The sequence below is a fragment of the Lepidochelys kempii genome, chromosome 16 (genome assembly GCF_965140265.1).
Source record: "Lepidochelys kempii isolate rLepKem1 chromosome 16, rLepKem1.hap2, whole genome shotgun sequence".
NCBI lineage: Eukaryota > Metazoa > Chordata > Testudines > Cheloniidae > Lepidochelys > Lepidochelys kempii.
In genome coordinates, this window is record NC_133271.1 from 22,783,497 (window position 1) to 22,855,585 (window position 72,089).

General features: G+C 47.9%; 1 long non-coding RNA gene across 1 annotated transcript; it reads left to right on the top strand.

Moving 5' to 3' along the window:
* Positions 1–3,648: 3,648 nt before the first annotated feature.
* Positions 3,649–23,170, top strand: LOC140899295 (uncharacterized). Its single transcript, XR_012155266.1, has 3 exons — positions 3,649–3,759; positions 17,307–17,438; positions 23,085–23,170. It is a non-coding gene; the product is annotated as an uncharacterized lncRNA (long non-coding RNA).
* The last annotated feature ends 48,919 nt before the right edge of the window (positions 23,171–72,089 follow it).

The following is a 72,089-nucleotide window of genomic DNA, read 5'->3' on the forward strand; positions in this document are numbered from 1 at the left end:
TATATACACAGAGAATATGAAACAATACCTCCTCCCACCCCACTGTCCTGCTGGTAATAGCTTATCTATTAAGCTAATATTATTATTAATTATTATATTATTATTATAATTATTAATAATTATTAATATTATTAAGCTAATATTATCTAATAAGCTATTACCAGCAGGACAGTGGGGTGGGAGGAGGTATTGTTTCATATTCTCTGTGTATATATAAAGTCTGCTGCAGTTTCCATGATATGCATCTGATGAAGTGAGCTGTAGCTCACGAAATGTTTGTGATCTTTCCCCTTCTCCCATTTCCCAAACAGCTCAGGTAATGTTCTGTGTTCAGTTACTTAAATCTCCCCACTTTATTTTCCACTGCATGCATCCAATGAAGTGAGCTGTAGCTCACGAAAGCTTGTGCTCAAATAAATTTGTTTCTAAGGTCTCTAAGGTGCCACAAGTCCTCCTTTTCTTTTTGCGGATACAGACTAAGATGGCTGCTACTCTGAAACCTGAATTGTCTTGGGCTTTCCTGCGTGGAGGAGGGTTTTTTCCAGAAGATCCCTGATGCTGTCTGCTCTGACCGGGCCCAAAATTCCAAGGAAACAGCCTTTCCCATGTTCTTTGCTGTGGCCAGGCTGGAACCTGGAAGTGCCAAAACTACACCAAACAACGGAGAAAGATGGGGAGGAAACAAACTGAGCCAGCCTCGCTTTGGAGCCCAGGAAAGCTCAGGCTGGTGATCAGAGTGGATTTACGGAGAAGGCTGCATTCACCGCTTGCTTGCTGTGACCTGGTTATTATGTATTTATTTTAATTACTGTTATTACAGTAGTGCCCCAGTACCCTCGTGCTCAGAGGTGTACACACACATAGTGAGAGACAGACGCTGCCCCAAAGAGCTACACTCTCTAAATAGACAAGACAGACAAAGCATGGCAGTATTATTATCCCCATTTTACAGCTGAGCCAGGAGGGCTAAGACACAAAGAGATGGTTCTCTCCATCCAATAGGACCCTAGGAATTGCCAGACTGGGTCAGACCCATTGTTCCTCTAGTCCAGCCTCCTGTCTTCATACCCCTGATTGATCCCATCCCGACCAGAACACAGGTGGACACTCTCACACACATTCTCTTCCTCATTTGCCTGGTCCTTGCAGAGGTTGGTTCTAGAAGTAGCCAGGAATGCTTCTCTCACTTGCAGCGTTCATCCTTCTCCGGTGGATAGCACCATGCCCCGACACTCCCTTAGACCCCTTGTTCTGAAGCAGGTCAGCCAAGAACAGCTGTCCCTTGGGTAAACCTCAGGCTGTTCAACCTTTGATGACTGCAGTAAACTCCAAAACAAATATACAGTCCTTAAATAAGGATTAGATGAACAGCAGCTTTTATTTGAACAAACTCATATTACACGTTGTAATGCAAGAGCGACAAACTACACAGCAACTAAAGATCTAGAACTGCACCTGGCCAGATTCCAGTCTGGTTCTGTCCCACCTGCCTGAAGCAACCTCCTGCCACGAGACGTGTATTCCTCACTTCCCCTCTGGCAAACTATTATTGAGCATTATTGTGCAGTGGTAAACAGCTGACTTGTTCTGCCCCAGAAGTGGCTGCACTCTGATGGTGGCTGAAGCAATGCCTTTTATGACATTGGCTTGCGATTAATGTTTGGAAAGGTGCTGTAAATCTGGGCCAGCACTAACTGAAGTCAATGGCAACACTTTCGTTGATTGCTGGATCAAGCCCCATGTAAATGGGAAACGCACTATCACTCCAGTTTCCTTTACCAGAACACATGGCACTCTTTGGCGTGTTTTTTAGGGTAACATTCCATAAGGTACTCTGACTCAGCACAGCACCTGCATAGTCCCACTGAAGTCAATGGGACCACTGGTGTGTTTAAAGGGATGGGGGCCGGTGTGCTCAGCACCCGGCTGGATTGAGCCCACAGCCAGCACAGCGGCTCTGGTGGCATTTGGCTGCTGTTGCTGGGGTTTTATAAGAGGCCAATGATCATTGTTATCTGGATTGTAGTAGTGCCCAGCTGTGCTTTCCAAACACAGCAGCAGCCCAGGCCCTGCCCCCGGGAACACACAGTTGCATATTAGAGACCCCCGGCTCTGAAACGCACTCACACAAACTTGGGGAAAGTTTGGATACTGTTCTTAACTCCACAGCTCTGGCTTGTTTCTACAATGGGTCCAATCCAGAAACCCAAATGGGAACATCCCCACACTGGGAGGATACTCTGATCTGGACCCCAACTATGTACCTAGCTCTCTTCTCAAGTTTCTCTCCAGGTAGGAGGGGCTGATCTGGAGCTGGGAGGGAAAGGAAACCAAGCTCTTTGGGGGTTAGGTCTCTGCAGAGGAGGGACTTAGCTTGCTGCAGGGATCAGAAGTGGGTCCTGAGGACAGGCAGAGAAGAATTAAGTGGCTTTCTCAAGTAGCTGTGTGCTGTAGGGAAGCCTGTTGTTATCTCAACCAAAACTGAGTTCCCATTGTGCTGTGCAAACCTTTTCCGGGGCAGGAGTAGCCTGGCCATTTTTCTCTGGCTCCCTTGTTTCAGGGAGTGAGGGCACATGCTCCTTCTCTCACAGAAGGGTCAGGGTGTCACTGCAACATATAATTCAGCAGTCAGTTCCTGGGAGGTGAGCAGGGCAGGTTATCTTCCACAAGTAGATGACTCCATGGTAAATCTCCATCGCATCACATCTCACGCCTGGTGGGCTGGCTGGGCAGAAGGGAAAGTCCCTTGTCTTCTTCCTGCTGGGAACTCCTTCACCTCAGCAATGGCACGGCACATTTCAATAAAAATTCTAGACACTAGAGGGGAGCAGGGTCAAACCACTCCGAACTCTGGAAAACTCGTCCAGGATCTTGCTTCCCCAGCTGGCAGCATTTTCAATAATGGGCCAGATTTGTCTGAACACCTGCAAACTTCAGGAAAGTTCAGCTGTGGGCCCTGCCCCCAAATTTGCAACTTGGTTCCATCCCTAATGAAAACACATTTGCTTCTAAAAGTCAACTTCCAGCAGAGAGCCTGCTTAGAGAGAGGACTTATGTGGTAAACATGTCACAAGGATATTCCTCTTCCCAGATGTCCCTCAGTCTGCTTATTGGAACCATCATTTCACAGCTCTCCACCCATTCAGGGTATCTATGGATTTGGGATGCCTATTTTGAGACAACTAGATGCTTCTGAAATGAGTGGAGTTTTGCGTTGAGACGAACCCCAGGTTAGGGTTAGGGTTTGGCCGATGTATGAATTACACAGCGGGGCACTCTGAAGCACTCCTCAACCAAAGAAAACCTATTGTGAACTGAGGCCTCGTGGGAGCTGGGGGAGAAAGTGCAGTGTCTTTTCTATTAAATGCGGGCCACAGCACCATGCCAGACTCCAAGTCTGTGGCCACATCTGCGTCCTCGTGATGTCTGTGGAATCTGTAGTTTGAGCCTTGCTTTCTGCTTAGGGCAGCTGCAGTATCTCAACAGCAGCTGTTCTCCGGTATGTATCTTAAAGTAGCAGAGCCCAAGTGACTGCAATGCCCAATATGTGACACCAGATACAGCCCAGCACCAACTGGACGCGCCCCCAGGGTCCCCTTTCCCTTCCTTCGGGAGGGGGGCGGGGTGAGCTCTCCAGTTCGCACTGCACCGCTTGTAACCCTTTTCAACACGTCTGGACCACAGATCTGTTTGATTCGGGTTGTGCAATAGGACGAGACAGCGAGTGATTTCCCAGCGTGGCCCAGGAGGGACGATTCAGTGAGTTACTGTCTGGGTTTCCAGCCCCACGCTGTGCAGAGAGCACTGCACAGGAACCCAGCTGCTTGAATGAGAGCCGCGGGTGGACCATCAGTGGGATAAATCAACAGTGGGCCCCAGGAGAAATGCTTTTAAGGGGAGGAACCTCTCTGCAGTGAGTGGTGGACGAAAGGCTGTGAACGATCACTGGGCCAGGAAGATGTGTGGGGGCAGGAACACACCAGGCTAGGCAGGAAAAGCACAGAGGGGCTGGTAAAAAGCCTGCAAGAATTTTTTTTTTTTTTTTTTTAAAAAGGTGCCTGGGAAAGGAAACCATTGTTAAGCGCAGATCTTGACGGCTCCAGCCATCTCTCCCGGGAGATAACCAATCACAGCCCCCGATGCTCTCACAACCAGAAACCCAGCCCAAAGGGCTGAAAGGTCTCTTGGAAGCAAAAGATCATGCAGCCCTGCTCTGTGAGAGCAGAGAGACCATGGGGTGTCCCAGAGGGTAAAAAGACACATGCTCACAGCTGCACTCACTGCAAGAAAGGGAGCACTCTAGGGATGGGGCAAATTGACGCTCAGCTCCTCAGCCAGGGTAGCTTCATTAGCCGATTTACACCAGCTAAGGATTTACCCTATACTAACCAGCCCGGAAGTAGTTGGAAAGCGAATTGTCCTTGACTGAGAGCGACGTACCAGCCTCTTTGGCACAACCAGGCAAACTAGCGTGCAAATACCTCGGCCTCTGCAGCCTTTGAGTTTGCACTGGGCTCAGAAGAAACAAATAGCTGATCCTGGGCCAGATCTTCAGCTGCTGTAATTAGGTAGTGATCCATTGACTTCAATGGAGCCATGCCAATTTACATCACCTGAGGATCTGGCCCATTATGCCCGTGAATAGCCTGGGTGATACACCCAGCCCCCTCTGCTTTCCTCTGGGTTGCTTTCAAGATGCCTTATTTGTTGTAGTTGCTGCGAATTTATTTCTTGCAGCTGTACGGTTGCCTCGTCCCTCTGTTTGCTCCTTGCACTTCATGTCGGTTCCATCAGGCCAGCCATTTGCTGCACTGGGTCCACCACTGCTAGCATTGCCCAGGGACAGAGCGCTCATCTCCAGCCACCTGCCACGCCTCATTCATATTTGCTTTACTACTCACAGTCACTACCCTACCCCAGGTTAGCCCTGTGCCTCTCCAGGGAGCTATGCACACAATGAGACAGTAAACAGTGATTTCACCAAGTACTTGAGTGGCTGAGAGGTTAAACAAAACGGTTCCCAGTCCGTCTCTGCTACATGTACCATATGTCTACAAACCCATCCTAGTATGGATATTATATAGCAATCCAGGGCCATTTCTCATCTTTCCTTGCTATTTCTCAGCTGTTGTAGAGCCTGAGCAATGACAGGAATGCTTTCCGTTGTCAGAGGTCAAAGCCAGAGAAACCACTTTCCTCTCAGGCCTGGTGTGCCAGCTTCTTGGACCTCCCGGCTCCTCCTACCAATCCTTATAGTTGATTTGTAGGCCGTGTCTCAAGTTGCTTTGCCTTGATTTGTTCAGAAGGCCGTGTCATTTTGCGGTCTGAAGTGTGTGCAAGGTACGTTCATTCCATGCGTTTTCATGTGTGCCTGTAACGACATTGTTCTATACTTGTGCAGCGCTTTGCCTCTTGGGATTTCAAAGCACTTCAGATATAAACTGTTTTAAGGTCCATCGACACTGACTCTCCTTTTGGTAGTGTGTAGAGTACATATGCTACACGCCTCCCCTAGCACAGGTCTAAGGAGCAGTGCTGACGACGAGGCCCTCTTTAGGGGAGTAGAATAAAGTCACTCCTGAACCCTGTGAACATGTCCCTGGGTATGTACCCTGCAGCGCTCTCTACTCGCCCAAGCAGTGCCTCCCCCCTCTGTCCTGCCATGTCCCCACTGCGGAAGTCCTACCCTGACATAAAGAAAGACTCCAGCAGGGAAAGCCTCTGGCAGGGTGGAGGCAATGGGAAAAGGCTCTGGCGGCGAACAAGCTTTATCCCGCTGCCTCCCCCTGCCAGGGCCTTTCACTGAAACGTGTAGCTACATCCCACAGTGTGGACGCAGCCTCCTTTTCACTGCCACGTGTAACTACACAGACCCTCCATGTTCCCGCAAGAGGTGTGCAGTGTAGACATACCCTAAGATTCATCACCCCTGTCAAGTAAGTCATTATTATCGGGCGCATTTTATAATCAAGTAAATTGAGACACAGGGAGGTGAGATGATTTGTCTAAGGTCTTGTAGCGAGTTCATGACCGAACCCTGAGCCCTGACTTCTTCTCTCACCCTCTAACCCCTGAACCTCAATCCTAGCAATGCTGGTAGCAGCCGTAGCTACTTTTCATCTCTAGGCAACTGCAAGAGACCAACTGAGTTGCCTGTAATGTCCAAGTGTAAGTGAGGTTGCAAGAGGTTTAGGGGGGATTTTCAGGAAAAAAACAAAACAAAACCCAAGAGCATTAGGTGATGAAATCCCACTGAAATTCAACGAGGGGTTGTACTTCAGCTCCTTTGAAAATCACAGCTTTAAACACATCTGTTGCATCGGAACCTGTTTCCCAGTCAAGTCATGTATGTTTATCGTTATCTTTTGGAGAAGCAGGAATTAAGTTCTTTCTTTGGCTGTTTTCTGCTTTTGTGGCTGAATACATATAATTACGTACGCTGATATCTTTAGAGCTGGTATCTTTACTAATCTGTGCTGATTTACAATAAGCTTCTACTAAACTTCCAAAGGTTTCAGAGTAACAGCCATGTTAGTCTGTATCCGCAAAAAGAAAAGGAGGACTTGCGGCACCTTAGAGACTAACCAATTTATTTGAGCATGAGCTTTCATGCGCTACAGCTCACTTCATCGGATGCATTCAGTGGAAAATACAGTGGGAAGATTTAGATACATAGAGAACATGAAACAATGGGTGTTACCATACACACTGTACCGAGAGTGATCACTTAAGGTGAGCTATTACCAGCAGGAGAGCCGGGGGAGGAGGGGGGAAACCTTTTGTAGTAATAACCAAGGTGGGCCATTTCCAGCAGTTGACAAGAACGTCTGAGGAAGAGTGGGTAGTGGGGGGGGGGGGAATAAACATGGGGAAATAGTTTTACTTTGTGTAATGACCCATCCACTCCCAGTCTTTATTCAAGCCTAAGTTAATTGTATCCAGTTTGCAAATTAATTCCAATGCAGCAGTCTCTCGTTGGAGTCTGTTTTTGAAGTTTTTTTGTTGAAGAATTGCAACTTTTAGGTCTCTAATCGAGTGACCAAAGAGACTGAAGTGTTCTCCGACTGGTTTTTGAATGTTATAACTTCCGAAGCCATCCAAACTCTAATCAGCTTCCCCACTATCTCTCATGACTGGAGCTGCTTATTATCAAACAAAGGGAGTTTTCCAGTCCTCATTAAGATAATAGGTGTTTTGCTTTAAGCAGGGAAGTGTTATGGGTGACACGGTAATGTCATTTTCCTGTTGGAACAGGAAGTGCATAAAATTCACACCAAGGAAGGTAAAAACTAACACGCAAGTGTTACAGCTGCGTGCAAAAAAGGATGATAGTTTCTGCTGTACCAGGGATTTCCCAGTAACCAGCCTAGTCCTCCATGGTGCTGATCCTAAGTCAATGAGGCATGAGGATGCTCAGCATGGGCCTGATCCAAGGATCCTGGAAGTCAGTGGTAAGAGTCCTCCTGACTCCCATGGGGCTTGACTCAAATCCTGTAACAGACTCGCTGGGTCAGGCCTACAATTTGCAGAGTTGCACAAAATATTTGCAAGAAAACTGGTTGTGTTTTTTGTGCAACGTTTGCACTGGAACAGGCCCACTTTCAAGAGTAAGTTGCTGTCATGGCACAAACTGTGGACGGTGGTAATGGTGCCTGGTTTTGCATCCATTTTACCCTTTGCCTTATATCCTGGGGAAAGCTGCAGAATTTCTGGGATGTACAAACCATGCCGGGGGGGAGGGAAGGGGAAAATGGAGGGGAAGAATCACAGGGTATTTCTGAAAGAAAATAGCCTGAAATGTTTCTGTGGAGAATGTGCATCAGATGGCATCGGCTTTGGTGGTGCACAGCCCGGTGCTGAATGGTGGAGTAGTATTAATGGCGGGTTTATAATGACTCGCTACTTAGCATGACTTTGCCTTGTGCATTGCAGCTGATGCCTGGCCGGAGCTGACACCTTCTCTCGCTGCTCCTCCCGAAGGCAACCTTGGAAAAGGGTGGCCTCTAAAAGCATCCCAAGGGCAGCAGTAGCAGTGAGAAGAGCTGGATTGACTTTCAATGTCAGCTGACTACTGCATGATCCTACACTGCAGTCCACCCTGGGGCAGAGGGCCACCTTCATTGGTACTGATCAGCTGATCGCCTGGACCCCCCCTCCGCTTCTGTCCCTGGCTGGTTTATCATCTGGTTCCCAGGCCCAGCAACTCCACATCCTGTTTGCTTTTTTACCTGCAGCTCTTAGCTGAGCCCAGGGGCCGCAGGCAGTTTGTTTGCTTGACAGCACCTGTCCCCACTGCCTTCCCTGGCTGGCCTGTGCTTACGTCTCTCCATTCAGCGTATGCAGAGAAGCAAACGTGCCCTTCCTAGGGAAATTCACCATGGGCCCGAGCCTGAAGTCACCACTCGATTTCCCTGGGGCTGGGTAGGGTTACCTAGACACAACTCCCAATGACTTCAGGATTTGAGGTCAAGGGGTGTTACTCCGATCCTGTGGAAAGCAGGGAGGGAAGGGCCCCGGGGTTCTTAAGGATCCATTTATTTTATCATGCAGCAGGAAAGAGCAAACCTGGGGGCGGGGGTGAGAAAGAGAGACAGGAGGCCCCAATATGGAAGTGCTGCATAAGATGGTCTACGTGCCATTACCTTAGACACCAACACCTATGCTCAGCTAACGAAGGTGGGGCTGCTTTAACCTCGAACTCAGACTCCCTTGCACGACAGGTGACTGAGTGCGGCAGGATCTCCCAGAGCACCGTGGAGCCAGACGTACACCCCTCATCTCTGCGTTCGGCCCAGAGCCAGAGGTTTTCCTCAGTGGCGACGTAGAAATACCCTGGGAACTCTTTTCTGCTGCTCTTCGTACTTTTCCTGTGCTGAGCTGTGGTTGGGGACAGCAATCCACTTATAATAATCCTGCTGTGTCCTTCCTGAGCACCTTCCCCACGAGGATCTCAATGTGCTTTACAAGCCATATTGAAACCGCCCAGTGGGCCAGTCTCAGTACATTGTACTGAGCCCAGAAGTGCCAAGTCACCAGATGAAATGCTGCCCAGGGGGCACCAATCTGGGGAGAGTCTCAGCCCCCACATATTCAGAGAGTTTGGATTGGTTTGCCAATGGACAGAGGCTTATCCGGGACAAACTTAGACCCCAACATTTCTGAGGTCACCCTGCCTGTAACACAGAAACACATGCACTTTATCCACTTGCTCCCCCAGACATGCAAACACAGACCCACATGCCTCTGTACAAACACACGTGGGGGGGTTCATTAGTATTGAACATTCACAGGAATAATGGGAACAATGTGACTCTGAATGAAAATAAACAGCGAGGGTTCTCCGTCTCTCATCCCACTCCCCTGGCCCGGCAGCTGTTTCCACCACATGAAGGCCGAGGGCAGAGCTGGGTCAGGTCTGCAGTTGTGTTTGAGGAATGTCTGGGAAGAAAGTGATAGTGGCCTCAGCTGTAGCTTTAATGCAGTGTCAAGGACACACATACACACAAACCTCACCCATAATGCAGCTGAGAAAGGAGACTTGGAAAGGATCAAAGGCCTAGATTCTCCTTCCATCTCTCCTTTGCTTCTTATTGCTAATGTCATCCTTTAAAGTCATTGGCAATGATATTCATTACTTTGTCCCTGATGTTGTTCCAAGGACAGGCTTGGCCAGTGCTGTTCTTGTTGATACTGGGAATTGGAACAAACGGCTGACAGTCGAGGCACTGGCTTGTCACTGGCATGGGCCTCTCACATCTCTAACTCTTTACTTTCTCAGTGAGGAGCCTGTGAGTCTGAAAGGAGCAATTGGAGCTGAGTTGGTGGGTGGCATCTTGTGTGCCCTGCGCAGGGTGGTTAGAGATGGGGATGGGTCATTAGGATGCCTGAGTTCTGTTCCCATCAATGTGTGACTTTTGGAAGCCACTTTAATCTCCCTGTGCCTCAGTCTCCGCAGCTGTAAAATAGGGACAATAATTCTGTAACTATCCTCCTGTGACAAGGTGCTGGACAAAGGGTTGCTGATTCAGCCCTCTGTCATGCCAGCTCCTATTTAGGGGAATAAATTAGAGCTGGCTAGAGATAACCTGGCCCTAATTGGGGAAGCAGAGACAGCTGCCGCCTCATTAACCTGGGGCTGTATAAAAGCCTCAGAGGAAGGAAGCTGGGGGTCGGTGGGTGGGGAGAGAAAAAAAGAAAAGGAAAAGGCAGGGAGTAGAAGCAGGGAAGTAGCTCTCCCCTCCTGCCTGCAGATGGTGAAGGGCCAACTGTACATGGCGAAACAGTGGTGGGAACAAGCCTGTGAATAAACTGCACTACTGGGTACTAGCCTGAGGGTCTCAGAGTGACTTTGTGGACCTAGAAGATGCAGGAGCAAGGGGGCCCTGCCATGCCCTGCTACGCTTCCTTACAGAGCTGTAGTGAGGCACCACTCAAAGGCATTGAAATCCCAATTTAAAGGTGCTAAAAATTAGCATTTCTCCCCTGTTCCCACACAGTAGCATCTACAACATAATAGTGACTTCCTATTTTAAGGACCGGGTGGAGGATATGGCAGTATCTCAGCTGCTGCTATGTGGCAACTTGGTAAACGTTGACTTTTTAATGGCAACCACTGTGGTTTCACATTCCCTTTAGATTAGAAGCAGAATGGGTTTGTAAATCTTATCCTAGTTCCTTGCATAGAGCTGGTCAAAACACGTGAAAGATGCATCCTGAAAATGTTCTCCAAATTTCCCCCCTTTTTTCCTCCTTTTCCCCTGTCAAAATTTAAAAAAAAAAAAAAAATGCAACCAGCTTTTCAGATGGGTTGTTTGTCCACAACCACTGCACAGACTGGCAGGATACTCAGCCTCTGTTCAAGAGAAACCTAGGACCAGGCAACAAGGAGCAGGTCCAATAGATATGCAGTCGGGAAAATGGCACACTTGTCCATGCTACACCAGCTCTAGTGATCCCTCACTTGTACATACACTGAAATCAAGTACAAATGTTACAACTCCAGGGCCAATTTCTGAGGCTTTACCCTGTCCTTACTCCTGTGGAAGGAGTTCAGGATTTTGCTCCTTGTTGAAAGCTAACTTTTGTAATAACCTTCACAGTACTTTGCCGATCAATATTTTACTAGTTGAACAAGGTACCATAAAGGCTGTGATCTATTCAGAAATGTGCTGGGTATTCAGAAAGCCCTGACCTCATAACAGCCCTTGTTTCTAATAATTGATTTGACTTGAAAGAGCGCGTTTTGGAAAAGCTCAGTGCCCACTGCTTTCAGATCAGCAAATTGATTACCTTCTCTTTAAGTCACTGAAATATACATATTCATTTTAGCCTGGTGCAGAGCATGACTTAGCATGCAGGTTTGGAAATGGGGGGAAACAAGCATCTCTTGTTCTGTCTGAACTGCTTTTTTAAAATCTGAAGGCAGATTGAAATTCAGACTGTGCCCGAGACAATGCAGAGTTTCCTTAACAAGCTTCCAACTTTTAACCTCTTAAAATAGTGAGGTATTTCTAAACCTTCATTTTAAAGATGGTAACGTTTGCGAACAGCTCTCAGCAACCACAGGACAAAGTTTGACCTCTTGTGCCTGGCCTCACTGACCTGCCCAAAAGGGTTAAAAGTTCAGGTTTGATATGAAAATACTTTACCATGAATGGAAGGGTAAAACCCCAGGGATGATAAATGCTGCACTCACTCAGATGAGCTTTAAAATCAGGCTAATAAACACACGGATACAAAGACTAGCTTGGGAACTTTTCACATTGAGTTCAGCAATATTTCTTCCACTTCAGTCACAGTAGTCCTCGCTTACAGAAAAAAGGATTTGTTGGAATGCTGCAAGTGACAACTCCAGCACACACAGGCAGGACTTAACTTCTGCTTCTCCCCAGCCCTCCACCCAATCACCCCCAAAAACAAGACAACTTACTATTCAGATAAAGATACAGCACCACTTATTGGCAGCGGTGTTGTCTGCACTGGTCATTGCAATATTCCCTGAAGATCTGGGCTTGGACTGCATAATTCAGATCCAGAGGTAGACGTTGAATTTCTCACCAACCTGATGGGGTGTTCAGATCCTGCTGTGGGGGAGGGGGGTTGTTTTGGCAAAGTTTACAGAAAGAAGCCAGCAGTGAAACTGGAATTCAGATTCTGGTTTGATATTTAGAACTAGGAGTTAAACTTTAACCTCCAAGCAACTTCTAAAGCATTCTGCTTGATGCAGACCTGACTCCTTCTGGTGGATTTTCAGTAGTGGCAAAAAGAAAAGGAGTACTTGTGGCACCTTAGAGACTAACCAATTTATTTGAGCATGAGCTTTCGTGAGCTACAGCTCACTTCATCGAAAGCTCATGCTCAAATAAATTGGTTAGTCTCTAAGGTGCCACAAGTACTCCTTTTCTTTTTGCGAATACAGACTAACACGGCTGTTCCTCTGAAACCTTTCAGTAGTGGGTGAACCTCAGAAAGGCTGGTTTGAAGGTTTGGTTCGGAGTAGTGTCCAACCTCTATGGATTTCAGATCAGGCTAATGATCCCATAGGAATGGAAGCAGTGGAGAGAGGACTGTTTCTTCTCAGGCTGGAACTTGCCAGAAGTCCTAGGGGGCATATCCTTAGCTGGTGTGAAGCACAATAGCGGAGGATAGATTTGAACACAGCCCCCATGTCAATGCTTCTGCTTCTGGCCAACTACCGCTGGTCAAAAAGCAGGATTTATTTTTTGGGCAAATTTCACCAGAAAGGGGGCCCGTTGTTTTGTGGGTCAGACAGCTCTATGGCTGATGAGACCAGACGTTAGAAGTTCTCGCTACAATTTTTATCTTAACTCCGCTATAATGAAGTGTACAGATCCTCTGCAGCTTGTAAGAGAAACCCTCTAGAACCCACTCACCTGGTCCAGGGTTACCTGTAAAAACGTTCCTGGAATAGGGAAGGTGGCTGGTCACTGAGTGGGAGGCCTCCATCTCTGTGAAGCAGTTGTGGCTTAAGGCTGCCTGAGGCTGCAGCTCCATAAGCAGGGGTTGCCTGGAACTCCCCTCAATGGTGGCGGGACCATGGTGGCTCAGGATGGCTCCAGCCATTCTCATTCTCAACCTCAACCTCAACCTCTCTCTCTCTCTCTCTCTCAACCACAAAGCAAGGCAGGCTGGGAAATGTAGTCCCCCGGGCATCCATTTGTAGTATCTGGGGCAAGGCATGCTGGGAACAAGGGAAGCATATAAACCAGTGGGTTGGAGATTATGCAGCAGGAGAAAACCCCAAATCCACAAAACCAATAGTAATGCAGCTCCTGATTTCAGTGGACATATTGCCTGAGTCAGGAGGCCCCAAACCCTCCACCCTACCCCCAGAAACCTAACTGAAACAGAGTTCTGACCCCACCAAGAGCAAAGTGCTAGAGAATTGGGATGATTTAGTTGGGGTTGGTCCTGCTTTGCACAGGGGATTGGCCTAGATGGCCTCCTGAGGTCTCTTCCAACCCTGATCTTCTCTGATTCTATGAACTCCACTGGGGACTTTGCTACTGCTCTTGGTTTTTCATGGAAGGCACTCAGATGCCACAGTGATGGGTGGCACACTAAGACAGAGAGAGAGAGGAGTGCAGATGAGAGCCCTGGTAAATTAATGTTTGCGGGGTACCTGAGGATCCCTGACGATTGGTCTCAGCCAGCGCATCATTTTTCTTCAAATAAAGGGACTCTGAAGCCCTCCTAATGGGCCAGATCATGAGCTCTTTACATGTGCTCCAGCCTCACTTGAAGTCAACATCGCTTTGCTCAAGTGCAGAAGAGGAAAGGCTGAGGTATTGGTTCCTTAGGCGAAACTCATCCCTGTGCAGAGCTAGTCCAAGGTCCAGGTACCAGTTACACCCTATTTTGAGTGTTGAAGTGGGACATAAATGTTCTGTAAGCCTTATGCTGGCTGTCTCCACAGATGGGGATTTCCCACTTAGTGTTCTGGTTGATTTTCCAATAAGTTGTCAGAACATTGTCAGTAAAGTCATCAGGGCAAATAAAAGTTTTGAGCACGTTCTCAGGATAAATCCCTTTGACTTCTAAGGAGTCAATATGGGGATCAATATGAAAATTGAATGGTGGATAAGGAATTGGTTAAAGGGGAGACTACAGCGGGTCACACTGAAAGGTGAACTGTCAGGCTGGAGGGAGGTTACCAGTGGAATTCCTCAGGGATCGGTTTTGGGACCAACCTTATTTAATCTTTTTATTACTGACCTTGGCACAAAAAGTGGGAGTGTGCTAATAAAGTTTGCGGATGATACAAAGCTGGGAGGTATTGCCAATTTAGAGAAGGACCGGGATATCATACAGGAGGATCTGGATGACCTTGTAAACTGGAGCAATACTAATAGGATGAAATTTAATAGTGAGAAGTGTAAGGTCATGCATTTAGGGATTAATAACAAGAATTTTAGTTAAAAGCTGGGGACGCATCAATTAGAAGTAATGGAGGTGGAGAAGGACCTTGGAGTATTGGTTGACCACAGGATGACTATGAGCCGCCAATGTGATATGGCAGTGAAAAAAGCTCCTGTTTAAGAAGGATGAATTCAAACTGGAACAGGTACAGAGAAGGGATACTAGGATGATCCGAGGAATGGTCATGCATTTAGGGATTAATAACAAGAATTTTAGTTATAAGCTAGGGACGCATCAACTAGAAGTAACGGAGGAGGAAAAGGACCTTGGAGTATTGGTTGATCATAGGATGACTATGAGCTGCCAATGTGATATGGCTGTGAAAAAAGCTAATGTCGTCTTGGGATGCATCAGGAGAGGTATTTCCAGTAGGGATAAGGAGGTTTTAGTACCGTTATATAAGGCACTGGTGAGACCTCACCTGGAATACTGTGTGCAGTTCTGGTCTCCCATGTTTAAGAAGGATGAATTCAAACTGGAACAGGTACAGAGAAGGGCTACTAGGATGATCCGAGGAATGGAAAACTTGTCTTATGAAAGGAGACTCAGGGAGCTTGGCTTGTTTAGCCTAACTAAAAGAAGGTTGAGGGGAGATATGATTGCTCTCTATAAATATATCAGAGGGATAAATACCAGAGAGGGAGAGGAATTATTTAAACTCAGTACCAATGTGGACACAAGAACAAATGGATATAAACTGGCCACTAGGAAATTTAGATTAGAAATTAGACGAAGGTTTCTAACCATCAGAGGAGTGAAGTTTTGGAATAGCCTTCCGAGGGAAGTAGTGGGGGCAAAAGATCTATCTTGCTTTAAGATTAAACTCGATAAGTTTATGGAGGAGATGGTATGATGGGATAACATGGTTTTGGTAATTAAATATTCATGGTAAATAGGCCCAATGGACTGTGATGGGTTTTTAGATGGGGTAAGATCCAAGTTACCCGGGAAAGAATTTTCTGTAGTATCTGGCTGATGAATCTTGCCCATATGCTCAGGGTTTAGCTGATCGCCATATTTGGGGTCGGGAAGGAATTTTCCTCCAGGGCAGATTGGAAGGCCCTGGAGGTTTTTCGCCTTCCTCTGTAGCATGGGGCACGGGTCACTTGCTGGAGGATTCTCTGCTCCTTGAGGTCTTCAAACTACAATTTGAGGACTTCAATAGCACAGATATAGGTGTGAGGTCTTTTTTAGGAGTGGTGGGTGAAATTCTGTGGCCTGCGTTGTGCAGGAGGTCGGACTAGATGATCATAATGGTCCCTTCTGACCTAAATATCTATCTATGAATGGAAAACCTGTCTTATGAAAGGAGACTCAAGAAGCTTGGCTTGTTTAGCCTAACCAAAAGAAGGCTGAGGGGAGATATGATTGCTCTCTATAAATATATCAGAGGGATAAATACCAGGGAGGGAGAGGAATTATCTAAGCTCAGTACCAATGTGGACACAAGAACAAATGGATATAAACTGGCTTGAAATTAGACTTGAAGGTTTCTAACCATCAGAGGAGTGAAGTTCTGGAAAAGCAGCGGGGGCAAAAGACCTATCTGGCTTCAAGATTAAACTCGATAAGTTTATGGAGGAGATGATATGATGGGATAATATGATTCTGGCAATTAATTGATCTTTAACTATTCATGGTAAATAGGCCCAATGGCCTGTGATGGGATGTTAGATGGGGTGGAATCTGAGTTACTACAGAGAATTCTTTCCTGGGTGTCTGGCTGGTGAGTCTTGCCCACATGCTCAGGGTTCAGCTGATCGCCATATTTGGGGTTGGGAAGGAATTTTCCTCCAGGGCAGATTGGAATAGGTCCTGGGGGGTTTTCGCCTTCCTCTGTAGCATGGAGCACGGGTCACTTGCTGGAGGATTCTCTGCACCTTGAAGTCTTTAAACCATGATTTGAGGACTTCAATAGCTTAGACATAGGTGAGAGGTTTATTGCAGGAGTGGGTGGGTGAGATTCTGTGGCCTGCATTGTGCAGGAGGTCAGACTAGATGATCATAATGGTCCCTTCTGGCCTTAATATCTATGAATCTATGAGTTCACATTTTTTGGCCCTTGCAGGTTTCTTAGAATTATATTTTGCAATCAGTGAAAATCTCTAGGCTTGTTCAGGATTTTTTTTCTCCTGAGACTAACACAGACTGTCCCATGTTGAGAATGTAACGTCTGTTTCGATTTCTGTATAGAATAATGGGCCAGATTCTCAGCTGGTGTAAATCAGCAGAGCTCCACTGAACTCAATTTGGTTTTGAAGTTGGGTGTAAATAGTCTGCAGTTCTAAGGACTATCCCAGCAATGGAGCTAAGCTGATTTACACCAGGTGAAGACCTGCCTCAATCATTATAATACCCTTGGCAATAAGCAAAAGGCAGACTGTGTGGTCTGAAAATACAGAAAGTCCCTCCTGCCCTTACATGACCCATGCCCACAGAATGCGTTTCCAGGCCCCTGGTGCACCAAGTGGAAAGAATGTTTTCTTCTTTGATCATGAAATTTCCAAATCCCACACTTAGGGCCTGATCCAAAGCCCTGGAGTTTAATGGGAGTCTGTCCATTGATAGCAATGGGCTTTGAATGGGGCCTTTCAGAAGAAAATAGTGCAGCAAAAGGATTTACTTACTGCTCCTGCCAGCCACCAGCTCCTAGTAATTCCAGCAGCTGTTCCAACTCAGCTTCTTTCTTGCAGCACGCCAATATGGGGAGGGCGGGCAGGCGACTGACTTACAAGCAGAGGGGTTGGGCTGCTCTAGTATGAAAAGGCAGCCCAGCTTATTTAGCACTAGGGGTTTGAAATATTATTTTTCTATTAATACATCAGTAAGAAGGGCTAATGGGCTTGCCAACCCTGTTCCATTCTCAGACCCAGCTGAGCAGGGCAGAGGTGTCTTCTGGAGACGAGGTATAGGCAGCAAGGGGGCTCCTGCGGCTGGTCCTGAATAGCGGGGAAGAGATGCAAGGAGAAAATGCTCTGAGTCCCTACAGCCTGTTTGGGGTGAGTTTTATAGTTTGAATTAATAAATAGCGCCGCCCTGAGGCAGGAGCTTGAAGACTTTGAGTGGGGTATCAGTCCTTCCAGGGCTGGAGAAGCAGGCCAGCAGCCTACAACATCCATTTCTCCTCTTCCTCTCCTGGGACAGACATCAGACCTGCAGAGTGGTCACCTGAACCTCCAAATGTGCATGCACTCAGCCTCTGAGGTCCAACACATTCAGGAACATCAGACCATGCTAGCGAAAGGTCAGGGAACTTGGACTGAGGAGGGTTGCACAACTGACCCGAGATGTGCACCTTCCTCAACTCTAGCTTCGGTATCTTCCCCTGAAGACATCTATGGTAAGAAGGGAGGAGACCTGGGAGTTGTCAGGAAGAGAGGAAGGGCATGTGGGTAAGTATCTAACATGTGTTAGGGTCTATAAGAATACATGGGGGGCGGTGAGGAAGTGTTCCCATTGCAGGTTCAAGTTCACATTTGCCTACCTTGGGAGAAGTCCCCCAAATCCTAGAAACATAGAATTTGCCACCCTTGGTTAAACCGAGTCCTGGATTAAACCACTGAGTCCAGCATCCTGTTTCTTACAATGGTCAGTATCTTATGCTTCAGAGGAAGATGAAAACAACCCATTACAGGTAGCAAATTGTGCATGGGGGTGAGTGTGGAGGAGTTCTTTCTTGGATCACCCAGCTGATCCCCTTCTGCCCGGAGCTACGAGATTTGTTTACATTGTCATCTCAGGACTAGACTCTGCCCGAGTACTCCCTAACTCCCCCACTAGTCCCACGGAAATTCATTTGACAGCAGAGTAAAGCACCATTTGATGTAAAGAAGGGCAGCAAAATTTGGCTCTGAGTTTGCCAGGATTCGGAACATAGTTAGATATGCTTCACTTTTCCAGGAACCACGCTGGCTGGATCCTACGAGCTCATTCCTGCCAGGTTGTATGTTGAACCGATGCAAATGGAATCGTGAGGACTGTGCCAACCTCAGACTTTTAAAGGAACCAAATGGTAGAAGGAAGGCAACGATTCCTCACAAGCCCTTGGGCTGTGGAAGAACAGAGGCACAAAGAAGCTATTAAATTGTCTCTTTGGCTTTCCCTGCTGACCACGGATCATCAGCTATATTTGAAAATAAAAATGGGTTCTGCGCATGCAGATGCAGAGAAGAGCCTTCCCTGTGGGGCACTGGATCCATTCATCTCGCTCCATGGGAAATTTTAATTAAACTCCCTTTGATTCAGGCATGCTCTGCATCCCAGTGCTCCTCTCTGCCAAGGTGTTCAGCAGCCAAATTCTTGTTCAATGCCACCACCCCATTTTTACCCCTTCTCCATTAGAGGATAGAATATGAACTCCCAGTCCTCCATGTTGTTTATGTGTAGTTACAGTCTATGGGCCTGATTCAAAACCCATGGAAGGTAACAGGAGCTTTGCCATTGATTTAATCCGGAACCAGAAAAAGCCCTCGGGCTTGAATTTGGCCCTTACATAACTCCATCCGCTTCAAAAGTTGTGCTTGCTTACACCAGCATTAAACTTGGCCCACTAGGTTTCTCCATTTAGAGCTGGCGTTTGTTAGCCAGCCAGAAGGGAGGTGTTTCAATACAGCTGCTAGCTCTCCACATTAATACCGAGCTTCGGATTACTGAGCGCAGCCATCCCAGTGGCCTGGAAGGCACCAGGAATGGGCTGAGCTGATTGGCTTCGAGGATGAATCTAGGCCTGGAAAGAGTTACACTCTAGTAATGCGAGCACAGGTGACAAGAGCTCTTGAGTGCTAACCCCCTTCTGACACTGACGTCAGTTGAGTGCTTCCTCTGCTTTTGTTTGTCCATCCGTAAAAGGAGCCATGGTGGTATTTCCGTCCATCCCAGGGCTGCAGCGGGGCATGCATTACGGCTAAAGTGCTGTACAGATGACAGAGGTAATGGGGCGATTAGTGGGAGCAAGATTTCTCATTCCACCCAGCTACCTCCTCATGCCAACCCCTGCTTTAGAAAAGCTCTTTTCTCGGTGGAGATAAAATGGTTCCCCAACTCCTGTCACGCTGGTGACAGCGTCCAGATTTCCGCATCCCTTCAGCTATCAGGCTGGCGTCATTACGCAGGCTTCCTGTAAAACATACCATTACAATGAAAATTGCTATCGTTGAGAGAGAGACAAGTTTGGGGTAACAGTACATTTCATTATAACAAACACTAAGCGCTGATACAAGACTTCCTCTAGGAGTCACAGGAAGGGCTGGAGAAATGACCCCAAGAAGAGATGGCTAGTCCCCTTTGCTGGCTTGGATGTAGTAAGTTATTTATGTTGATTTCAAGGTTTAATTGCCAGTTCTATGGGAGGTACAGTGTGCATTGCATCCCAAAAGAGAAAGAAGTTGCTGGCCACCGCTGTGTGACAATAGCTTTCTTGGGTTGCCAAGAATCAACCCAGAGAGACAAACTCAGCTTGTCCAGATATTGGGGCAAACTGACATAATAGATGGAAAATTCCTATATAAAAAAAATCCGTCGTGCCTGATGATTCATCTTTTTAGGCCAGATTATCAGCACAGCATTTGTACATACATTCGTGACACTTGTACAGTAAATACCAGTTAGTGACATCACTGACCATTTGTATGCATAATGTACAATGATTCTGCAAAGAGTCATGTGAAAATTAGGTGTACAATGACATGCATATTTTTGCATGAATAAGTAGGTATGCACTGATCTGAAAAATCCCATCCTTTATGTTTTAATATCATGATTAATTATCCCCAGTAGAACATGTGATTAAAATTGTTTGCTCTCTTTCATCTCTTGCTCTGTTTGGTAAGGTTGGTGAGTCTAGTTTGAGAATCTTAATGACTGATTACTGGTGTAGATAGCATTTCCTCGCTGCCCTCTGGATGTGAGTTCCACTACAATCTATATTGTCTGGATATGTTAGATCAATTTGGCACTTCTTCACTCATATGAACTTTGTGTTTTAAGTTCAGTTTTCTTTCAGAAACGGTAAGTAAAATATCAGCTCACTCCCGGGAACAGGATCATCAGTTCAGGTTTGAACTGGCCATCCCAAGGAAGCTTAAGTGACCTTATGACATTGAAAAGTTATTCTGTATATATGGGGAAAATTTCTTCCGTTGAGCTCTCCAAACCAATCTCTCTCATAGATTCCAACAGAATGAGACCTGGAGGCACTGATTATATCACTGATTGATGGACTAATTAGTTACAGAATTTGCACTACCCCAGGGCTGTCAAAGTAACAGGATATAAACTATAAGGAAGCTGCTGGTGGTGTTGAATGGTGTTCTGTACCTGCTAGGCAGGGCCAACCTTCAGGAACGTATGATGCCTATTGGCAGTGCTCTGTCTCAGTTCCTAATTTACTCCCAAGTGGCAATTCCAGGTACTGGTTATGACCTCAAATTGCTCTGAATGGCCTAGGATTTTGGTTATTTAAAAAAACCTTCCCTGAGCCTATGATCCCTCTTGGAAGTGATGGTCCTTTGGGAAATTTCTGGTGTCAGCAAATGGGCTTGAATTCTGTAGGGCGCCAGCTGGGGGATCCCAGCAGCAGGCCCTCCTTTACTGAGCTCCCTCCATGAGGTGGCTTGCCACAGCACGGCCGCCTTCAGGGGTCATTGTAAAGTGCGTCTCCTTAGCCTGGCTTCTTGAATGACATTTTCAGCTGTGCTGAGCAGAGACTAGCCAGCTAGAGAAAGCATCCCTTGAGCTATGAAAGTTTTGGGCAGTCATGCTTATTTCAACTGCATGTGGTTTTCTAAGTCACTGACATGGTGTAACAACGATCCATGAATAAGATGCCCTCTGTGAGTGTTTTCCCCCAAAGATCCTACCACTGTTTGAGTATTAAAAGAACTGACTATCTGGTTCTTTGCCCAACTTCTCCTCTTCATTTTTCTTTTACTGGTTTAGAAGGAACAGGCCTAGAGCCTCAGCTGGAGTTACAGCAAGGTTACCATGGAATCTCTGTGCAAACATTATGTCATACTGCCCCCCGCCTAGCTCCCTCTGCTCCCCATTGGAAGCCCAGCTGCCTTTGCCCGCTTTGTAAACATGGCTCTGCATTGAAGCTGAAGCTTAGCTTCTTCAGCTCCTTCATTGTTACTTGTGGATAGCTGCCTCCCACTCTTTCTTCCCTCAAAACTCCAGGATGTGCACACTCTATTGATCAGCTGCTCAAAAAGGAGACAACAGGAAAGGGAAGCACAGAGGAGTAAATTCATCCCTATGGTCAACTCTGCTGCTATCAACTGCATTACACCAGTGATGAATTTCACTCAATATCTCAAAGACAAAGGGTCCAGTGTGATATTACAGAGAGACTTTCCTATCAGGGCAAACTTGATCAAAGGGAGCCTGCAAGGCGAGGATCATGTCTCTTGCCTGTAATTCTCTGTTTTTCCCTGCTGCTATGGCAAATATTTGCATGTGGAGAGGAATTTTCTCCCAGGCTGCCCAGCTTTTCCATCGGCCAGTTCCTGAAGTGAAGTCACAGTTCTGTGACAATTGTGGGTACAAATTGGTTTTGGGGAAAAAATTACAGCCTCTTCCCATAATCTTCATTAATGATCAAATCCAAAACGCCTATACAGGTTCTTGTTACAGACCCTCCTAAAACGAGGTGGGTGTGATGCAGCTGATTAGCCTCCCACTAGTGGAGAGGATGAATTAAGTCAAATGGCAAATCGTTAAAAGAGAGGACTATGGAGGCTGAAAGGGGAGCTGCAAAGTGAAGTTGCAGGAAAGATGGTGCCTCGGCGTGGGTATCTGTATTTTGTTACTTTGTTAATAAACCAGACCCAATGGAAGGCTGTTGTTATTGGACTCATGAAAGCCTCTTTTTTATGAGTTATTGAGCAACTAAGAGGGGAAACTGAGTCCGGGTGCCACAGAGCCACCCCTGGCCATGACGAGACACCCACAAGGTGAAGTTACAGTTCCAAAACAGCCTGCTGAGATTTTGCTTCTCTTCCAGCTGGGACCGGAAGGAGATGTGTTGAAATACCAGAAGGAAAGTCTGTTCCCCTAGGAACTGAGAGCCCGTTTTTCAAGAGAGCTTTTGCATGCTCAGCATTCACAATTGGCCATAGATTTTCAAAAGAGCTCAGTCCCATGGAGGCACCTACATAAAGAGCCAGGTTTACAAAAGGGCTCAACACCCAAGGTGAATCCAATATTATAGAATATCAGGGTTGGAAGGGACCTCAGGAGGTCATCTAGTCCAACCCCCTGCTCAAAGCAGGACCAATCTCCAATTTTTGCCCCAGATCCCTAAATGACCCCCTCAAGGATTGAACTCACAACCCTGGGTTTAGCAGGCCAATGCTCAAACCACTGAGCTAGCCCTCCCCCCGAGCTAGCCCTCTCCCCAGCTCTCTGACAAATCCACCCCTTATTTAGGTGCCTCAGGGACAGCTCAGCTCTTTTGAAAATCTGATGCCAATTGTGGGCATTGAGCTATTCTGAAAATTCTGGGTCTCCGACCAATGCCCCATGATTTGTCTCTAGTAGTAGCCAACATCCCATGCTTCAGAGAGAGGGGTGGAGGGGAAATCGGGCAGTGTCTGTTCCTCGCTTCCCTTCCTCTTGCCTGTTCTCATCTTCTCTCCCTTTTCTTGTAGGCCAGGAGTGGTTGGGCCAATTGCTTCTTAAAAGAACAAATGATATCCTTCTTCTTCCGTCTCCTCACACTCCTCCAGAGAAGAGAGATCACTCCACTTTAAATCATAACAGTTGGTGCTGCTTAGGTGCCTGAGTTGGCTGAAGGCAGAATTGAAGAAGGGGAGTTTAAAAAGACCGTGATGCTGTTCCAGACTCCTATCCAGACCTCGCTGAAGCCAGTTACCACTTGGCTGCAAAGAGCTTCAAGTGTTTGGATGCCGAGTGGAATATGATGCCAATCTAAGGCCCCGTTGCTGTATGAGAAGTTAAGAAGCACTGAGATCTGGTTGCCCACCTCGAATAGCCTCTGATTGGCTTTGCTTCCTAAGTGCAGCCTTGAAGCAGAGATAAACTACTGAAGGTTAAGGGTCTTCATTTTCAGATGAAAGCCTAGATCTGTCATTGACCACATTTATTGCATGAGAGAGACTGATGGATGTTCTCCTAGATCCTATGAATTTGTTGGTGACGTAGACCCCAGAGACATAAAAACTTTGAGTCAACAATGGAGTTTTCAAGCATGCACCACCCCTATCAGGGCTACCACATGAGGAAACGTGGACTTCAGGGGCTAGATTTTGCTCTCCGCTGCATCTCTGCCTTCAGTATCACGCCCAGTTTCCACCCAGGGTAACTAAAAGCAGAATTTGGCCTTATATATCTTAATTAATTACTACTCCCTCCCCTCCTTTGTTTGAGTTAATCGGTCTGATTCTCTTAACATAGAATTGGCTGGGACTTTTGCTAAAACCCATCTCATTAGTGAATCAGTGCTTGCAGCATCCTCTACAGCAGCAGCTCTCAAAATATGGCTTGGGACCTCAAAGTGGGTCGCGATCCTGTTTTAATGGGGTCACCAGGGCTGGCTTAGACTTGCTCGGGCCAGGGGCCAAAGCCCGAGCCCCACTGTCTGGGGCTGAAGCCCTTGGGCTTCAGCTTTGCCTCTCCCGCAGCTGTGGGGCAGTGGGGCTTTGGCCCCGCCTCCCCACCCGCACTCAGGGTGGCTGGGATTGGGTGGGCTCAGGCTTTGGCCCCTCCTGGGGTCATGTAGTAATTTGTTTTGTCAGAAGAGGGTGGCGGTGCAATGAAGTTTGAGAACCCCCTGCTCTACAATAATTCAAGCAGCCAAGTGCCTGACAACAGCAAAGGCCACTGAGCTGCTTTGCATCTTCCACTTTAAGACTATCTGATGCAGATAGGACTATAAGTGCAGCAGGTGTTCCAAGTTCCACTTGCTTATTCATTTTCATTCCAAAAAGATTCAGCCTTGAGACAAGGAGCTGGAAAAGCAATGGTGGGAAAGTCTGTTTCTTCCCTGTTCCATCACGTTCCTGGGATATGTTCGGGCATATTCTGTGCAACAAAAAATATATAACTATTGCCCTCAAGAAGACTTGGGAGTTCCGATACCCAGAGACTTCATGGGACTGTGAGTGATGGGATTAGAGGAGTGAGTTCAGGCTGCCACCTGCCTGGATCTTTATAAAACAGGCTCCATTTTTTGCAGCTCCTTCAAAGCTGATTTGCAAAATGCTGGCTAGCCTTCCAGGTATGGGGCAAAATCCCGCGAATCGGGATCCAGCGGAGTTCATCCCTCCTCTGTCCATGCATGTCCTTTTCCATGAGAACCCCCTCCACCCTCCCAAGACAGCTCAGAAAGCCCACAAGCGCCCCACAGGTGGAGCGATTATTCAGTGCTAGTCTCCTGACCATAGGCTGACCACTGCGTTTGCTCAGAGTGGTTTCCTGGGATGGGCTGCTTTCCAGCTGGCACCAACCGATTCCTTGCACTTAAGATCTCAGACTGGACTTAAATAGTCCCAGGAGGAGAGGTGAGAGGCAAGTGCCCCCGCTGTTGAGCCACCCAGCATGCTGCGGAGCCCGCTGCACACAACTGCAAGCCTGGGGTGTGGTTAAATAAAACCACCTCTTGATCTCTCTGTCGCTGGCGTCGTTTTGAGTTGGTGGCCTGACTTCCCATAGTTTGCTTTGGTGGCTTGAGTCTGGCTAGAGTGGCTGGCTAGAAACACAGCCTCATTCCCAGGCTGTCCCTCTCAGCCAGAGCCCACTGGGAAATGGGGAGACACAGAGACAGCACTAAGTGAACCAAGTCTGCTTCAAGCCGTCAGAAGAATATCGGTGATGCTGTAGGACTATTTTTCCTGCCCCCTTTTCACAGAGGCATAGAGCAGCCTGTGCTTTACAGTCCCTTGAGACATTTTGGCAGCATGATCTGTGATTCCTATCAGAGCGTCATTTGCTGTGGGGCAAGTAGGGGTAGCAGCTCCCCCACGACTTTTCACAAGTCTATTTGCTCCATCATGACGTCCATGTTTAGCCCCTCTCGGACTTTGGACGTGCTCATTAGGAAAGCACTAATTGCCTAGTTTTTCTCTGTCATGATGCAGTTTGGAATGGAGAATGTACTAAATGCTGGCACCACTTTGCTTCGCCCCCTTGAATGTTTCTGAAATGACTCCCCTGAGTCCAAAGGACTGTGAGAACAGCCTTTCGGGTGCTTCTGCTCCTTGCTGACACCTGATAAGGCAGAGATGTGAGAAGATCCAGGGGTTGGGTGGTGAACTCGGAAAAATTCAAAGTGGAAAGATAAACCACAATGAGGGCTCTTAACCACGGGTTTAGATCACCAAGGGACGTGGTGACCTCTTGATCACTTGGAGTGTTTACGCTGAGAATGGGCATCTTTCTCAGGTTCTCCCTCCAATGCAGCGCCACAACTCGATTGTTGCATCTGTCGCGGCGACGCTTCCTCCATCGACGGAAGGGGTTTCTCGGTCAATGTCGTTAATCCAGCTCGGTTCTAGAAAGCTGTTATGTTGCTGGTGGCGGGTTTGGGGCCGGGAAAGCTGCCACTCTTTTCCCAGCCGGTTGGCTCATTTTTGAGGGTCGTGGTGGGTCATCAGCTGAATATGAGCTCCCAGTGTGACGCTGTAGCCGAAAGGGCTAGTGCAATCCTTGGCTGCATACACAGGGGCATCTCAAATTGGAGTAGAAGGATTATTTTACCTGTGTTTGGCACCGGTGTGCTCGCTGCTGGAATCCAATTCTGGTGCGCACAAATGAAGAAGAATGTTGACAAATTGGAGAGGATTCAGAGAAGAGGGACAAGAATGATTAGAAAACATGCCTTCTAATGACTGAGCTCCTGGAGTCTATCCACTTAGCTTAACAAAGAGAAGGTTAAGGGATGACTTGACGACAGGCTATAAGTGCCAACATGGGGAACAAATATTTGACAATGGGCTCTCCAGTCTAGCAGAGAAAGGTCTAACAATCCAAAGGCTGGAAGCTGAAGCTAGACAAGTTCAGACTGGAAATAAGGCATACATTTTAAACAGTGAGAATAATTAATCATTGGAACAATTTACCAAGAGTTGTGGTAGATTCTCCGTCATTGACAATTTTAAAATCAAGATGGGATGTTTTTCTAAGAGATCTGCTCTCGGAATTATTTTGGGGGCAGTTCCCTGGCCTGTGTTATACAGGAGGTCAGACTAGATCAGGGTGGGGAACCTATGCCCCCCGGGCCGGATCTGGCCTGTTGTTTAATTTCGTCTGTCCCGTGGCAAGTCTCGGTGCCATGGGCTGGAAGCCCTGAGCCTTAGAGCCCCTCCCCACCACCACCACCAGCGGGGCTGGAGCCACGAGTGCCAGCTCTCCCCGCTGCGGGGAGAAGCCCCAAGTCTTCACCTCTCTCCCCCCCCCCCAGCCCCACTCCATGGGACTGTGTGTGGCCCACGATTGATTTTTTTCTGTGAGTCAATGGCCCGTGATAGAAAAAAAGGTTCCCCACCCCGGGCCTAGATGATTACAATGGTCCCTTCTGGCTTCTATGAATCCCTAGTGTTGAAGATACTGGACCCAACCCAGCTTCCAAGGAAGTCAAGGGCAAAATTCCCACAGACATCAATTGTTGTATGAAGTGTAGTTGTTGCCATGTCAGTCCCCGGCTATTAGAGAGACACGGTGGGTGAGGTAATATCTTTTATTGGACCAACTTGGTGAGAGAGACAAGCTTTCGAGCCACACAGAGCTCTTCTACAGGGCTGCCTGTGTGGCCGGAAAGCTTGTCTCTCTCGCCAACAGAAGTTGATCCAATAAGAGACATTTCCTCCTGCACCTTGTCTCCCAGCCATCAATGACAGTGATTGGCCCTATTATCTGAAACAAGCACATAAAGGCCCTGAAGTGAATACAAAAAGCTCTAGTCCCCCGCCGCCCTAGAGAGTCTTTATTCTGAGAGGTTTCAGAGGAACAGCCGTGTTAGTCTGTATTCGCAAAAAGAAAAGGAGGACTTGTGGCACCTTAGAGACTGAGATGATCTGCAAACAGGAGCCAGCCTGAGGAGAGTGGAACAGAGTGGGGATCTTTCTGTAACAAAAGCGGCCTCTTTTCGGCCTTTTAGAGCTGGATCCCCTTTAAATGGATCTTTTCACTACATGTTTTCTTTGGGTTGGGACCCTGGCACTCCCCGAAATGTGGCCTGCCCCGATTGGAACCCCACTGTACTCCTGGAAGCCCTTCTAGAAATGAAGCCTGCTTGAATTGACCTCTATAGCATGGGACCCTCTCCCAGCAGCCAGGCCTGCTCAGATTTTGGAACTGCTGTTACCATGACAAGCAGAAATAGGGCCTGCTCTTGTCTCCGGTAGATGTGACCCGCCCGAAGCCCTACGGGCCTCCAAGAATGTTCCAAACCTTAGATGCCAGAAGTAGCAGCAATGAAGGTGAAGAGAAAGGGGGGGGGGGGGAGGCAAAAATCTGCACCAGTTCCTTGAGATAATGGCATGAGTTTCAAGCTCTCTGCCTCCCTCCCCATGCCCAGCTAGCCCCCCTGCACGCTCTGTGTCAGCTCCAGGTGGACAGCGAATGGCTCCGTTTCCAGCACTGCCTCCCTACTTGCCCCTCCACACACACTCACACTCACAAACCCAAAGCACCTGTGGAAGGAAACAACCCTCTCCTGGCAAGTGAACGTGCACTCAATGTCCTGCACGCAGCTGTGCGTGGGGGAGAGGCGAGAGGGAGGTTCCCAGGGCTGCTCTTTGATGAATGGGAAAGCGCCCTGGCTGCCTTATCTAGCACTGGCCGTGGACCAAGACGGTGAGGGCAGCTCGAGCTGCCCCCTTGCTACTGCAGCCATCTCAGATCTCATTCATTGAAACGCAGGCCTTTCCCCCTCCCCCCTTAAAAAGGTTTAATTTGCTCCTAACTCCCTGGTTATCCTAGCCCTGGAGTTGAATTTAATGATGTTAGTCAGCGAGGACCTGGTTGGCTGCGCCGTTCTGAAGGCTGATCGGGAAATCAATTGAGGGCAAAATTGCGGCAGACAATCGTCCCTTTGTCCGTCTGCCAAGGTTAGCCGAGCTGAACAAAACTTCCTTGAGCTGCAGCTCACACAAAATGCTGAAGAGCTGCTGTAGGGGCCGGTTGGAGAGGTTGGAGAGGAGGGATCAGCGGGAGGAAGAGGGAAAAGGGGTGGTGGGGGAACAATGGCAGCAATTAGCATATGCCCACGCGCGCAAGCCTGTTGTGCGTGTGATTGAGATGCGGTCAGCCGGTGGGAGACAGGCCCCTGACTGTGCTCTTCCGTCCAGCTTCTGCTGCTTGCTGTTAGCTCTCAGCTGAGTGGCTTTCAAAAGAGGAGCTGATGGTCAGCGGCTGACGGGTGACGGCCTGCATCGAGCGAGACGCTGGCGGAGAATGGGGCCCAGGGAGGGCAGCGCGTTGGCTCGTCAGGGGCTGCGTGCCAAGGGAGCGCCCATCATTAGAACACGCCGCGACATGTGCAAAGCACGGGAGAGGCATCGACTGACTGGCTCCCTGTGTCTGTGGCAGGGAGGGGCGTATCATTATCTCCCATTCTACAGCTGAGGAGACTGAGGCACAGAGCACACAGGAATTGGATCAGACCGGAGCTCCATCTAGCCCAATGTCCTGACTCTTACAGAATTACATGCTTCGGAGGAAGGTGCAAGAAACCTCACATTAGGCAGATGTGGCATGAGACCTCCTCCTAACTCCTCTAGTTAGAGATTGGCTGATACCCTGAACCGTGAGGCTTAATATCCCTTGAAAAATTGTTAGCATTTGACTAAAGGGTGACACACTTTGTTGTTTCTGGTGGCTGAGCTCTTTGCACATCCCAGGAGCAACTTCCATCCCTCCATTTCTCCCACCCCACCCCCAAACTTCCTGTGTGCCACCTTCCCCTCCCCTGCTACAACCCTCCTACCTCATGCCAGGGCTCTGTGTTTCCTCCATCCCACCTCCCCCCCATGCTAGGGGCTCAGTGTGTGTTACATCCAAAGAAATGCCATCAAGTTGAGTGTAGGGCCTCACAATTTGAGTTGGTAACTCTGGATATTCTTGATATCCATATAACTGTCCAATCCGTGTTTTAATCTTGTTCAATTCTTGGCTTTAATGACATCATGTGGCAATGAGTTCCACAGTCTAAGTGCATGTTGTGTGAAGAAGTATTTCCTTTGATTGGTTTGCAGTCTGGTGCCTTCCATTTCTTCGAACGTGCCCATGTTCCAGTGTTATGCGAGCCTAAGGCTGCCATTCCCAAACATTGATGCCTAAAACTAGACACCTATATCCATACTAAGGCACCTAGTTAAATAACCCGATTTCCAGAAGTGCTGAGCACGTCAGTGGAAATTGTGGGTGCCTCAAGCCATTGCTTTAGGTTTGTATGTGCAGATTCAGGTGCTTAACTTCATATTTGAAAATCTTGGTATCTCTCAGAGACTCTGCCTCGTCTGTGAATGGCTAGAATGATACTTAGCTTCCCGACAAGAGTTTTGAGAGACTTAATCTACTGACGCTTTGCAATCCTGGGATGAGAGGCACTGGAATATATAGGGGGAAAGTATTATCATTATAGCTTGGAGGATGGCGATTCTGGAGCCCTGCATATCTTCTGCTTGCCTATTTTCCTATTACAGTCACTTGGGGGCAGATCCTACCCTCTCTCATTCACACCAGTCTGCCAACGGCAGACAGGGCCTGGGGGAACATATAAAGGGATAACAGCAATTTTACTCTCCACTGGTTTTCCCAATCAACATCCCCTTCAGAGCTGGATGTCAGCAGTACAGAAACCCAGTGGCAGATTTCTCTTCCAAAACAATCATCCAGCAAAACACTTCCTTTCCCTTTTAATTAAAACAACAGCTGCTGACAGGCTCCTCCCTGGCATCTCCATGATTCTAGCTAAGGATGTTTAAAGAAAAGCCTATCATGTAAATGTCAAGTTCTGGGAGTTGCCTACACTGGGTGGTGTCATAGCTATTACTCCAAAACAGGCAGCGCAGCAAAAGGGCATGTTGCATAACTGATTGTGTAGGAATCAAATCCAAAATAGCAGGTTTCAGAGTAGCAGCCGTGTTAGTCTCTATTTGCAAAAAGGAAAGGAGGACTTGTGGCACCTTAGAGACTAATTTGTTAGTCTCTAAGGTGCCACAAGTCCTCCTTTCCTTTTTGCAAATCCAAAATAGCTGTCCCATGAGCCTTGCAGGAAGGCCAGAGGAGGCATCCAAACAGGAGCAGAATGCAATGAGGTGATTCCACAAAGGGCAGGAGATGTTACTGCTCCATCCAGAAGGCAAAAGAGGTGCAGGTCTGAGGGTGAGCATGGGCAGCAGGCAGAGAGGTAGAATCAGCCGCTAAAGGAAGAGAAGGAGATGCTATGCAGCTTATAGCCAGCCGTGGTGGCACACTATACTCTGCATGTACAGATCCACCGAACCAGCACCATTCTTAGTGTAGTAACCAGCCCCACCAATGCACAGTCGCAGCACCCTGGTTTCAAGTCACCCCAGGACTCCTGCTCAGATCTCAGGGCAGTCCAGCTCCTTCAGCCTCTGCCTTTCCATTCTCCAGCAACTCCAACACCACCTCAGCTGCTGGCTGCCAAGTCCTGCCATGAACCGCAACCCAACCACCTGCTCTTTCCAGGCACCCAGAGCGCCTCCTGAATGCCAGCTTAGCCCAGCCCCTAGCCCCTCCAAGCCAACAATGTACTTCACAGTGCTCATTGATTACCCCAGTTAAACCTGCTGACTGAGCCACAAACACCATGGGCTAAACCCCCCCGTGGTTCAAGGACAGTGGGTTCCCCTCACAGATTAATGAGGTGCTCCCTTTTTTCACCAGTATATTCATGGGATCATCTCTTAGTCATGGGGAAAAAACTTTCTCAACAAGAGCCATCTAGTCTTTCCCTGAGAGCATGTCAGGGCATTCCCCTACCAGCCAGCTTCATCTACCAGTGCTCAACTTAGGGATAATTTCTTTATCAGAGGGAATGCAGCGTAACATATAATGTCCCCAGGAAGTCTTCCAGGCTTCTCTGTGGAACAGCACGAAGCACCAGACAAGACAAGGCACTAGACGTGCATTCTCTAAATGCCACCAGGTCCTTTGGCAGCAGGTCAGTGACTCAGCCATGGCGAGTTACAGGCGTGGGCTTGTGCAGCAGTAACAAAGCCAGGCGGTGCAAATAAGAGTTCTGCAAGATACAGTCTGAAAGAGAGGATCTGCTCCAACACAGCAGGCAAGGAGGGAGTCAAGGTGCCTCTCGTAGAAACCTAACAAATGGCCTACCTTGTGCTACAGGAAGGACAGGGTGCAATGGTCACAGCACGGGAGTCAGCATCCAGAGTGCTCTGTACCATCTCAGACACAAAACCAACGCTGAGTGGGGGGTAAGGTTGATACAGATCAGTCCCTGACGGGTACAATACGTCACATGACAGCTGGGGTAATTATCCCCAAAAACAAGAATGGTAAACCCAGGTAAGTCAGAGTTAAGGTTAAACTGAAAAGAAATCCAAGCAGGTTCAGATTTGGAAATTCACAATTAGGGCACTCAGGTAACCTTAACTCTTCCCTGCAGTGACATCATTCAGTTATGCTGAAGGCATTTGAGCCTTTGCTGTCCCAGAGCAGATGAAAGTGATTTTTAAAAAGATTGGTTTTTCATTATTTTCTTTCTCATAGCATCTCTTCAGGCAGCAGAGCTAAGGCTTATAGCTTTGTTCAGAGGGTAAGGGCACTGGCCTGGAAGTAAGCAAGCCGGGGATCTCTCTCTGACTCTGACTTTGACATACTGAGTGACCTTAGCCGAGACCATCACCACTCTGTGCCTCAGTCTCCCCTCCTTTGCAAAGTGCTTTATTAGTTTCATTCAGCCATAGAGCTAAGGATGATGTTGATGACGATCTGTGGAAAGCACTTTTAACATATATGGACAGTGAATAAATCATAACTCACTTATTTTGTTTTCTGAGCACAAAAATAAAAAAGCCTATTGGGAGGCATAGTCCAAAACCACCTCATTTCACAGATTTAGGAATCTCAGCTGGCTCTGTACTCCTTACATTACAGGAGGCAGTTTTTTGCATCTTTTGTTAACGGCTATGAAATGAAAAATAAAAGTGCTTTTTCCATCAATTTTCCTCCAGTGGCTGGAAGCTACTTGCCTGAAAGGAACCTCTGTTCTGCTTGAGTAATGAGGACCTCTGTTCACTTTAGTCTAAACATGTATTTTCCCATAGGGATCTCCCCACATCCAACTCATATCATATGATTTCTGGCTGATTTCTTCCCCAACCCCGTGATACTCGCTAATTCCAGCAAGAGTTGACTTGTCTCCTTTCTGTGGTCAGGTTGCTGTTCTTTACATGTGCCTGTCTTCTTTCAGGCAACACTTCCCATTTTCATCCCCTTGTTGGCTAACAATGCAGATGGGTTCAGGGCTAAGAGGGACTGGGGGTCTCGGGGGCTTGATATGTTACAGCACCTTTAACTTGTCAATTCCGATCAAGCCTTGTTGGATAGTGACTGGCCTAGAGGAAGAGATCTGGTGGTTTCAGGCTAGTTTTTAGAAGACACAAGTGTCTACTCCACAAAAGCCTCAGCACAGAAAGACTTGCAAGTGAGTGAGAACTCCCCTTTCCCCAAAGGTGGTCTCTCCAGGTCAGAGTAGATTCATGCTGGTAAAGCAGTGTTCTTCAGTGAACCAGCATTAATTTCTTGGGTGGTGCTGGGAAAGGAGAGGTGCCATGGTGCCAGGGTATTGCTGCCAATAGCTGGTAGGTGATTATACTGTTCTCCCATCTCACTGCCACCTTGGCCTTGCTCTTGGATGGATTGGCCTTCTAAACTGAGCGGAAAAAGACATAAAAGATGTGAAAGTTTTAGCTGGCAGGCAAGTGCTGTGGTGTCAGTTCCCTAGCGATGTAGAGGGAAGGCCAGGATCTGGTGAGGAGATGATGGTCAGACCAGGACAGCAGGTTATTCGTGATATGCCCATGGTGTATAGGAAAGTTGTAGCCTTCAGGAATGGTGAACCTGGGGGACTCCAGCACTGCGCTGGGCAGCAATTCAGTTACACCTTCGGAGCTCTATACTTCCCAGATTTGCTTTTGAAGTTGTAGTGGGAAAAATCCAACCTACTGTCCCCATTGGGAGCTGGATTTATGGGAACCTAAATAATGAAGGAAGAAGAGAGGGAGGAGGAAATCTAGCTTCCTTTTGTGCCCCCCTTACGTAGAGCTTCACTCAAGATCACAGGCAATTTTCAGGTTTCAGAGTAACAGCTGTGTTAGTCTGTATTCGCAAAAAGAAAAGGAGTACTTGTGGCACCTTAGAGACTAACCAATTTATTTGAGCATAAGCTTTTGTGAGCTACAGCTCACTTCATCGGAAAGTGAGCTGTAGCTCACGAAAGCTTATGCTCAAATAAATTGGTTAGTCTCTAAGGTGCCACAAGTACTCCTTTTCTTTTTATGCAATTTTCAGTTCCTCCCAAGAGGCTGCAGCTGCTAACAAAGCATAAGACTTTCATCTTAAGCAATCTCTCCAAACTTCTAATACCCCCAAGTTAAAGGCATTTTTTCCCCTCACACCTACATGTAAATTACCATCTGCTTCCTGACATTCTAAACCATGAGCTGGTGCCGGTGCCATTTCTCACTCTCCTGATCCCTTCCAGGGCACACATAATGGGATAGATGTGCAAGGGAGCCCTCCCAGGAGACCGAGAATAGCAAGCGAGTGAGGAGTGGTGGGGGATGAGGGGAGATCAGTTGCATTTCCTAAGGACTGAGGCGGATTGGATTGCTTTCCTTCTGCACTTGGGGCTGGCTTCCCTGGGATCTGATCATCCCTGGGGACAGATAGGGCTGGAGATTTTTTTTTCTTTTGCCCCTTGAGCCTGACATGAACTTTGAAGGAAGCTCTGGGTCGGTGTCAGGCAGCCTCCTGCTACATTTAAAGGGAGATGCCACCAATGATGTGTCTTTAGTCTGAGCTCTCAGCAGTCCAACATGGGCAGCTCAGCGGGGTATGAGATTTCTCTCCCTCCTGAAAACAACAGATTGTGACTGCTTCCTCTGTCACCCTTGTCACCTCTTCCCACCTCTCTCCCCCCTCAACTCTTCCTGTAAAGCTGCTGCTGCTTAAAGAGTTGCCGGTGTCAATCATCGGCACAGCTTCCCTTCGTTTGGTGTCCCTCCAAGAAACGGCGTCCTAACACACTTACTGCTGGCTGTTATTTGTATTCCAGTAACACTAAGAGGCCCTGAATCAGGCTTGTGCTAGGAGCTGCAACCACAGGTAATAAGAGAGGTTTCAGAGTAGCAGCCGTGTTAGTCTGTATTCGCAAAAGGAAAAGGAGGACTCGTGGCACCTTAGAGACTAACCAATTTACTTGAGCATGAGCTTTCGTGAGCTACCGCTCACTTCATCGGATAATAAGAGAGCGATTGTAAGCTCTCTGGGGCAGGCACTAAGCCGACAAGACAGTCCAAGCGTTGGATGTGGACAGGATGGAGCACAGAAGCAGAGTGATCAGGGTGAGAGGTAGCAAGTGGCCGGCTTGTTCCTCGCCCCCTCCTTGTCCCCGCTGGCGTTTTGTCTGTTGGAATTCTGTCCAGCAGGAGACAGTGTGATCAGAGGAAAGGGGAGTGGATGATCAACTAGGAGCCTGGGCGGGGGAAATGAAGGGAGATCAAGGGAGGGCAAGAGCAGAGAGCAGAGGGCGACATTGCAGCAGGGGCCGGTGAGGGGAGCATTGGGAATTGGAGAAAGGAACCAGTCGGCAAAGCGATCCAGAAGCACAGCATCAGAAACCAGAGCCTGACCCCTCCCTAGTTTGAGATGCCCTGCGGCTGCTGCCTCTGCTCCCAGCGCCTGCTCGGGGAGCGGGTTCTCTCTGCTCCTGGGGCACTTGGCAGAGACAAATGGCACAAGGCAGCATTCGGCATCCACAGGAGGCTTTGTGCAATTCACCCTCTTCAGCTAGTAGTCATGAGGCCAGCAGCAGTGAGCAGAGCACCCCAGGGGAACAGGCAGGGAGGAAAGAGCACATCTGCAGAGGAAGTCTGAGACGAGAACAAGGGCTGACAAGGCAGAGGCCACAAAAGATGCAGAGGAGAAGGCTCTTGCGGAAGGGGCAGGTGGAGGGCACAAGGGGCACAGGCAGCTGCCAGGGGAGGGAGCCCATTGGCAAGAGGCTGCAGTGAGTCCACAGAGAGTCATCCTAAAAGAGGTCCGATTGCAGGAGCATTGGAGGGAGTGTCTGCAGGGAAAGGGGCTCCTAAGCCCTGGGAACGGCAGGGACTAGGACTGATGCAGGGGTAACATTTGCTCTGCAGTCTTGAGCAGACAGAGCACCTCCACGGGCCTGAGTCTGCTCAGGTTCCTGAAACCCTCTGCTTCCCATGGTACATGCTCAGAGACTTAACACAGGCATCAGTGCGCAGCCCCTCCCAAACCAGCCTGGTGTCACATCTCCTGTGCTAGCCTGGCAGCACAGACAGTTATGTAGCCAGGAGGGGCTGAGCAAGGAAGGTTTACCTCCACCCCCAACCCCAGCAGCGACGCCTCTGGCTGACACAATTTTCAACGACAGTCAGCCCAGTGCTTCCAGGGATGGAGGATGGGTGGATGATGATGTTCTGGGGGATTCAAAATTCAGCAAAAGCTGGTCAGAAATTCCACCGGAAGCTAAATTTGGCCAAAAATCAGCCACGGAATTTCACAAACCTTTTTTTCCAAATGTTGTTTCCCCATCTTCCCCAGCGAGAAAGCCAGCGAAGCCCTGGGTGATCTAGAACTGCAACGGGATCCCATGGCCTTGCACTGAACGCCAGTGGATCCCATCCACAGTGACCCCTTGTGGGAGCTCCCCTGGAGGCGGGGGAGAGTCGAACTGGGCAGATAGCTGAGGGCTGTTGCCAGTGAGGTAGAAAGAATAGGTCACCCTATAAGAGCCAGGAGTTTGTCGGGGGGTTCCCCCCCAAGCATGGAAAAAAATAAATAAAAGCAACACAGCTTGTACAGCTCAAATAACAACTGATTGCTGGCACCCAAGCGGCTCCGCTTCAGAGACAAGGGGAGATAAACAGGGCCGCTCTTTGAGCAAGGCAGACAGCTGGTATCTCAGCTGCAGCTTTTCACTTCTTGGGGCCTTCGACTGCAGCTCCAAAAACTTTTTTTAATTATTTATTTATTTTTTTAAAAACAGGAAACTTACACAGAGAGAAGGTGGGGCAGTGTCTGATGGTTTAGGGGTTAATTAGCCGCTGTTTTATGCACCGTCTAGCCCATGCAAAAGCGTAGGGGTCCATCACCTATCCCCCAGACCTAGGCTTAACTTCTCCCAGCCTCCCACTTATTCATCGAAGTGTTCAGAGAACCCGCCCGGTATAGAATCAGCAGGGGTCACTTAAAAGACTGGAGGACTTTCCTCAAGCTCCAGGGGAAGGCTCCAGACACTTCCTGTTTGTTAGGGCTTGTCTAAACATGGAGTAGGTCCATGTGTGAGCACTCTTTACTCCAGAACAACAGGATCTTTTTCCTGACGGGGAGGTCACCCGGGATGGTGGTCCCAATATCTGGGACAACTATACTCCTCCAACTCCATTTTGAAGCTGTTTAGGGAATAGATTCTGGTGCTGAATTGAACCTCAGCTGGCGTAAGTCAGCATCACTCCATCAAAGTCAGTGGAGCTATGCTAACTTACACTAGCGGGGATCTGGCCTTGCAGCTAACATTCCTTTATCCTCATGGCTCAGCAATGGATTACATATAAATGTCTCCTATGGTTGGGTTGCTCCTATGGCTTAGGCTGCATGAGCTGGTTCGTTATGGTAGGGTTGCTCATGAGTGTTGGGCTCCTGGTAGGTTTTCCCAAAGCATTTAATCCTTCATTTGGGAGAGAGAACACAAAGCTACTACAAGGATTAGTGTCATTCTGTTAGCAAAGAACCTGGGATCGAGGGAACTGGGGTCACCTGAACAATGTGAATGAATGAAGTCCTTCAGCATCCCCGGGAGGGAGAAAAGTAAGTGTTCGGGGAAACTGAGGCCCAAAGAGGTTACAAGTAGTCTAGTGGGGAGATCACTGGGACGCAGCCTGGGGCAGAGAATAAGGAACCGAACTGGGACTCACGAGACCTAGTTCTGACACTCACCCTGGGCAGGTTACTTCCTCTCTCCTCCTCCTTCCACCCTTTGACTGTCTTGCCTGTTGAGATTGCAAGCTCTTGGGCAGGAACTGTCTTTCACTCTGTATTTGTACAGCACCGTGCACCCCAAGCACTGCTGTGATACACATCCTCTTTCAGAGACACTGACGATTTCAACCTTTTCTGCTTATTCCACAACAGCAGCCTCAGGATCCCAGTCGTCCAGCAGGCCTAGAGCCTCAGGGTCATTAGCCAGGAGCTGCTCTAGCTATATGCAAACTAGGCAGCTGCCTAGGGTGTCCGATTCTGCCTAGGGCAGCTGGGCCAAACCTGAAGTGAGTGGCGTTGTGCCTTGGCGCTTGCTTCCACCCCCTTCTACCATAACCACTGAGCCAGCAGAAGACTTGCTGCAATCCCCCTGCAGAAAATCCGATGCACCCCGCTCTCCCGGTGGAGAGCTTCCGTTCTCTGGGGAAGAAGAGATCAGCACACTGACATTTTTCCTAGGGGGCGGCAGATTGTCTTGAGCAGCATCTGCCCACAGCTTCTCACTCTCTCTCTATTTTAAAGGAAAGACTCATGTGACCACAAGCGATATCCCAGCTGGACCCTCTCGAAGCTTTGTGCCCTTTCTACTGCCACCGTGAAATGCCCGATACCGACCTGTCGTTTTAGGGTCTGCTTTCCCCGACTGGGGGGTTTGAGATGGAAGGGAGGCAGCAGTCTCACCCCTGTGACAAAGGAAGTTAAAAAAACACAGCAACTAAATTAATGCTGGCAGCACCAGCGGGGGATCTCCCAGGCAGCCTTTGAACATCAGACCCTGAATTTCAAATTCAATTTAGCACTTGCTGCCCGAGCGGTGTGACTTGCTATGGACAGCAATGTCTGCAGGCAGAGGGATGTAAACACTCACAAGGAAAAGTCCAAAACGGTAGATGTCTGTCCATCCCCTCCTCCCCCCGCTCCCCAATCAGACATCTTTGAAAACAAGGCCCTGACTTGGTAATATGTTCAAGTGCTTGTAGATGAAATTGTGTCGCTGTCTAGAGGAAGTGATGCCTGCCAGCCTGCTAAGCATGTACGATATAGACCCAGACATATACAGACACAAGGCTTTGGAGCAGGACAGGGAAGCCAACCACAGGCTGCAGTGTGCAGGGTCCCAGACATACAGCTCCTTTCATAACGCTGCAGAGAGCTGAGCCCCACCAAAGCTTCTGGGCATCATCTTCTGGATGGACCTTCTAGAAAGCAGAGCGGTGCAAATGTTCTCGTGCAAGATCCTGGCTGCCGAAATCTTAAAACCAGTTGCAAACTTCCCAGGCAGTCCTGGGCCTGTGAAATGTGATCACCGCCAGGTTTAGCTGGTGACCAGATTTATTTGAATGTGGGGAAAAATAAGTGTGAGCAGGATGGATCCAAAGAATTGGTTGCAATGCATCAACTCCAGAAACCACTCTGGGCCTGTTGTAGTTTTGTTAATCTAGTCATGCACCAGACACTAATCACATGACCTGTGGTTGACCATCTGTTGTCTTGGGTGATGCTTAGCTTTGATTTGACTGGGCATACACACACATAAGGCCAGCTGTTGGGGCCTGAATTGAGGTTGTGGGGGAAGAGCAGGATAATTTAAGGATCTATTGAAAGTCTTAGATTGAGAAACACATTGAGGAAAATATTGATCTTTCGGCAAGAGGGGTAGGTGGGGAAGGAAAGGGATGCGAATGAAAGAGTTGCAAACGATTACATCCTCTAACTTGACATGCCAAGTGCAGCTTAATGCCTAATTGTTTACTGGCTGTAATTTAATTGGACCTTGAAAGGCTTATTTTGCCTTTCAGTTTCTACTTTTGCTGACGTGTTTGGATACTAAGAGAGATATGGGGAATGTAGAAAAGTCCCACAAATACCCTCAAAGCTGCTCTCGAGAGAGGCATCATAGAAATGCCTATAAATAAATAAACCCAAACCAGAACTAGTTGCTTGTGTTGCATAACGTACACAAGATAAAAAATGCACAGTGCTGTCATTTCCAGCCGGCAAATTAGCTGGGTTTCAATAAAGAAATATTTTCAATATTTATTTTTTGCAATAAAGAAAAATGCCAAGAAAGTCAGATGAGCAGCACGTATTTAGCAGGGGTTTATTTTTACCAATTGGTTCCCCATCTTAAAAAACTAGAGAGAAAGATTCTACACCTGTGCAAATTCATAAGGCTAAATTCTCAGATGGTATAAATCTGGGGATCTGGTCCACCGATCTGGATTTACATTCACTGCAGAAGAGACCAGAATCTGACCCGCAATGGCTTAGTTAACAGTTTGCAGTTGCCAAAGACAAAAAATTCTTTGTTTCATCCAGTTTTGGCAAGTTTTGGCCTGAAAAATGTCCTAGTGGTGTTGTCCTTTTCCAGCCCAGAGGCTGTCTGCGGATTTGAGCCATCAATGAGTGCCTCAGTTCAGAGCGGAGCAGAATGAAATGCCTTCAGCAGCCTGAATCTGTTGTTGGGAGGATGCCATTAAGCACTGGTTAAAAAAGAAAACAATATAAATAGACAAAGCCTGGGATCAGACTAAAAAAAAGTTACAAACTATATTTATTCTGCCAGAGACACTTTGCTGCCTTACGCCCTTACATTAAGTTAAAAGCCTCATAAGTTACTATTCACAGAGGGCCAAATTCCAGGAGGTGCAACGCCCACGGTCTTAGTAGAATTGCTTCTGTTTGCTGCCCCTATAACTGAGATCAGAACGGGCTGGGATTCTGCCCTGCCTCCCACTCTATGGGTATGCTGCTGCCGTAGCACATAGTGGTGGGACTGGTTTCAGACTGGTAGCCGCGTTAGTCCATATCAGCCACAAGGGGACGGAGAAGATTTCCCCAGCTCAGATCTGCATTAGGTTGTTGTCAGCTACTCTGCGTAGACCACCTCACACAAGCCCTGCTATAGGCAGTTTGCCCAGGGGCAAGAGCAGGCAGGGCTGTGAGACAGAGTGCTAGAGGGATTCAGAAGGCTGGAAAGGAGAGCTCTCTAGGGCTACTCTATGCCAGAGTGGTAGCCGTGTTAGTCTGTATCAGCAAAAAAACCAAGGAGTACTTGAGGCACCTTAGAGACTAACAAATTTATTTGGGCATAAGCTTTTGTGGGCTAAAACCCACTTCATTGGCATGCATCTGATGAAGTGGGTTTTAGCCCACGAAAGCTTATGCCCAAATAAATGTGTTAGTCTCTAAGGTGCCACAAGTACTCCTTGTTTTTTTTCTATGCCAGAGACCACTTTGGCCTCTGGAGCAACCCCAGAATCCCAAGGTTGCAAAGTGGGTGTTAATTTTGCCCCACCCCTCCTCAGCTGTTCTTCGTGGAGACATAGCCCAGAATTTCAGCCTGGGTGTTTTGACTGAGTCACAGGTGAGTGCAAACTGAGCAAGCCCTGAACAAAAGTATTGCCAGCCCCAAGCATTCAAAAATAATGTGTCAGGCCTCAAAACAAACAAAATGTGTTTTTTAAAAATATGGTTCATTTAATTTGCCTGCCGGTTTGAGCCTCTAGGGTGCATTCAGGTCACATTTTCCAGCCTGACTCTGCAACCATCAGGGCTAGAAACTTACTTTAAATAAAATTAAAAAAAAAAAAAAAAGCTGAGATCCTTAATTAATGGCACGACTCCAGGAGCTTGGGCTGTTAGAAAAGCATGAAATATCACTATCTTTGCAATAGAACTGAGAGAGTTTGCAACACTAGAATAAGCATCTTGGGAACTGGCCCAATATACAGGTGTATTTTATTTCTTTATATGCAACTGAGTTGTTTGTTTTTTTTTAAATGAGAACTGATTGTTTTTTGCTGAGATGTAATCATCCCCCTGCAGTATTGTGAACCCAAACACAACAGAACTGGGCCAGTGCATGAGAACCTGAAACTGACTAGATACAGCACATGAAACTGACCAGCACATTCCCACAATCCAAGATGAGTGAAATTCAAATATCAACCTGTTTTTATGGCAAATAATAAATCAGAATTTAAGAAATGTTTCACATCCAATAATTGGAGAGGCTACTAGTCACACAGCTAAGAAGCCCTGGGGTTAAACATGACTAGCAACATATGTTTGTTTCTTGTTCATGCTGCAAATTACAATGGTGTTAGTGAACATGTTAAAACACAATTACAGATTGTAGCCCCTGGTGAGAAAGTAGAACCCCTCATACACAGATTTAGTAATAACAAAATAAAAGTAGAATAAACTGCTAACAAAGGTTTCCTGTCCCAGCGCTAAGGAAAGGATTTGTCATTTACCAATACAATCTCTGCAGAAACTCAGGAAAAAAAAGGCATTTGCCAGAGATTTTCCTGATGACACTCCACAAGTGTCAAGCATTCATATCAGTGCATGGCCCAATACTAGGAAGTGCTAAGCACCCTCCATTTCTTGCAGGATTGAACCAGCTACACTCCAGAGATTTTTAAAGCAGCATTTAAAGACACACAAAGCTAGAGCCAAATCGGCATTTCCATTAACCCAGTTTATATCAGCTGAGGGTCTGAAACCAGGCTCTGAAGGTACCATTGCAGCAGGGAAATGAAAGGTGGCAAATGGAGCTGTTCAGCGCATAACAATGAGTGTGGATTTTTCCCCACACCCACTTTATTGCTGAAAAGACATTTGTTTATTTTAGTTTATTAATTTATTTTCTATTTCAAATGACAACTAAAGGCCTTGTATCAGGGCTCAGACCATCCTTCACAAGCATTGACATCTGACCTACCCAAGTAAAATGCTCTGACAGTTGGGTTTTTTCCATAATCAATTTTAACTGTAAAAGAATTCTTATCAGAGGAAAGTATACAGTGCATGGTTTTAACTAATAACAATAATAATTAATAATTCATTGCAGTCATGGCTAGCAGCTCCAATCAAGAAGCAGGACTCTGTTGTGCTAGACACTGTACAAACAGAACAAAAAGCTGAGTTACCAGCAGAAACCCCAAATCAGTGGGTGGGAAAGTTTTAGTTTCAAACCCTGCGACCTGCAAACCCTGCAGTTTTTGTCTGAGGTTAGGTCCAAAGCTACCCAGTGTACATTTCCCACTTCTACCCCAGACCTGACTCGACATGACGACTTTCAAAGCAGCTGATGAGATGTTAGCCCCACCAAACCTACCCTGAGTCCTGATTCATTCCCGTCTCTGATGTCTCACTGTGTGACCCTGGGGAAATGACATCTCCTCTGCACCTTGGAGGGCCTCAGTTTCCTCTGTGTGCATCATGGGGGCAATGATCCTGGCTCACCTTTAGAAAACACTTTGCGATCCTTGAACATGGTGGATAGAGAAGCCTGTTGTTTCCAGTGACAGCAATGTGTCAGGAGAACATACATGGTGGGGGGGTTATTCTCATTCAGTGGTTTGCAGATATAGGAGGTGATTTTTGTAACTGGGAGTGCTGCTTGCTTGATCTTTGGATCTTAGCACAGTCAGCAGATGTGACTGAAAGACTCCCAGGGAGCAGATTGCTTGAGTCACAAGGTACTTTTCGCATAGTGATTTTCCTGGCGTTTATTTTCTTTCCACTCATCCGGTATAGTTGTTTTGACATTAATGTCATCAAACATCATTAAACAGTGGGGAATCTGAGGTTTTCACACTGAACTTCAGTAAGACTGCACTGATAAAAAGGGCAACCCTATTTATTCTAACAAGATTTAAAATGGTGTAAATACCGTTGATAGACAAAAGCACTATAGCTTAGTAATAATACTTTGAACTCACCTTTCCATATGTGTCCTTCAAAGATCTCCAAGCGCTTTACAAAGGTAGTTCCTTTGCACTAGCAAATCACCTGCCAACCAGTCCAAATTTCTGCAGCTGAATTTATTACTCAGGAGCACTGAGCAAATAGTTTGGGCGGATAATTTGCAAACAGTGGGTTGTTTGCAAACTCTTCCTTCTGGCTTTTTGTTGTTTGTATACCATGCTTGGCCACCTACGCCATATGCAATTTTTTTATGCTCCCTGATTGGTTGGCTGAAATTTTTTAAGCCAAAGTATAACTAAGAGCAAATGATGCGCCTGCTGCTGGGAGTTCTCAAGAATACCAATTGGGAATTAAATCTATGAAATGTTGGGGATTTGCAAACATTCACACTTGACCAATCAATGGCTGCCTCAGTATTCACCAATCACTAACAATTTGATGCACGAACCCCAGCAAACCAAACACTTCACAAATAGGGTTCTTTTACTAGTCAGCTGACTCTCATCCTCCCTCCTCTAGTCCCTCCTCTTGCTGCTACACTCACTTGCTGTGTCTTGACTGAGATGAGGCCCCCAGCGTTCTGCATGGCTGGATCCCTGCTCCCACACAGGCTAATGGAATCAGGCCTGGGTGCATAGGGGTCACCTGCACAAAGCTCATTGCAGGACCAGAGCTTTAATGTGCAAGCACTTTGGGGCAGGAGATACAATGTATTTAGTAATTCACTGAATACAGTGGTGCCCCATCCCAAATGAGGCCAGTAGCTGCTACTGCAGCACAAATTGGAATTGCCTAGTGGTATCCCGGGGAATCATTTTCTACTATTTTAGCTGATGGGATATTTTCAATAGACAATATAAACCAGAGGCATAAAATATTTCTCCAGCAAACAACAATAGAAAAGCCCTCGGTTTATGGCACTAACCCCTTCTCTAGAGGGGCAAGGGAGCCCACGGCTCCCTGAAGCCAGAGGAAATCCTTTTATTTTTCAGTTGTGCAATGAAACAAACATAAGCTCTTGTTTATTTCCTGGTCAATTGTATTTTTGAGGATGGAGATGGCTTCTCCAAACCCTGAAGGTTAACTCCCTCGGTGCCAGGTTTTAATTGTCTTGTTTCCTGCTGCCCAAGAGCCCATTAAGTGGAATTTCAACGCAGAGTGGGAGTTGTCTTCTCCCCCATTCCCTCCCCACCTTAATTTACATTTGCTTTGAAAACCTGAGGGTCGTAAATAACATTCCCTGGCCTGGGGAGCCTGGGAAGCAGGAAGTCTACCCGTCTCCTCCACCGCAAACAGGGACTGTAAAATCCCAGGGAGCGCTGGGTAAAGGGATTCAGCACTTGAGCTGGCTCTCAGTGAGGTGAAGGGCAAAAACGCTCACTGACTTCACAGACTGCCCCTACTGCTGGTGCAAAATCTAGACCCTGAGGATATTTAGAGCAGAAAACTGCTCCAAAGAAGGGATGAGCCCAGCTCCAAACCCGCCCCCCACGCCAAACGCACTCCTGAACTGTAGAGCAATTGGTCTCCCACTTTGCCGCTGATCCCGACAACAGGTCTGGGTTTCAGAGGTGATGAGCATTGGTGGCCATTGGCGTAGACTGGAGAGGCAGGTACCCACCGGTCAGCACCTCTGAAAAAAGGGGTCTACAGCTGCAACAGGCTAGGTTGAAACGACCTTGGGACATGTCCGATCTGGCTCCAAAGCGGGTGGCTCAGGCCCATCCCTGCCACAAAACAATAATGTCATGGGAGCTTTTGGAGTGGGGGCATCGCCTTTTGGCCAAGGGCCAGTGGTGACCAAAGCCTAAACGTGCTCAGCTCTAGGGTACATGGTGCCCTCTGCTAGCCAGGGGAGGGGCACAGTGATCGTGCTCCATAGGTGCCCCACCCCCAGCCAGCCTTCCCATCCCACAGCCAGGCAGGATTTGTCCCTAAACTGGCTGCCAGAATTGTTCATTTGTCATCATTTCCTTCTCTTTCTGCCCTTAATTTCCTTCTCTCTGCTAATCCTCGGCCCTGGTTTACACCCTCCCTTATGGCTTACGTTTAACGCTGCCTTCACGAAAACCCATGAACTCTCTCATCTGCGTCGTAGTTGTCATGTAACGGGGGGAGCAGCTCACACGGAGGCAGAAGCTTTGCCAGTCTCAAGCATTTCTCACAGCCTCCCTGTCAGATCTTCTCAAACTCCCACGTTTGTGTTTCACAGGCACTTTCCTCTTGGCTCCCAGCCTTGGGTCCTGGTGCCTGGGTTGGAAACATCATCCAGATGGATTTATTTTTTCATCTCTTCTTTGAGGGAGGAGGTGCAGGGGAACTGACCTTGGAAAGAAGCAGCGACTCTGGCGGGGGGGAATGTGACGGCAATTTTTGGAGGCTGGTTATCTCTTCAGTGCCTAAAAGTAATGTTGGGGCCTGGCCAAGAATGTCCTGACCTAAACTGATACAGGTAGGCAGCTGCTTCTCCCCAGAGACTGAGGAGCCCTGGAGTTCTCTATTCAATTCTTAGAGGACTGACAACAATTTTACTAGCACGCCCTACCCTATGTGGTATGCGTTCACTGGAAACTTAAAAGAATGGGATTTATGCCATTTCCAGCACAGATTTTCAGGACGTCGTGCCTAATCTGTGTGCACGGTTAGCACCCACTTATGACAATTGCACACATGTTCCTGAAGTTCCGAGCTTCTCTGCCTACCTAGGAATCATGTCATCTCCCTGAAATGCAGCCCCCTCTGGAGTTGAATGGAGTGTCTGTTTAACCTCATAAAGCAACACGACTGCATAATAGATTCGGGCAGGAACTTGGTCCAGGCACTGGGGCCACCACTTTTACTCCTACAAAAAGTGCAATAGGATCTTTAGTGATCAGAGCTTGTGTTTTACACACCCTAGGAAAGACGGCCTCTCTTCCAGCGTGATGCGGCACTGGCTCTGTATTGACCGTTGAATCACTAGCACCGTTCCTGGCAGGATCCTTTATTGTTCTGAAGAGGAATCACCAATACAAGCCCTGACTGAACTCAAACCAACGTAGCTCATGACAGCAGACACAATCACATCCCACAATGGCATGGGGATGCAGTGAACCAGCTATCTGAGGTACTTACCAAGGCATGTGGGCACCTCACAATCTTTAATATATTTATCCTTATAAACACCTCTGTGAGGCAGAGCCATTATCCCCACGGTGCAGATGGGAAACTGAGGCACAGAGAGGCTAAGTGACTTGCCTAAGGTCACACAGGAAATCTGGGGCAGAGCAGGGACTTGAAACCAGCTCTCTCAAGTGCTAGGCTAGTGGCCTAGCTACTAGACCACTGATGCTGTGTTACTTTCTGCTAATGCACCTGCTTCTGCTCCCATTGAAATCAACAGCACAACTGCTATTTGGTCCAGGATCGGGCCCATTTGCCCTGATGTTGCCTCACAATGTTCCAGCATGAAGCAGGTCACATTTGGGTTCGTGATCAAAATTTGTGGCTACAGCCCCAACCAGCTTCTTGTTCGTCCAAAGGTGGGAGGGATTGAGGAACAGACCCTTGGTGCCTTTAACCTAGGGGAAAAAATGGAACTGAAGCTTTAGAAAACCCACCATTGTGTTGGGGGATAAACATTTATTGAATATTTCCTGTTTGGCACAAACCCTCTTTGACTCGTCTGTGGTCTTTTTTGTATTTTTAAATAGGAATTCTTTGGACTGAATGTAAAGGAAAAGTATCTTTAGAATGTATATGCCCTTGGGAACTGGGGGGGGGGGAAACTGTACCCTGCCTGCTTGCTGTTAGCTATTAATTTCTCTCTCCCGAGGTCTGACATGAGCAATGCATTATGAGAAGGTTATGGGAATATGCAGGCGTTGGATCCCTCGGGAGAAATAGTGATTTAATTCCAGTTTTACAGGGTTGGGTTTTTTTCTATTCTCCCCCTCCTCCCTTTCTTTAAAATAAGTTATTTCAGCTCTGCATAAGAACAGTCACTCCTAAGGAGGCCTATGACAAGGGCAAGCTGTGCTCAGTGGGGAGGGAGCTGTCATTTCTGAGGGCAGGCTGCAGAGCTTAAAGCACAGCTCTCGCTGTCAGGAGATGTGGCTTCTTCTACTCCATGCTCTGCCATGGAGATGCTCACCTCAGGGTGAGGCACGTCACAGCTCTGTGCCTCAGTTTCCCCACCTATACAATGGGGATAATAACTCTTGCCACCTTTGTACAGCACTTTGAGCTCTTCCTATGTCTAGTGTGATGTACATGATCAATGTTTCTACTGTGAAATTTGCCACTTCCAAGACGCGTCCTGTGAAGCTCTTTGGAAAAATCCTAGGGACTAAATCTCTAGTGTGCAATGGCAATTAGCATATAACAGCATTCCACACAAATGAGTCTAAAAATCAAAGATTTGAATAGAGAACGAGTCCTTTTCTACAGAGCATTTGCACCATCCTAAAGACTTCCATAGGGGGACTTTAATTCTGCTACCAACCAGGGTCGCTCTGACCGGCACAGCAGTCCTCAGCAGAGTATGTCCATTTGACGATGATGAGCTAATTTTGTCTCCAGTTCTGTCGGAGGGGCCAAAGAACCTGTAGAAAAGTCGGCATTTCCTATTCATGTCTCCAGCACTGGGCCATAAGCATGGCTTGCGCACCCTCCCACCCTGGAGAAGTTAGTGGAAGAGGAGGACTGTACCCTCTGACAGCTGCTGAGCCACATCTGAGCAGATCCATCCCTAGGCCAAATGCTGTGAGCTCGGAGTTATTTATCTGCCGGCACTTTTCCTGCGCTCTGGGCTCTGTCCTGCAAGGTGCGGAGCATCCCTGTGAAGTTCTGAGAGCCCCGATTCTTACTGACTGCACTGAGAGTGCTCAGTGCCTCACCGATCTGCTCAGCATCATGCAGGATGGGGCCCTAGTTCTCCACGGTGCTGCAGCTGGTGTCACCCTTTTTATAACGGTGTTAAAACACCACCCAATCGGAGCTCTGCATTCACACTGCTGGCAGGGGCTCACTCAGAGGTTGCATGGGTGTGATTGATGACATAAGGCACCGGACAGTGGAGAATCCAGCCTCAAGCCTCCCAGCTGTGGCTAACTGGCTCCCCTGGCACCTGATCCAAAGCCCGTTGAAGTAAATGGAAACTGAAAGGCTTTGGCTCAGCCCCTTAGCAGACACCAGTTTTTCAACCAGAGCAGAAAAGAACTCGAGAAAAGCCACAGAAATGTCCCTTTGTTGAGCCAAAAAAGGAGGCTTTGCGCCTAAGCGGCCTTATCTGTTGGGCACCTCCGTGAGAAGGCACAGTGTGGATATGAGCGAGGCTGGGCTGGAAGTAGACAACAGAGCAGGAACACAGGAGAGGTGCCTAGAGGGAAGGCAGGCTGGAGCTGGGGTTTAGACTCAGCTGAAATGGGAGCCCTTCCATCAGATAAGCTGTCAGTAGACAACAGTTGCAAGCATTTTGCGGCTACTCAGTCTCCATAAACAGTGGCCCCTCAGGCTGTTAGAGACGCGAGGCTACTGCATGTGATCGGCTGTACATCCAGGGGCAGTGGGGTCACGGGTCACTACCAGTGCTGCCTTGGGGTGCACCTCGTCACGTGTCTCACGGAGCTGCAGGCAGAGATGGGAATCTAGGGGCCAACCAAGCCCTTAAATCAGCTGTGCTGTAGGAGACTGAAGTGCTCAGAGCCTCTGGAAATCAGCCCCGGTTTGGCACACAGCAATAGAAGCACTGCAGGTCAGTGGCCACTATAGACTCTGTCAGCATAAGTGACCTTTTACCCAAGATCACAAAAGAAGCCAACGCGAAAGCCGAGAACAGAACCCAGCAGTCCTGACTTCCAGGGTTATGATTAGCCATCAGACCACCCTGGTTTATAATGAGAGAGCCGCTCCACAGAGTTCCCCACCACACCCCTCTCTCATGTTGTCACAGCAGATTCTTTTCCTTGTTGATCACACATTTTCCTGCCTTTGAGCACAGTTATCAGAGACATGTTCCAGAAAGGAAGGTGCCCAACGTTCCCACCCCCAGGGCTCCGATCCAAGTGAACAGAGCTCGGCCAGCATTGGAGAGGCAAATTAGATCCATACAGGTCGTCCGGGCGCTAGCCTAAAATTCTTCAAATAGATGCAAAGTTTGTGCTCTACAGAAATTCAGCCAGTGGGACAAGCCTGGAGAAAGACCCCAAGTCTGCTAGATATTTTGGTAAATGCCAACTTTGCACCAGAGCCACAGCTGGTGAAGATCAGTGTTGTTCTGTCAACATCAGCTTCAATGAAGCTACACCACCTGAGGCACTAAAGCTGTGTGTTTAGACCAAGTGTCTCTGTCCGACTGGCATTCTTGCCCTGGAGGGAAGAGAGGGTTAACATCACCTCACAATCCCATGATTGGCGTTTGGGTCCCCAGTGAACCTCCCATCGGATCTGTCACACTGTTTATCAGGTAGGGAGACCAAAGCAGGTGGGGAACTGCAAAGGGATGGAGAATGCCTGGACATGTTGCACTGCTGAGGAGGGCAGTTAGCTGCGGTTGAGGTGAAACCCCTTGGGTTCTGACTAGAGAAGTGTTTCTTTATCCAGGAGATGCTCCTGCAACTGCTCCCTGGACAACTCTTGCTTCTTTTTCACCTTGATTTCAGACAACAACAGACGGAATATTGTTTTCCTGCAGGCAGGAGTCAAACCTTTCCCACGTGTCTCTGTTGTTCTTGTTACCTGCTTCAGCAGGTCGAAGTGAGGTCAGCAGAATGGGAGCTGAGACTCCAGGGCCAACCCCCAGCTCTGCATGGCCCTGGGAATTAGGCAATCTGAATTCCACTCCTGGAGTGAATGAGAGCAAGGAAGGAGCATGCTAGGGATCAGAGAACAGTGCTGCAACTGACCCCTGAGACTTGCTGGATTTCACTTCAACAGTGGCCACCTGATAGGGCAGAAGTTATTAACCTCTTTCGCTTCTCCGGTAGGACAACATGTCATGGCATTTCCCATCCTTGGATAGTCAACTTTTCACTTCCCAAACATGCATTCCGAAGGAGACAGGAACAAGTGAGCCCATATTGCGGCCACGAGGACACCAGTTTGCCAAGGTCCATGGGGCATCTGTACCCCCATTTTCATGGCATGATGTATTCCATACGCACATTATCGCTTGTGTGGCTTTGCTAGAAGTCTTTCTGATGGCTAAATATGGAAGGTAATGAAACAGGCAGTTTGTTTGGAGGCAATCTAATTCTGTACCAAGTGTAATGAAACATGATTTATTTTTCGCCTCCAGACTATTGCTGCCTTTGGGACTCTACTGGAAAATATACATTTGGCCTCTGTGGGTATCTTGGCAGTTTGCTTAAAAAAATAAACCCTACTCATCCCTGATGGTTGTAAATTGCACCGGTTTTGCTCTGCAAAGGACAAACTCTGCTCTCATGTATCCTCTCGCACTTCAGGGAAGGCAGTCGGACTTCAGCACATAGGTCTCACTGTGACTGCGTGGGTGAAACATGGAGGATAATTTAGCCGTAGATTTCATAGCATTCTGCCAGAATTTGAGCTTTGTAGGGCTTTTGTTTGGTTTCTTGGAAGAAGCTTTCAGGTCTTCTTATGATGGAATTAGCCCTTCCTATGCACATCTAAGTATTGTTTTTCGGTTCCACCACTGCTCTGCAAACTCTGACGTGGCAGTGGGAATCTTGGGCAATTCATGCCTTTCCCTTTTTAAAACACAACCAGGACTCGTCAGTACCAAGATGCGGTGGACTGCATCAGAGCAGGCATGGTAATGACTAGCGACAAGTTGTGATCAGCAGCACACCATTCCATTCACACACACATAGCTCCCAAACAAGTCAGACATGATAGGACCAGATCCTTGGCTGCTGTCAAAAGGCATATCCTCGCTGAAGCCAATGGAGCGATGTTGATTTACACCAGCTGAGGATCTGGGCTGAATGCGGTGAGCTCATGCACTGGGTACACACAACAGTTTCAAGAGCGTAGAAAATACCAGCCCCGAATGCCACCCTGCAGAGGTGAGAGCAGAACTTTGTCCACACTGAGACAGCCAGTTTCTCCCAGACTGGATCAGGTCATTGGTCCATGCCAGGCCCATTCCTGCGCTCCAGGCCCAGCACTCCCACCCAAGTCAGTCAGAAGCTTGTGCCTGGGAAAGACTGAGTCCCAGCGACTGTATTACAGAAGAGCACAGGAAGGAGAGACTGATTAGTTTGCATGTATGCCCTGCCTGGCCTTAAATCCCTCTGGAGCCTGCAAGAAAAACGGAGGTTACATTGGCTAGCTGAATTAACCAATGGGCACTATGGGCAGGGAGTGGTGGATAGACGAACAAATGGCGACTTAGATGAGTCATTTTCTAGACTGTTCGAGCAGACAGCAATTTTAGGCCTAGCCCAGGACACAGGGCCCTTACAACGACAATCACGTACTATCCTCACTTCCCTAGGCCTGAGCAACAGCTTTGCGGGTTTGCAGGACACGGCTGCCCTTCTGCCACCTCGCTGCAGTTAAACGACTCCGGCATGCCCTGGCATTGCTTCTGAAGTGCAACATCCCATGACCCTTCCACCCTGGTGCTGACAGCTTCTTCCCCTCCCACCCCATAGCAGGCGTTGTGATGCCCATGCTGGTATGCATCGATATTTAACACTCAGAGCAGCTGTAGCATGATTCCCAAACGAACCTGGCAGAAACTTCAGTGAGAGGTGAGCCGACAAGAGTGATGTGTGGGTCACAAAGAGCAGGCATGGCATCCCTCAGCTGAGCTCAGATGACTGCAGAATTTAGCAGGCCAGCTGGGCTGCTTTCTGCAGGGATTAGCATGGGTATATACTGCGGCCTCTTTGTAATCCTGCGCTGGAGAGCAAAGCAGTGTAAGTGTGATAAGAGTGTTGTAGGCCAGAGCCTCAGCTGAAGTCAAGCACCCCGCACTGATTTACATGAATGGGGATCTAAGTCTTTGGGCGCAATGCTGAGGAGAAAGCAGCCGCCTATATTTCTGCTGCCCACCGTGGTGCTCCTGGAAAGGTCCCTGGCGTTGTGGAATGACCGTTTCAGCTCCAGGAAGAGAAGTAAGTTTCAGTTCTTGTAACATCCCCAAAACATAGATTGGAGTGTTCCGCACTGAAACAGACCAGGAGCCCAATAAAGGAACTAAAAATAACCCCCTGAAGAGCTGTACCTTCTTCCATCCTGCTCCATGACATGAGCCCTCTAACATTAATGACACACCAAGGGAGACGAGCACATATTTCAAGACACTGGGATCACATTTATTTTTATGTCTGGAGTGAACTTTGCCACAAAGGGTCAAGGCTTTGGCGGGGGGGAGGGGGGGTGAAAGAAGCTCAGTAAACCCCCACAAAAGGGACATGATATTTCCTTCCCTAAATGCAGGTGAGAGTCAGATACAATGTTAACATGCTCACGTTCCAATGCAGATCCTATAAATACACGAGATACACAGGAACCTGGGGCCTTGAGGCACAGGGCTTCCTAGGGGTTTATTTTTATTTGCAGGAAGCAGGAAATGAAAATGAGAGCATCCATCGCTTCCACGCCATATTGGGGATCACTGGTGACATGTCCATCTGAGCAGATTCAGGTCCACTGTACTAGGCCGGATCACGCATTCAGCTCCTCAGAGACAGGCAGCTCCCTTTGAAGTCAATGCAAATTGTCCTTGTGTGAATGAGATCGGAATGTGAGCCAGGGACAATGCACCCAGCATTCTCATTAACCCTTTGAGCACTAGCATTTCCCAAACCAGCAGCCAGATGAATAGTAATTTTCTCCCTACGACCGGTCCCCAAATGTCTCAGGGCATCTTTACCTACAAACTCATTGCAAGAAGATTTTCACAATGGCTCAGTGCTGCAGGTCAACACTGAGAGAGCTGTGCCCAGGACAGCCCAGGGCTGGACTAGATGGGTGACACAGGTCAGAACTGAGTTGAATGGAGAGAGCTGTGGGGGTGCCCGGGACTGGAACGGCAGACACACTGCAGGACAGGATTGAGAGGCAATGGCCAAGCTGCATGGAGAGCCCTGGACTGGAATAGCAGGGTGCGTACTACAGGTCAGGAAGGAAGTGCATCGACAAAGCTGCGTGTCCTCCGTTTTAATAAGCAGCAAATTCAGACGCACACAGTAACGAGGAAAGGAAACAAAGTAACTAAATGAATACAGTGAACTCCTAGCATGTAGGGCTCTCGGAGGACATGAAGCAGAACTCGCGCCAGCGGGAAAGAGGGTGATATTTCAAGCTGCCATGCCCAGCTGCTGCTGCTATTTCAGGGAGTTTGGCCCAAAGATTTATCAATCCGACCCATTTTAAGTCCCTTTGTCCCCCCTTTGCCAGAGTAAATACACCAGATTCTCAATGCAGCAGGGATCTCTCGTGTTCATGCTGAGGGCTTTTTTTGGTTTTGGTTTTTTTAAACACTGCTTTACCCGGCTGATTTTTCCCTTCCCCACTGAAGCTCTAAGAACTGGATAAGATAACAACACTGCAAAATGATCAAGCCAAGGGAGGGGGACAAAACAGAAAGGCAAATTGCAGGCCCATCAGCTAGAGTGCATTACCAGAATGTCACTGTCTAAAATTATATTTTCCCACTAGCTACATTTACCGTCTTCCTTTGCAGATTATGGGCTTGATCCTGAGCTCCCACTCCTCCCACAGACATAGGATCAGGACCTAAAGCAACAGGCTTCATTGTGAAGAAACAAATATGTTTCCTTCCATTCACTGAAAGAAAAGAAAATCAACCAAGGCGAAGGCTCCCTGTGTGATAGGACCTGCACAGACCCATAGTAAGAGACAGCCCCTGCCCCCAAAGAGCTGTGATCTAAATAATCAAGGCAAAGGAAGTTCTACTATCCTCATGTTACAGATGGGAACTAACTAGTGATTTGCCCCGAGATTACAAGGGGAATCTGTGGCAGAGCCAGGGATGGAACCCAGCTTGACTGAATCCCAACTCACTGCCAAAACCACAAGATGATCCTTTCTCAGCACTGACTGCCAAAGGAAATAGACACTTGGCCTTCTACATGACCAATAGCCGCGCCACATCCTGCAGAGATTTTTGCAGACCAATGCTGGCTCCAATCCTGCTCCCATTGAATTATTGTAAGAAGCAAAATTCCCATTGACTTTAATGGTTCAGGCTCAGGTCCATAAACTGCATGTATCCTTACTATGATATAGCAAGGGTTGCTACCGAGTTCAGTTCCCTCCCTCACTGTTTGCACATCACTCTTGGGCAGCATTAAACTTGAAATCTGTTTCATTATCCAAAACATTTTTTATGTTCTGGCATGCAGGCAAGCTGTGTTATTGTAGGGTCTTCAGCACTGCTGTGTTTAATTTGAAGCGTGTTAGTGATTTGCAATGAAAACCACACAGAAAGGATTCAATGGACTTGGCAAAGTGAGATGGGGGGGTGGGGGGAGATAATGAAGCCAACATTCTGAATGCCTCATCCTTCTAATTTAAATTTAAATCTTAATCTAATCTATCCACCCATCCAAGGTTTTTCTGGTGCATCCATCTCCATAATATCCAGTGGTTTTATCTTTAAGGGGAGTCAAATGCAATAACCGTTCTAAACCAGCAATGGAAAAGCAATAGCACCCTAATTGCACAGTTGTTACCAGCACCTTCAGACATGCTCCTTTCTCTTGTTTTCCTCTTCTAACTGCTAGACAAGTGGGCCTAGCAAGAACCACATCCCAGGCATGGACAATGCAAACAGATCTGCTGCGAGAGCCCTACCCAGGTTTTACATCCGATAGGTGCCTGTGGGCGCGTCCGCTCCCGTTTGTATAGCAAGCACGTTTTGTAACAGACGAATGGGAATGAAGTATTTCAAGAATGTCTCTTGAACACAATAATCTTTGCGAAGCTGATGCCCAAGGTCAACATTAATTTTTCCCCCCCTCTCCATGCTGAGCCTGTGATTCTGATAATGCTTCTGCTCTGTTGGATTTTTCCTCCCCTGATATATTCTGTGAATGCTGTGGCTGTCCCATGCCTCAGTTCTCAGGGTACCCTCATTTTGGTGGTTTCAGAGTGACAGCCGTGTTCGTCTGTATTCGCAAAAAGAAAAGGAGTACTTGTGGCACCTTAGAGACTAACCAATTTATTTGAGCATAAGCTTTCGTGAGCTACAGCTCACTTCATCAGATGCATACTTTCTAGAAGATCTAGATCTTCTACACTTTCCACAGTATGCATCCGATGAAGTGAGCTGTAGCTCACGAAAGCTTATGCTCAGATAAATTGGTTAGTCTCTAAGGTGCCACAAGTACTCCTTTTCTTTTTCCTCATTTTGGTGGAGGCTGTTCATGATCTACCATGCATGCAAGAGAGTCGGGTGCACATTTTCCACCCCACCTGGGTCACTTTGCAAAGCCCCAGGCATGCAGTTCCTATGTAGCCAGAACTGCACCATTTAATTGTATAGAATGGGTTAGATCCTCCATAGACTTCAAGGAAGCTACTTCACTTTACACCAGCTGAGAGCCTCGACTCTATTTTTAAAATCACACTCAGGTCCAAGTTCAGAAGTGATGTGTGAGGAAGTGTAAGTTACAGAAGGATTCTCAGGGCTTGCGTCTCCTCTCTCACACACTGACGTAAATCAGAACTAGCTCTCGTCTACTCTATTCAGGTTCTCAAATCAAGCCTAACACCGCCATAGTTCAGTGCTTGCCAAAAGTGCATTTCCTAGTGCAGTCGATGGAGTCATGCCAGTGTAAAAGGAGATCAGAATCAGGCCCAAAGTGCATCTACCAGAGTCCAAGGGCCTGATTTTACACTAGTGTAACTGCACTGGACTTGATTTTCCATTCTATTACTCCACTTGGTGATTGCCTGTTCTGTTCAGTTCAATCCGTCTGGGGTACCTGATGTTGGCTGCTGCCGGCTGGTGGGCTAGATGGACCTTTGGTCTGACCCAGGGTGGCCGTTCTTATGTTCACTTTTATGCTGGTGTGACTCCACCAAATCCAACGGATTGACCTTGGCGTAGAACTGGCGTAACTCATGTCGGGATCATTAACTTCAATCGAGTTAGTCCAGATTTAGACCTGTGTGAGTGGAGAATTGGGCTCTAAGTTAGCGCAGTTTACACACGAGGACCTGAGTCGTCTCTCAAACTGCTTTGCTATGGATGCAACTGCACCGACTGGACTCACTCCTGATTTAAACTGATGTAAAAGAATCTTAGAAGGCAGCGTCAGTTACAGGAACCTACTGCAGACTTCATTAGAATTTGGCTTCTACAGCCCATTCTCTTGTTTAATCTGGGTTTTGCCCTCTGCTACCAGCTTTGCCCATTACTTTGGGATATGCTCATTTATTAGGGTTACTCTTCGGGGTTACTGCTTGTGTCACTTGTGTTCTCATAAGGAGCTCTACTTCTCCCTGCTGCAAGTTCCCTCCCAGTGGAACTATGCTGCAGGACCTAGGTTCCCCAGGGCTGGGTCTCCCACTGCCTTTTCATTGCTTTTTGTAAGTCTTTCTCCTGATCGGTTTTGGTTCAAGCAGTGGCTGCGGGGTGGGGGGAGAAGGTCTTTTGTGAGTCAGACAGGCTGGGTACTGTGCCCTGTTTCCCCAAGAACACACAGCTGACAGGTAACACCTCTGTCTGTCCCCAGTGGCGGATTAATGATTTTGCCGCCCCTAGGTCCAGAAATAATTGCCTCCCCCAAGAGGAGGCATCGCTGGGGCAGGGATTTGGGGAAGGGGACCAACAGGGGCAGGGAATGGGGGCTGAGAAGGGGTGGAGTTGGGGCGGGGACGGGGCGGAGGGCGCGAACCGGCGCTGGGGAAAGCAGCCTCTGGCTGCTATTATAAATTTGCCACCCCTGCAAATTTGCCGCCCTAGGCCTAGGCTTTGTCGGCCTAGGCATTAATACGCCGCTGTCTGTCCTCAAACCTGGCGGCTGGCCCAGATACTCGCTCACCCATTGCTGCAGCTTTCTGGTTTTCATGAAGGCCTTTTTCATGAAGGGAAGGAGCAGCTACTTTGCAAACCCAGCACTCGTGTTACTGCAGTACCCCATGGAAGGCTCTACAGGCACAGCCTCTGCCCTCTCAGGGTCATGCTCGGAGCCGAGTGGGAGAAGAGAGGATGTGGTGATGCTCAGTTTGTGGCTAACATCAGCCTGACAAGAGGAAAAGGACAGGGCAGCTGGGAGTCAGCAGATAAATGTGATGAGAAGAGGAAATACCTGTTTACAGACCGGAGTGTCTTTCATTTCATGGTTGGGAAAAACAGAAAGGCTTCTGAGAAAGGCTGGAGATGCAATGCAGTCATGTCCCCTCCTCTCCTAGAATAACCCAAGAGCCTTTCAGCCATTTGGCACCGAGGGATGCCGGGCAGGCTTCACTCATCCCAACTGATGCTTGCAGAGAAAGGGTAAAATGCAGGCTCATGAACCTTGGGGTTCTCCCCCTTTAAATGCTGGAGACACTTTCAGACTCACTCCCTTCCTGAGGTCTGGAAAACAAAAAAAAAAAACCAGTAACATAAAGCTCAGCTGTAACCTTCTCCCCAGCCTCAGGTGTTTCTAGGCCTCCTCCCTTAGGACTGCTCAGCCCACATTCTATATCCTCTCCCAGCCCTCATATGTCCGGGTGAGATGATGATGAACCTGACTCAGTGAGTCAGCAGAACCCACTTATCTCTTTCCCAAGAGGCTCAACGCTTGCTGATAGGGTGGGGTGTTTCGGCCAACACTGTCTGGTACAGTGTTCTTTTGCGAGTATGAAAGAAAAGTATTGGTTTTGGTTTCACTTAAGTCGATTAGGAACTTGTTTAAGTCAATCAAAATAAGAGCCTCCACACAGAGGTTTGTAACAGTTTACGTTAAACCAGTGCAACTTTCCTGTGTAGGCAAGAGCTCAGCCACAGGATGGTCACTTTTTTCTAACATAGCTCAACCAAAAGGCATATTCTTAGCAATGGGTAATAATAACTCAGATAAAGAAAGAGCAGGAAAGACAGAGATTTAATTTACATCCATAGGAAGGATATTATATATAGGCACCTGAGAAGATGAAATAATTCTCTGCTGAGGACAACCTGCTGTGACATGTTCCATTACAGGTATTCACCAAAAAAGCTTAATCAGGGAGAAAGAAGCCAGTTAAACTTGTGATGTGTCCTCATCATTATCTCAGTGTTATTCTCAGATCAGGGTGATTAACAATTACACAGCTGCCTGAATCACATACAGAAGAAAAATTATTTAGTGACTGCTGGATTTTATTAAACAGGTCTTATTTTGCCAGATTTGTTTTCCTCTACTGTCCTCACGAACTGGCATAGCAATTCAGAAAGGAGGAGGAGTGGCTTGAATATTTAGTGAGCTTTATAAGCCCCTGTTGTGATGGTGCCCCCCATGAGGCTTTATGGAAATATGCTTTTGAATGTATATATGACATAACCGGAATATGTTTTATGCTACATATGCCATGTGACATATCTCTGTAAAGGTTATGATCTACTGAATCTATCAATCCTATTTGTATGCATGTATCATGTTTGTGTTCAGAGTTATGAATATTGGCTGTGTACTTGCTTGATTTTTAAGTAGCCTTAGTAAAGCATTTGGTCAGCTTCTTTAGAAAGGAATTTGCAAGTTAAGTGCCCACTCATGGATCTTGCAAGGTTCCAATCCACATAAGAAGCCTACATGAGGATGTTCAAGGTAGCATGTAAACCATGGCTGCTACCTGTAAGTTCTGAGTCATGCATGGACATGTGACTTGCCCATGTGACTCCAAAAGTCCATCTTGTAGCTGGACTTCTACACAGGGGGAGGGAGTGGTATCTACCCACAAGAGAAAGTCTATTTAAACCTCTGGGGGACCCCTCCATTTTGCCTTCAGCTGGCTAAAGAGATAGCCTCTCCACCCCCAAGGATACCTGAAAGAAACTGGAACAAAGGACAGTAACTACAGGGGGTGTGAGTGATTGCTGGACCCAAACTAGAAAGAGACTAATCTGTAAAAGGAACCTTACTGGAATTCCTCTAAGGGTGAGGTTTTTATCTGTATTCAGTTTTCTTAGACATAGACTTGCATATTCTATTTTATTTTGCTTGGTAATTCACTTTGTTCTGTCTGTTACTACTTGAGAACCACTTAAATCCTACTTTCTGTATTTAATAAAATAACTTTTTACTTATCATAGAATATCATGGTTGGAAAGGACCTCAGGTCATCTAGTCCAATCCCCTGCTCCAAGCAGGACCCATCCCCAATTTTTGCCCCAGATCCCTAAATGGCCCCCTCAAGGATTGAACTCACAACCCTGGGTTTAGCAGGCTAATGCTTAAACCACTGAGCTATCCCTCCCCCTTATTAATTATTAATTAACCCAGGGTATGTATTAATACCTGGGGGGGAGGGGCAAACAGCTATGCATATCTCTCTATCAGTGTTATGGAGGGTGAACAATTTATGAGTTTACCCTGTATAAGCTTTATACAAGGTAAAACAGATTTATTTGGGGTTTGGACCCCATTGGGAGTTGGGCATCTGAGTATTAAAGACAGGAACAGGTCTTAAGTTGCTTTCAGTTAAGTCTGCTGCTTTGGGGCACGTGGTTCAGACCCTGGGCCTGTGTTGGAGCAGACTGGCATGTCTGGCTTAGCAAGACAGCGTGCTGGAGTCCCAAGCTGGCAGAGAAAGCAGGGGAAGACGTAATCTTGGCACATCAGTTAGCAGCCCCAAGGGGGTTTCTGTGATCCCACCCGTCACACTGTGTCTCTCAATTTCTGAACCTGTCCCATCTCATTCAAGGGGCTCCAGCTGTGATGACTTGGAGAGCCAGTAACTAGACACCCTGACATGCTATAGGGAAAAGTAACATGATACAGTCTTGCTCTGCCTTTGAACATGCGGCATGTTACTTTCATGAGTTTCCTCTGAGGATAAAAGTAATTGTTTACAGTCGGTTACATATTCACACTGGCAATCACCTTCACGTTAAATATTCAACACGGCAAGCGAAGTGCAAGAAGGTTAAATTCAAGAAATTCATCAATGGATGGTGTTTTACTTCACTTCCTGCCCTAACGTGTTGTGCAGTAGTTGCGGTGTCATGTTGCACCCCAGAAGAAGCTGCATCTCAAGGGGGGGTGGGAGAGTGGTTCCTGTATATATTTAAGGTAAAAGTTTCAAAAAGGTGTTTCTCAAGAAATGTTTCATTAGGTTCATGCTGCCGATGCTGAGTCTCCTGACTCAGGCAGCAAGCCGCTTATGGCAGGAACTGTCTCTTTGTTACGTCTGTACGGCACATAGTACAATGGGTCCCTGGCTCCAGACACTATCACAACACAAATACACATATTAATCTTCTAACGCTCAAATAGCTAAAAACTTGCCACTGGAGATGGGCCAGAATCAACACCCTAGATCGCAAGATGTGGCTTGAGTCCCCCTCTATTTGCTCCCCAATTCCTGTTGACCCTGGCAGGGTTTTACAGGCTCCTCAGGACAGAGGTGATGCCACATCATGAGGATTTCCATAAGATGCAACAGGCTTTGCAACCTTTCCCAGCAGGATTCCGCAGAGTAAGCAAACTTCTCACACTTGTCCACTGCAGTGTTCCCACCAGGATGCAGTATGTATATAGGAACTGCCAGACTGGTCCAGACCTGTCTCTGAGAGTGGGCAGCCCCAGAAGCTAGCAGTCAGCAGTTTGAGGTTAATCTTCCACCTGAGGAAGTGTCTTTCTTACCTCCCAAGAGTTTGAGGTTAGCTGATGCTCTGAAGCAGGAAGAATTTGATCCTTCCAAACCTCTTGGTTTTTTTTAATTTTTAATATTAACTATTGGAACTCTGGATAATATTGTTTTCCATAGAAACATCAGCTGCAAAATGTTACCAAACAAAATACACATTTTTCTTGAACGGATGCGCACGGGCTTAGCTGCAATTTGGTTTCTTTGCAAAGCAGCTAGTTGGGGATTTCACCGAAACCTCGCTGGACGCCAGTTGCCGCCAAGCTGATGAATCAAGTCATCCCATAAATGTCCTGAGCGGAGTTGTCCCAATAACTCACCAGTAAGTGCTGCAGCAGAGCTAAGCAACTCAAAGCAGACAGTCCAAGCAGAACGGAGGCTAATCATATCACCTTCGCCAGATGAGCAGTGGGAAGCCCTGTAAGTCCTGATGAAAATGCTCTAAAAGAGATTTCCAGGGGGTTCCTACTTTAACCTTTTCGGAACAATGAGGTTTCCTTTCAGTGAAGCAGGCCAGAGAGTCAGGTTTCATGCTAGCATTCTCACAGCTGGGATAAACAAGTGGACTCCCAGTCCTGTCACTCTCACCATGTCAATTGTATTCACCTCATTGGAATTTATGTTAGTTGTGGGCCAGTTAATGAAACATTGCTGAGCAACTTGAACCCTTCTGGAGGGCTTTCCGATAAGGTCTCTCTTATTTTATGGATTCCAGTCATGTCTGAGATTTATTTATATTTGTCCTTTTGGGTTTAATCCTGAAACTCAGTTTTTTAATCATTCTTTTGCTCAGACAAATCTTCCCTTTCCAAATTGGTGCCCAGCGGATGACTGAGGCCTGATCTGCATTAGACAGCTCCCCTGGTGTAACCCAGAGCAGTGTATGAAAGCAATGCATTCCCCTCTGATTGTGCGTTCCCACAGTGTTGTACTGCAGTGCAGCATTCCTCTGCCCTGTGGGTAGGGAACCCGGGATTCCGGGCTCTGCCCCCAGGCCTGCTGCATTCTGGGAAATGTCCACTCCAGCTAGCTCCAGCAGGGCAGGGGAATTGTAGCAAGATGGGGTGAAATTCCCCTAATTCCCCTGGCTGTATCCCAGAATGGCCAGCATCATTCCCAAACGGTCTCTCAGCATGGGGAGGCTCCAAGCCTCTGTTTAGCCAAAAGACAGGAATAGCATGAGAAGCGTCTCCCCTATTTGCGTGCTGGGATGATGGCAGCTCTGACTGGGACCAAGGGCATGTCCGTTGGAGCAGAGGTGCCTGCTCTGCCGACCCCTGCCCACTAGGCACTGGACTGAGGTCACCAACTCACAGGCCAGGCACCAGGCACCCCAGAGCGCTGCCTTCTGTCCAGATTTGACTTTTCCCCTCCTGACAAGATTAGAGCTGGTGACCTGGAGGCGGGAGACCCCGTAATCCCATTACCAAGCTACTGAGCCATCCAGCCCTCCTGCGTTCAGTACGCGTGGACAAGGCAGCGACGTTTGAAACTGAGCCTGGCTGCAACACTAACACAGTGACAAAATTAAGGGGTAGACATTGACATGCGACACAGCCCAGCCTTCCCTGCAAGACCACGCAGCACGGCTGCAGCCCGCTGGCAGGGGTTAGTGTCCCACTACATCTAACTCCCAGCAATGCTCTGTTCTCTTTACGGACATGCCTCCCATGAGCAACAGAGCGTACGGTCCGGAGGAGAGCACAAAGCCCCTGAGGGTGTGTTCTCTGGTTTGTTTCCATTGTGATGCCCATGAGTCTAGAGCTCGGATGCTGGTTTGGAGCCATGACTTGTAAATTCCGCACTGCAGCAAGGATTGTTCAAAGGCATGGTATCAAACGCAATTGATTGCTGGGCCCGCTCATGCTCTCACTTCTTAAGAACTCCGCATTGAAATGAGTCCAGCCTGCGACCCACGGTGACTCTAAGCCTGTGTCTCCCCACAAGCACAGGAACAGTCCCACTGATGTGAGCGAGACTGCTCTCAGCGTTCCTGTAGGCACATGCTCCAGTGCCCGGCTGAAAGGGAGCCAAAAGTCAACAGCGCCCCATGGCCCGCCACGGAAGAGTAAATCACTTTCCAAAATGGCTTGTGCATCGTAGGCAACCGTTTGGGAAGAATCGCCGTCAGCTAGAATGTGTCGTCTTGAGCGTGTGGCCACATTTCAGGACGGATGTGGAAAATTGGAGAAAGTCCAGAAAAGAGGAACAAAAATGATTAAGGATCTAGAAAACATGACCTGTGAGGGCAAATTGAAAAAACTGGGTTTGTTTAGTCTGGAGTAGAGAAGATTGATGGGGGACATGATAACTGTTTCCAAGTCCATAAAAGGTTGTTATAAGGAGGAGGGAGAAAATTGTTCTCCTCAACCTCTGAGGATAGGACAAGAAGCAGTGGACTTTAATTGCAGCAAGGGCGGTTTAGGTTGGACATTAGGAAACACTTCCTAACTGTTAGGGTGGTTAAGCACTGAATAAATTGCTCAGAGAGGTTGTGGATTCTCCATCGATGGAGATTTTTAAGAGCAGCTTAGACAAACACCTGTCAGGGATGGTCTAGAGAATATTTAGTCCTGCCTTGAGTGCAGGGGACTGGACGAGAAGACCTCTTGAGGTCCCTTTCAGTTCTACGATTCTATGATTCCATCTGTCATGACCCATGAGGCCTGTGAAGACCCTGTCTACTCCTAGGCTAGCCCAGTGATATCTACTGACAGGGCATTGTTGCCTTCCCTTTTCTAGAGGGAATATGAGGTGGACCTGTTAGAGCCAACCTAGATCATCCTCCCTTCAGGGAAAGGGTAGTTACCTAGCCACTGAGTCACAAAAGGCTGTTTCTGCCCCCACAATAGAGGAGAGAGAGGATAGATGGTCCAATGGTTAGAGTGTTACCGAGCGAGCATGGCAAGTCAGTTAGGCCTGGTTACCCTGAAAAAGATTGACCTAGCTACAGCACTCAGGGGTGTGGAGAATTTACCCCACTGAGTGCCATAATTTGGTCAACCTAACCCCACAGTACAGATGCGGCTAGATCAAAGGAAGAGCTCTTCCATCAGAGATAGGTTAACTACAACGACGGGAAAACCCCTTCTGGCACCGTAGGAAGCATCTACACTACAGTGCTAGGGAGGCACAGCCGCAGCGCCAACCCTGGGCAGCTGTAGCATCTGTAATGGAGACACGCCTTGAGATCACAACCCAGCCCTGTGGCACAGGGGTGTTGTGAGGTTAAATACAGTAATGATTGTGAGGGGCTCAGATACTACAGGAAAGGGGGCCAAGCATAAGTCCCATAGATAAACAGCAGCTGCACAGAACTGATGTGCATGGGGAATTCCAGCCATATTCTGCATTTTCTTCTTGCGAACCCTTTTCCCAAAGTCCTGGGGCCTGGTTATCTCCCTGCAGGATATGAGTAATTCCTGCTGGAGTCCATGGGAACTATTCACATGTAGCCTGACTTTGATCCCACGGAGGACAACGGGAGCAGAGTCTAACCAGGGAGTATGGAGCCCCAGGATTGCCTCTGCCAACCCATCAGAGTGTATAAATGACAGAGAAAGCACACATGGGCTTTAAAGCCCTGCAAGTGAGGCTATAATCAGCCCCGCACCCGAGCAGTGTTTCCTAGCCGCAGTGTATTTGGTGATCTTTGTAGCATGTGGGTCCTTGAGCCACCTCCGCAGTGGGGCACTCGACCAGCTGAAATTCTGTGATAACTAGTCCTCTCTTTCCTGGAGATCCTGTTGTTTTTCTCTTTTTGACAATTGTGAGTAGCTATGTTTGTCTTCTTTTCCCTTCCTGTTTACTCTCTGTGGTCAGACAGGCTTTGATGTATTTTTGCTGTTGCCTGTCCCTGGGAGAACAGGAGGTTGTTGCCTGTAATGTGAAAGCAGAGTCCATTTTCACTCCTACCTATACTTCAGTGGCATCGAGACATTTCCCAGAGCAATCAGCAGCAGGATAAGTACAAGTAGGGAAGTGAGCTGTAGCTCACGAAAGCTTACGCTCAAATAAATTGGTTAGTCTCTAAGGTGCCACGAGTCCTCCTTTTCTTTTTACAAGTAGGGAAGTTTGCCATTATGCACCATTCAGTCGTCAGTATCTAACCAAATAGGACACTTGAATCACTGGGCTTTTAACACTTCTCTTTGCTGTTAGAAGGAAATGTAGAGCTAAGTATATGTATAAACAACACAGGTAGGCACCCTAGCTTTTGATGTGGTATTGTTAGGTGCTATTAAGATCACCCGGTACTTGAGACAACTGCTGTTTGGTGGAGAATTGTTATGCACAACTACTTGGTTAACTCAGGGTGTTAGCCACAGGCTCCTGGCTAAATTCCAACTTGGTTTGTTACATTCTGCCTCCTTGCCTTCACTGTACAGGTCTATTTTCATTAGTATACATCATCAGAGCAGGTTCAACTGCCCTGCTATCCATAACTATACACACAGGGAGTGGGGACAGGGCTGGTATGTACTCAGAAGTCCATCAGTAGCTGGGGTGGAGTCTTCATACACATGAGCATTAAGTGAAGAATGGCCTTTCCTTTTTGTGTGTTAAACACTAAGCACATAATAAACACCAGAGATAGACAGAACCTGTATACTAGGGGAAGTATGCTTGAGCATAGGCTTGAATCAAAGCCACCAAAGTCAGTGGGGCAGCCTGAACAATCTTCAGACTTCGGGGGAAATTCACCGAACGCTCTTGCAGCTCTGCATCTTGTGCCGTGAGCCCCTTTGCTCCTGCAGGCTAAGCAGGTGTGGTCTGGGTCAGCTCTGCTAAGGAGGGCCGAGGTGAAGCCGAAAGAGGAGCCAGTCACGTAGTGGTAGGCTCACCTCTCCCAGAATCAGCGCTGAACCCACAGCCCAGCGCGGCATGAGGGGCAGAGCTGTTGTCTTTCGGAAGGGACAGAAAAGCAGCATCGTGACTGCTTGGGAGCATTGCAAAAAGAACAGGAGCCCTTGTGGCACCTCAGAGACTAACAAATTTATTAGAGCATGAGCTTAATTTGTTAGTCTCTAAGGTGCCGCAAGGGCTCCTGTTCTTTTTGCGGATACAGACTAACACGGCTGTTACTCTGAAACGTGTGAGCATTACAGATCCCCTGGAACTTTCTGCAAGTGCAGAGGTGTCAGTCTCATTTCCTTGGCCAGATTCCAGCCTAGCACTTACTCTCTTCCCCCATTTCCCTGGATGGGCACCTCTACGCCTCCTGTCCTAAACTGTTGCTGTGTTCCACCCCCGAGGTAGCTGAAATCACCTCTCTGTCAAGTCTGCTGAGCTCTTTCAGCATCCCTGTTGATTAAAGGTGCAGTATCCATGTAAGATAGTCTTAGAGCTCAGGAAGAAAACCATTTGCCTTCTGGACACAGCCCAGCTCTCCCCAGCACAGGGGCATCTGTGTAACATTTCCTTCTGTGTCTGAGAGACACATTGCTGATGTAACGGCTTGCGCATTTAACAGGTCACCCCGGCTTTGAAGTCACTGGCTCAAGGACCAGAAGGGGAGGGATTCACACCTTCCCTCTGCCATTGTTTCCCAGCAAACAGCTCTCTGCTGGGCTGCCTCCAGAAGCACCAGCACCCTGCGATGCACAGAAACAGTCTAGAACGTTTTATTTTCCTTGTAATTAACTGTTTGCAGCATGCCCAGCATATCACCAGCTCAATGGCTCCAGTCTCAGTCCACTGACAGAAAGCTGCAGCCTCCCCTAATTATTATTAGTATTCAATGCTTGTATTTCAGTAGTATCCAGGAGCTCATGGTGCTAGGTGCTGTACAAACACCAAACAAAAAGATGTCCCCGGCCACAAAGAGTGGACAGTCTAGGGGCTTGTCTGCTCATACAGTGCTACAGGCTACTCTGCCAATGGGAAAGCTTCTCCTGTCAGTGTCATTAATCCACCTCCCTGAACAGCAGTAGCTATGTCGGAGGGAGAAGCTCTCCCGTTGACACAGCGCTGTCTACACACAATAAGTGGATGCAGACAGAGTCAGGGAAGCACACGAAAAGAATGAGACCATATTAACGACATCGACTTGCTAGAGACCTTCCCTCGCCAACACCAGAAGACAATCGCTTCTTTCTGCACTGGAAATGCAGCCACCTCTGGGGCAGTGGACGAGTCAGTTCACAGTGTAACACTGGGATGACATTTTTGACAAGGGGCCATGAGGGTAACCTCCCTTCTTTTTTCAAGTGCGTCATGGGATCTTTAATGGCTTCCAAAAGCCCCACCCAGAGGATCCTCCCTGGAAAAATCTATCCTGGGGACAAGAGGCTGAGTTTATATTGCTGGGCTCTGAACCTGCCAACTGGCTCCTCAGCCAGTGTGAATGGGGGCCGTGCCAATGACTCTCTCAGAGCTGTGTTCATTTACACCTACTGAAGCTGTGGCCCAGGCCAAGGAGTTTGTGGATATCAGCCCTGATGCTCAAGCTGCTTGCCAGCCTCTCTACAGTGACAGGAGGCCTTCTCCCGCCGGTCGCTGCAGCTCATCCACCTCCGCGAGAGGCGGCAGCTAGCGTTGCCTATGCCAGGGGTGAGGTCGGCTTATCTACATGGCTCAGGCATCTGGATTTCTCACACCCCTGAGCAAGTAGCTGGGTCGACTTAACCTGCCCTGGCTGTGCCGCAATGCAAGCTGTGCCTGCTGCCATTGGCCTACCATGGGGACAGCGGTCATGGGGTTGCTTTCCGGGCCACGGTTTTCTCGGTTCCCACCCCTCTCCTGGTTCCAAGGGATCAGTTGCTCTGCTTTTGCCCTGTTTCCCTGGCAAGCCCCACCTCCCAAGAATAGAAGAGCCTTGTGGCCTTAATTCTGCCCATGGGCTGGGAGGATTCGGCCACCTCTCTGGCCAGGGCACAGTGGTTGGGAAGCAGAGGGCTGGCAAATGAGGTGGGGGGCAGGGTCTCCTCCTGCAAACCTGTCTCCTCTTTTCTGTCACCCACAAAAGAACCGTGCTTGGACAACATTCAAGGTCTGTCCTGAATCCATAAAAACCAGGGATTCCTACATGCCTTAAACCGGGAGCCAAATTTTCCACGGACTCCCAGAATTTGGTGTTGGGTGTGGCCTGGTGGCTAGAGGAGTGGAAGTGGGAGCCACAGGCCTAACGCCAGGGTCTGAGACTGAGCCGGGGGCCTTCCGATGACTGGCTCCAACATCACAAGACTTTTAGCAGAGCCACGGCCAGGGGCGGTCTGAAGATACCATGCTCAAAGCCACTCCAGTCACGCAAGTGACCCTGAATCAAGGGGGATCCCAGTAGGACTGGCCCCCCTCAAAAGCAGTGAGGTCCAGTGACAGATTACCTGCTGCCCAGCTGGGCTTTAGGGAAAGCACCTGGACCTTATAAAGGGGGAGACAGCAGCAGGGGAAGGAGGGCTACCCACTGACCTCGCTCGACTCCAGAGGGGAGGGTCCTGCAAGGCACAACTGTGGCAGAGGCTGCAGAGAGAAGGAAGCTCCTGCAGGAAGCCTTGACCAGAGGAAGGGTTCTGAGGCCCACTGGGATCCTGTGTGCATGTGGAAAAACTGCCGGTAGAAAGGCCTGGAAGCTGCTGTAGAGGTATAGAGCAGGGCTAGACCCAAGGCAGAAGGCCTGAGAGCGGACGCTCAGATGAGAGCAGGGAGTATTTAAAGGAGCCCAGGGCAGGCTGAAGGGAGAGATAGAGCAGAGCCTGGAAACGGCAGAAGGGCTGGGGCCATCGTGGACACTTGAAGAGAGACAGACCTCAGTGAGGAGGGGCTGTACCCAGTGTGAGACCAGGGTAGCAGAGACTTAACTGTATGTTTATGTTAATAAACCAGGCCCCAAGAAGGGGTCTTGTCTTTGAGGAGGCTGAGTGAAGGGGAAACTGAGGCAGGGAGTGGCAGAGCCATGCTCAGCCAGCAGGGGGCGCTACAGGACAGATACACCCTTTCACAATAGGGAACAGAGAGATGAGTACACTAGTGTCCCTGATGGTGAAGAAGAGACGGGGTTCGGTTCTAATTAATCTAAAGGGATTCTTTACTGGGACGCCTGGACACGTGCAGAATTAGTGGTTCTCTCTAGCTCCCATATTAAATAAACACACCCTGCACTGCGCAGTGTCACAACACAGGGCTGTCCTAAACCCTGGCCTAGATTTAGCAGCTCTGAAAGGGACTGCTGACATGCTATCTAAACAGCGCACAAAGAAGACAATTCCGGTGTCCCACCAAACGGGATATTTCAGTGACTTGATTAATTCTGACAAAATCAAATGGAGGCCAAGATTCTTGGTGTCAAAATGAAATGAGAATCTGGGTGGGAGCAGCAAGGAAAATTTCCCTCCTTTCAGTTTCCCATTGTCAGGCAGTATGGGAGGCAGGACTCCTGGGTTCCATCCTCCCCTCTGAAACTGGCTCACAGAGCAAGTCACTTCGCTTCTCTGTACCACCGTTTTCTTGTCTTTCCTTCCAGTGGAGCTGAGAGATGCTGTTGTATATTCACCCAAGCAAACAAACAACAATATAGACAAAGTTTGTGGTTCCAGGCTGCTAAGCAGAAGCCACCAAACCACCATTTTTGCATAAGGCTTGGGCCAGGCTGTCAGCACTTAAGGAATCCAGAGATGAAGCAAAATACCATCTGTCTGTCTGTCTCTTTGTTTCTCTCTTTGTCAGACTTAGTTATGGCCTTCTGGGGAAGTCCCATATGTTTCTGAAGTTCCCTTAAAGGGCAGCAGTGCACCATCCTTACCAGAAATCAGAGTGTGTGTAATAAAGTGCAGTCTAACCCATGGGATTATTATTAGATCTTACACCTTTCGGCCTCTCCTAGCCGGGCTGCGCCAAAAGGAAACAACATCTTTCAGCTGATTTCTCCTGGTGCTCAGCTTCGTATGCTGGACTTTGATTCCACGGTGAAGCTAATTCAATAATGTGGTCTGCATGGGAAGGAAGGGAGTAGAAGGAATTGGCTATTATTTTTGGCCTCTCTCCAGGCAGTGTTTTTGCTCGGAGGCTCCGAGGTCAGAAATGGGTGGGAAGCTCTCTCCGGCAGCAAGTCCTTTCACATGCTGGTTTCGCAGAGGGTGACTCTTACTACTGAAATGTTTGGCCTTAGGCGGTCGAAGCCCACCAGAGCTCCAGGCCCCACGTGAGCACAGGGCTTTGGAACAGTCTGGGAGTGAACAGCTCCCACTTCCTGTGGCCTGGTGTCAAAGCTGTCCCCTGAATGGAATCGCGTCTTTGAATCTCCCAGGGTGATTGAATGGTGCTGAGCCGGACTGTGGCCCTGGGTGGAAATACCCAGCCACTCTCCTCTGGGAGATGCAACTGCATCCTCCCATCCAGGCAGAAAGGATTGAGGCCCAGCTCACAAACCCCATGGTATCCCCCAAGTCCACACAGCACTCAGGAATGTGCCAGGGAGAAACGGACCAACTGTGGGGTGGCCTTACGCCTCAGCATTGGCTCTGAGCTCCTTGGGACTTTGCCCCTGCTCCCTGGAAGGTCCTGGGCTACTTCTGCTGGGTATCTGGAGGAAGGATATGTATCACTCACACAGCCCCACCCCCAAATCACACCTCCCCCCAGACTACCCCTCCCACTATGCAGGTTCCTGTACCAGGGAGAATCCTCAGTAGGGCCTGGAGGAAGGGGGGCATTTGTCAGAGAGGCAGCTGAACTTCTTTCCAGATGCAGAGTGACAGACCCAGGAAGTCACCCCCATGGATGCATGTACAGAACAAAAAGCAGCCGATTCCAGAGTCATATTCTCCAAGGCACTAGAGAAAGGGGCCAGATCCTACCACCATCAGCATCAACGGGAATTTGGCCATTGACTCCAGGAGGCATGAACCAAAAGGTACCACACTGCACTGCTTGGAAAATGCAAAGCATTTCCGTCCAGCAATTTCAAAAGAAACAAACTGTTTCCCTTTAGCTTCTTTTGAAATGTTCCATTTATTGATTTACAAAAATGGCCTTTTTGTCCAAATGAAACCTATCATTTCTTTTGAAATCTTCCAGGTTTTCAACTGAATAATTTCAGGTTTTGGTTTTTCCTTGAGAAAGAGAAAATTTAAAATGAAACAAAAGGTTTTGTCCTGGGGGAAAAAAAAAGGCCATTTTCTCTGGAAAAAATTGCAAATGAACATTTCAACCAGCTGTCGTGCTACAAAAAGACTCCTAAATCTTAAATACTCATTGCTTTTAATAACAAGCTGGCATCCAACCTACTCAGGCAAGCTGCCCTATTAACTAAAATGGCCTTTAAGTAACCTACATAACCAAACCTCTTACAGAGTATGTTTGTGAGCTAGAATGTATATTTCTGAATTCCCAGGAGCACCCTTCTCTGGAGACATAAACTGGTTTAAAATAAATAAACTAACAACAGCAAAATATCCATGTTATACTACATATTTCTTGACTGTCAAATGGCCTTAAGGGAGGCTGTATATAAATTACATTCATGCAGCTCATTTGAAGTAGAATTCAGCTGTGATCACACCTGCATAACTAAGAAATATCCATCTTTTCTTCACAATCCAGAAATATGCAGTATACGCTACATGCCCAGACATGTATGGCATGAAATCACACATCATTTTGTTGGGTTTTTTTGCTGCTGCCAGCAACGATTTTCAAGTATCTATATTTCTCAAAGTAGCTATTATGTAAGAGCCCTATCCTGAATTTCTTACCCAGCCCAAAAGTCCTGCCTAATCCAGCGGGAGCAGAAGCGTAGAAGAGACACTGAGATGGGAGGAGAGAGAGAAAACACCACCAAGAAATAGATAGGGAGAGAAAAGACCCATTAGAAATAAAAAAAGCCTCAAAGAAAGAAAATTTTAGAAGAAAAAATCAACTGGAACATTGGAAAAGAAGAGAGATGTGAAAGACAGAGGTGCTGTTATGTTCTGTGCCTTGAG